Source organism: Hyaena hyaena, unplaced genomic scaffold (assembly GCF_003009895.1).
Source record: "Hyaena hyaena isolate Hyena2069 unplaced genomic scaffold, ASM300989v1 scaffold_80, whole genome shotgun sequence".
In the NCBI taxonomy this organism is placed as follows: Eukaryota; Metazoa; Chordata; class Mammalia; order Carnivora; family Hyaenidae; genus Hyaena; species Hyaena hyaena.
In genome coordinates, this window is record NW_024080712.1 from 1,574,123 (window position 1) to 1,646,211 (window position 72,089).

A 72,089-nucleotide genomic window follows, 5' to 3' on the forward strand; every position below is an offset into this window, starting at 1 on the left:
ACTTGGAGGATTTCAGCACCCTAAACTGCTAACAGCACTTTGGAGCTCCACGTATTGGAATTTTCCAGAGTACAAGGATGGATTTCTCAAGTTTACTCCTTTTTCTATAAGCACTTCAGCAAAGATTTGCAAGGGGCTACATGAATCAGCATCTGGTTTGAAAGAAGATCAATATAGCTTAGTGTTCCCAATAAAATAAAAACAGAGAGCCAATTTAATTATTATGCTTCTGTTGAGCTTTCTATCCCCAAAGCTAATTATCTTTCAGTAAGGATCTCCACCTTGATTATAGCCCACGTTATACAAAATTGAGAATTCAATAATGTTGCATCCAGCTTCAGGGAGTCCGGCTCAGCAAACATATTTTTATTAACTAAAACTTCTGGCAAAGGCAGAAGCCCTGACAAAAGCAAAAAGGTCGGGGGGAGGGCAGACAGACAGACCACACTTTGGGGTAGAGACTTCAAGAATGTGTTTCAACATGAATAGATTTCCCCACACATTAAAATTAGGAGCATTCATGATAGCACAAATCAGCTTTACCTCAGTCTGTTTCAGGTATTATGGCTTCATCTCTGACAAATGGATTTAAACTACTGGAGATGCTCGGTGAATCCAGCATCTCGCTGTGATCCCAGTTGGCTTTTCTTTGACTCCTCATCTTTGGCACCGTGTCTCCAGATTCTTCCTATGGGTCCTTAAGCAAGTAAGGGAAGGAGGGGTAATTACCGGAGGTGATAGTCCCCTCCAGCATTTCCTCAAAAGTCTGGAGTTAGAGGTGTTGGGGGAAATCTGTCAGGTTTTAGGAAAAGCCTGGAAAGCAGACTTTGAGATGGGGATTAGCATGTAAGAAATTATTGGGAGCTGCTCTTGGGAATATCACCTCTGAGGGAAGGGAAGGAAGAAGCAGGCTTGGGCCAAAGGAGGAGATGGGTCTCAGACAATTACAAGGGGATCTCTGAGGGAATTCAATTTGTACCAGTTTTCCCGAGACTGCTCCAGTTTTAGCATTTAAAGTCTCACATCCTGAGAAACCCCTTAGTCCCAGGCAAATCAGGACGATTGGTCACCCTAGGCCCTCTGGAGCTAGGATGGCCCAGCCGAGAGATATCCTGAATTGTAACCAGGTGGCTGGGCCTTTATGCCCCTGCATCAATATAGGAGCTATCTTCCTAACCCTCAAGGAAGAATAACCAAGAAGGAGGTGACTCTCTTCAGCCAAGGACAATGTTTGGAAAGGGACTCAGCAGTGAGCTGTCAGTCGCCTACTTTTTTTTAACAAGAGCACTTCCTTCCTAAAGAGGGTAGTGCTGGAAGGTGCCTAATTTTGCAAGAAGTTACACTCTGGGCTCTCAGAAAGTCCATGAATATTGATGCATCTAAATGTGGGTCCAGTTAGTCCCTTAAGCTACAAAACCAGAGGCCCAACATTAAATGCCACCCCCAACAGCTGCTGCTACTCAGTTCTTGGTACTTAGGGAAACTGTGGCCAACCATCTGTCTATTTGAGGAGCTGTTCCATCCCTTTGATTTGGATATCTTGTGGGCAAGTTGTTAATGTCTCTAAATTTCAGCTGCCTCATCTACAGATGCTTACTTTTTAAGGTTCTTGTTAAGATTAAATGAAATTCAGATGGACAGACATAAAACGTATGTTGAAAGATACTATATGTTAATGGTCAAGAATTCACATTTTCTTGGTTTCATATTTTTGGCCTCACTATTCACTATCTATATGCCATATGTGTCTGGGTAAGTTATCGGTTTCTATATGCTTCAGTTCCCTCAACTGTACAATGAGCCATAGTGAGGATCAAATGAAACTATCTAAATGACTGTAGCTAGAGCTTAAAACCCACATAAGCACTCAGTGTATGTTAACACATTAGTATTCAAAGTCCTAGCACAGTGTTTGGCATACGGTAAGGGTTCATCAAATTGTTATTAAGATGGATATGAATCCCTGCAATTAGTAATGAAACAATAATAGAAGACCTCTTCCTTCCTTTTTTTTTTTTTAAATCCAACTTAGTTAACGTATAGTGTAGTAATGGATTCATGAGTAGAATTTGGTGATTCGTCACTTATATATGACACTCCGTGCTCATCCCAACAAGTGCCCTCCTTAGTGCTCATCGCCCGTTTAGCCCATCTTCCCACCCAAATCCCCCCAGCAACCCTTAGTTGGTTCTCTGTATTTAAGAGTCTCTTATGGTTGGCCTCCCTCTCTGTTTTTATCTTATTCTTTCTTCCCTTCCCCTATGTTCATTAGTTGTGTTTCTTAAAGTCTACATATGAGTGAAATCATATGATACTGTCTTTCCCTGACTGACTTATTTCACTTAGCATAATACACTCTAGATACATCCATGTTGTTGCAAATGGCAAGATTTCATTCTTTTTGATTGCCAAATAATATTCCATTGTATGTATATGTACCACATCTTCTTTATCCATTCATCTGTCAATGGACATTTGGGCTCTTTCCATAATTTGGCTCTCATCGATACTGCTGCTATAGACATTGGGGTGCATGTTCCCCCGTGAATCAGCACTTTTGTATCCTTTGGATAAATACCTAGTAGTGCAATTGCTGGGACATAAGGTAGTTCTATTTTTATTTTTTTTTGAGGAACCTTCATACTGTTCTCCATCATAGCTGCACCAGTTTGCATTCCCACCGACAGTGCAGAAGGGTTCCTCTTTCTCCACATCCTTGGCAGCATCTGTTGTTTCCTGTGTTGTTTATTTTAGCCACTCTGACAGGTGTGAGGTGGTATCTCGTTGTGGTTTTGACTTGTATCTCCCAGATGATGAGTGATGTTGAGCATCTTTACATGTGTCTGTTAGCCATCTGGATGTCTTCTTTGGAAAAGTGTCTATTCAAGACTTCTGTCCATTTCTTCACTGAATTATTTGTTTTGTGGGTGTTGAGTTTGATAAGCTCTTTATAGATTTTTTTATACTAACCCTTTATCCAATATCATTTGTAAATATTTCCTCCCATCTATAAGCTGCCTTTTAGTTTTGTTGATTATTTCCTTTGCTCTGCAGAAGCTTTTTATCTTGATGAGGTCCCAGTAGTTCGTTCTTGCTTTTGTTTCCCTTGTCTCTGGAGACATGCCTAGTAAGAAGTTGCTATGGCTGAGGTCAAAGAGGTCGCTGCCTCTTTTCTCCTCTAGGATTTTGATGGTTTCCTGTCTTACGTTTATGTCTTTCACCCATTTTGAATTTAGTTCTGTGTACGGTGTAAGAAAGTGGCTCAGTTTCATTCTTCTGCATGTCACTGTCCAGTTTTCCCAACATCGTTTGCTGAAGAGACTTTTTTCCATCGGATACTCTTTCCTGCTTTGCCGAAGATCAGTTGGCCACATATTTGTAGGTCCATTTCTGAGTTCTCTGTTCTGTTCCATTGATCCATGTGTCTGTTTTTGTGCCAGTACCATACTGTCTTGACGATTACAGCTTTGTAATAGTTTGAAGTCTGGAATTGCGATGCCTCCAGCTTTTTCTTTTCAACATTACTTTGGCTATTTGGGGTCTTTTCTGACTCCATAGAGATTTTAGAATTGTTTGTTCTAGTTCTGTGAAGAATGCTGGTTTTATTTTGATAGGCATTACATTAAATGTCTAGATTTCTTTGGGTAGTATAGACATCTTAACAATATTTGTTCTTCCAATCCATGAGCGTGGAATGTTTTTCCACTTCTTTGTGTCTTCTTCAATTTATTTCATGAGCTTTCTATAGTTTTCAGCGTACAGATTTTTTACCTCTTTGGTTAGATTTATTCCTACATTATCTTATGGTTCTTGGTGTAAGTGGTTGTTTTTAATGTTTATTTTTGAGAGAGAGAGAGAGAGAGCTAGAGTGTGAGCAGGGGAGGGGCAGAGAGAGAGAGGGAGACACAGAATCTGAAACAGGCTCCAGGCTCTGAGCTGTCAGCACAGAGCCTGACGCAGGGCTCGAACTCATGAACCACGAGATCATGACCTGAGCCGAGGTCAGACGCTTAACTGACTGACCCACCCAGGTGCCCCAAAATCTGGGTTTTAGATATGCTCATTGCTTCTGAGGGATCAGTGCTTCTAATCNAGGCTCTGAGCTGTCAGCACAGAGCCTGACGCAGGGCTCGAACTCATGAACCACGAGATCATGACCTGAGCCAAAGTCAGACACTCAACCAACTGAGCCACCCAGGCGCCCCAGTTTTTGGTACAATTGTAAATGGGATCAATCCCTTGATTTCTCTTTCTACTGCTTCATTATTGGTGTATAGAAATGCAACTGATTTCTGTATGTTGGCTTTATTCATGTATCCGTTCTAGCTTTTTTTTTTTTTTTTTTTTTTTTTGGTGGAGTCTTTTGGGTTTTCCACATAGAGGATCATGTTGTCGGCATTGAGTGAAAGTTTAACTTCTTCCTTGCCAATTTGTATGCCTTTTATTTCTTTTTGTTGTCTCATTGCTGAGGCTAGGATTTCCAGTATTATATTGAACAACAGTGGTAAGAGTAGACATCCCTGTCGTGTTCCTGTCCTTAGGGGGACAAAGACCTCCTCCTTCTTTTTTTTTTCTTCTTTTTTTTAATTAATTTATTTTTTAATGTTTTATTTATTTCTTTTTTTTTCCCTCCTTCTGATGATGTTTCTCTTTTCCTTTTTGAATGGGTAATTTTGGGTAATGAAACTTGGAGGTTCATGTGCCTTCTTGACAGGTGCCTTTGGGACAGAAGAACTGAGAGAACCTGAAGTAGTGCTTAGCTAAGAACAACGGGGGCTGTGGCTGCTTGGAGCTTGGAGCTGCCTATGTCCTCCTAGTGGTTCTTAAGTAATGGCTTGCGACCAACACTGTCATCAAGTGGGAACTTATTAGAAATGTAGATTCTTGGGTTTCACCCCAGACCTACTAAATCCAAAACTCTGGGACTGAGACACAGTGATCTGTTTCAACAAGTCCTTCAGGTGATTCTGCTGCATGCTCAAGTCTGAGAACTGACTGATAGCCTAAGTTTTGGAAAAAGAGATCAAAGCGGTCTTAAAATTTCCATGTTAAATGGGGAATAGTGCTTCTGGAGACAAGTGACTTCCATCAGATCCCTTCAAGGATGTCAATAAATGGACATCAACCCTTCGAGTTGACGTTCCTTGAGGCAAGCAGTGAGAGAAGACCAGTGCCACCTCTCTGTAAGCCACATCACAATGTGTAGATGCAATTCAGTTATTCTGTGTGCTTGGCCCATAGCGGGTGTTCAAGAAATCTTTACTGAGCTAAGGAGAAAGGAAGGCTATCCAGAGGACAAAAGTCCTCAATACGGTCCATTGCTTATGTCACCACAGTGTCTTTTCACACAGATTCTAGAACAAGGAACCTCTCCATGTGTGTGCCTTCCTACTGCACACCTATGTGCCTGACTTGGCATAGTTTTCGGGTTAAACAGACACGTGATTTCTTTCAGGGTAGGGATACAGCCATCCATCACCTAAACTACCCATGTAGCCAGCACCCCATTCCCATACTCAAATTTCTAAAATATTAGAGATTTATGGAATCAGGAGAAAATCCACTGAAAAATCTCCCTCCATGCAAAGGTTTTGGTGTTCAATATAGTTCATTGCTGTCAATCACATATACCTTGAAACTGTATACATGTGGCCATATACATGAAATAATCATACACGTGAAAACTGAGATTGTTGAGAAAAAGTCAAAACACTTATTTCTTTATTTTTGTTTTAATATATGAAAGCATATGGGAGTCCTGTTGGGTACAAATGGCTCTCTATTTTCTAAATCTCTAAAACAAAATGTGTAAGTTAGAATCTTCTGCTCTAAATTCCATCTGGCTTTAATTAATTCACAAAGTGAGTAAATGTATTTTCCATTTAATGAAAAAGCCTTTTGGCAGTGGGGCCACTTACTTTGCACTACTTAATGGAGCATTACGAGAAAGACAGAGAAATATTAATCATATTTGAAAACATGGCTAGTTTTGTTGTTAGGCTCTTAACTATTTATAGCACTACTTATAGAAATGATAGAAAATATTCAAAGGGAACTGTCCTACAATTGGTGCTATCATATAAAAATTTAAAAACCAAAATGCAATATTCTCTAAAACTAAACAAAAAGAAGACATCATATCTCCAGCTACTAAATAATGCCATTTTTCCACATAAAGAATCTTATAATTTCAAACAGGAGACTTTACCAGTTGTCACACCTTTCCTATGTAAAACAAACTGAAAGAGTAGAAATATTAGAATTACCGGCCACAAGATTTATTTTAAAATGTTGTTTGTTCTTTAAAAAGAAAGAGAAACTAAATTCCCCCAACAACCAAGGTATCATGAGTAGCTCAAAGGCAGCTCCCTTAAAAAGTACTGCCTTTTACTTTCAAAAAGATTTTTGTCTTTTGTATTACTATTGATTTCTACCCATATAGTGAGGGTACTCCACATAACACGAAGGTCATTTCAGCCCTCAATTTATAAAGATTGGCTTTCAAGCTGAACACATGAGATAATGATGAATGCTGCCTCATTTAGAGCAGATGGGAACACTCTGGCAGAGTCAAAAACTGTATCTGGCACAGAAGTAAAGTATATGAGAACAGTTCTTGAGGGATGAGATGGTGTTGAATGCATTCCATGATCGTATACACCAACCCACTGAGAAATCCAAGATATAATAGTTTGCTAGGGCTGCCACAGCAAACCACCGACTGGGTGGCTTAAACAACCAAAACGTATTCTCTCACAGTTCTGGAGCCTAGAAGCGCAAGATCAAGATGTCAGACCATTTGGTTTTTTTCTGAGGCCTCTCTTCTTGGCTTGCAGATAGCTACCCTCTCACTATGTCCTCACATGGCTGTCCTTCTGTCTGTGTTGTTTGTATCCTAACATCTCTTCTCATAAGGACACCAGCCATATTGTGTTGTGGCCACCCTAATGACCCTATTTGAACTTAATTGTCTCTTTAAAGGCCTTATTTCCAAATACAGTCACACTGTGAAGTACTATGGATTAGGACTTCTATATAGGAATTTTAAGGGGACAGAATTCAACCCACAACAGGAGATGACAGAATTCTTCTAACTTTGGAAGTGTAACTACTCTTTATTCACTCATTAAATCGCAATTATTCATAGAAAGAACAAATCACTGTGCATCTCAACTGTAATCATTGTAATTCAAGGTAGGATGATGGAAGCTTATATTAGGGGGTTTAGCCTGGTCAAAGGGGTGACTGGAAATGTCTCTAAGGAAATAACAATTCAACCGACATTTGAAAAATTAGTAGATATGAAACAAATGAAGTGGAGAGGAGACAGCGTTTAAGAGAGAAAACAGTGTATATGAAGGCTCCCGTGTCAAGGAGCAAAAGAAGGTCACTGGCCAGATCAGGAAGATGGGAGGAAGTGTGGGACCACATAAGGATGGAGATATAGGTGCAGGCCATACAGGTAGGGGCCTGTAGCACAGATTAAGGATTTAGTGTCTGTTTAATAAGTAATGATTTTATTTATTTTTTTCTTAGTTTATTGTCAAGTTGGTCTCCATATAACACCCAGTGCATACCCACAAGTGCCCTCCTCCATGTCCATCACCCCCCTTCCCCTCTCCCCCACCCCCATCAACCCTCAGTTTGTTCTCAGCATTCAAGAGTCTCTCATGGTTTGCCTCCCTCCCTCTCCCCAACTATTTTTCCCCTTCTCCTCCCCCATGGTCCTCCGTTAAGTTCCTCCTAATCCTCCTATACGTGCAAACATATGGTAGCTGTCCTTCTCTGCCTGACTTATTTCGCTCAGCATAACACCCTCAAGTTCCATCCACGTTGCTACACATGGCCAGATGTCATTCTTTCTCATTGCCATGTAGTATTCCATCGTATAAATATACCACATCTTCTTGATCCATTTGTCAGTTGATGGACATTGAGGCTCTTTCCATGGTTTGGCTATTGTGGAGAGTGCTGCTATGAACATTGGGGTCCATGTGCCCCTATGCATCAGCACTCCTGTATCCCTTGGGTAGATTCCTAGCAGTGCTGCTGCTGGGTCATAGGGGAGTTCTTTTGTGAATTTTTTGAGGAACCTCCACACTGTTTTCCAGAGGGGCTGCACGAGTTTCCATTCCTACCACCAGTGTAGGAGGGTGCCCGTTTCTCCACATCCTCGCCAGCATCTAGAGTCTCCTGATTTGTTCATTTTAGCTACTCTGACTGGCATGAGGTGGTATGTCAGTGTGGTTTTGATTTGTATTTCCCTGATGATAAGTAATGATTTTAAAGTGTTTAAAATGAAAGTGTCTTAACTCTGGGGAGGAGGGTGAGGGTGAGGGTGAAATATTCTTATGATTTTGAGTAGACTGTTGAGAATAGATTATGGATAGTGGCAGAGAGGAAGTAGGCAAGCAGGTTAAGAGGTATTTACAGAGGTTTAGGAGATGGTGGAGAGACAAAAGAAGTGACAGGTTCAAAAATATTTAAGAGATAAAATAAAAAGAATTAGATTAATGGTAGATTATACACGTGTGTTGGGGAATGGTGATGAAATTAAGTGAGAATAAATTCTAGGGTTTGGCCTTTTAAAACTGGATGAATAGTCATAACATTCCCCGAGATAGAGATCAGTAGGACAGTATAGAGTGTTGGAGGAAATGTCATGTTTTCCTTTGGTTCCCGTTGAGTATGAGATACCTTTATGATATCAAAGAGGTATAAAGTAGACAGTTAGGTATGCGAGTCTCAAGGGCGGACTAAAGGTTTGGGCTGAAGATACAAATGTGATTTATTTCTTTATGGGTGGCAACTGAAGATGAATATGTGGATGAAATCAACGAGAGAGAGACAGAGAGAGAGCGAGAGCGAGAGAGAGAGAGAATAGTGAGAAAAAGTAGATGTAGAACCGATACTTGAGGAACCTTAACATTTAATGGTCAGTTAGAGACAGATGAACTTGAGAGGAAGACCAGGCAGAGACACTCAGAGAAGTAAAAGGAGAAGCAGTGGTGCATAGCGTCAAGCTGTCGAGAGTGTTTCAAGAGGTGTATGCAGTCAATGCGTGTAATGCTGCTAAGAGACCAGAATGGAAAATGCCCTTGGCATTCATTGCCATGCAGGTCCTCAGTGACATGATGGGGCAGAACCCACATGGGAATGGTTGCAGAATGATGAGAGGTGGTGAATCAGAAATGGGTAGGTGTTAGGTTGGGCTCCGCAGAAGCAGATTCTGAGACAGGATTTAACTTCAAGTGGTTGATTTGGGAGATAATCCCAGGAAGCCACAGTGAGGGAGAAGGGAAGCAAGAAGGAAAGGGGAGGAATATGTAAAAGGTGAGGTACTGAGCATATTATAGCTGTGTCAACTATCATTCAGTCCTGCCGGGGTCTCTGGGAGACAACGGAGAACGCACCTCAGAGTTAGGCTCATCTCACCAGGGACTAGAAAGTTGATATTTATCTTCCACCTCCCATCCACCATTTACTGAGGGATGTTCCCAAGGACACAAATTCCCCCAACACTTCTGGTGTACCCTGCACTGGACTGGAGAGCAGCTGCTGGCTGGTGGGGGGCATGCCCCAGCTGCTTAAAGTAGGATGCAACTGGCCTGTACTAGAAGCTGAGTGCTGTGAGAAGTTGAGTGGGGCACTGACTGCATCTGCTTTCGGATAACAGATAACTTAAGAAATTTGGAGGTGAGTGATAGGAGGGGAATTAGGAGTTTGCTGAAGTGGGATAATAGTTTAAGAGAGATTATTTTGTTGTTTAAAAGGGAGAAATTTAAAAGTTCATGGGAAAGATCTCATGGCTGTGTAATATTCGTGTGTATGGAATCTGTGAGTGTGTGTGTGTGTGTGTGTGAACACATCACATCTTCTTTATCTGTCTATCAGTGGACACTAAGGTTGCTTCCATACTGTGGCTATTGTAAATAATGCTGCAATAAACACAGGGGTGCAAATATCTTTTTGAATTAGTGTTTTCATTTTCTTTGGGTAAATGCTAAATAGTGGAATTACTGGATCAAACAGTATTTCTATTTCTAATTTTTTGAGGCACCTCTATACTGCTTTCCACAGTGGCTGCACCCTTTACATTCCCACCAACAGTGTACATGACTTCCTTTTTCTCCACATCCTCGCCAACACTTGTTTCTCGTCTTTTTGATTTTAGCCATTCTGACAGTTGTGAAGTAATATCTCGTTGTGGTTTGGATTTGCATTTCCTTCATGGTTAATGTTGTTAAACATCTTTTGATGTGTCTGTCAGCCATCTGTATGCCCTTCTTGGAAAAGTGTCTATTCAGGTCCTCTGCTCGTTTTTTAACTGACTTGTTTGGTTTTGGTGTTGAGTTGTATTAAGTTCTTTATATGTTTCGGATAGTAACCACTGAACAAATATATCACTGTGTCATTTGCAGCAACATGGATGGACCTAGAGGGTATTATGCTAAGTGAAATAAGTCAGACTGAGAAAGACAAATACCATCTGATTTATTTTAATTCATATGTGGAGTCAAGAATAAAGACAAATGAAGAAACAAGCAAAAGACAGCATCAGACCAATAAATACAGGGAACAAATTGATGGTTTCCAGAGCACAGGGGAGGGGAGGTTGGGCAAAATGGGTGAAGAGGAAAGGAAGATCCAGACCTCCAGTTATGGAATGAATAAGTCACAGGAATAAAAAACACAGCATCAGGAATACAGTCAATGATATTCTAAGTGATGTAACAGGACAGATGGTAGCCACACTTGTGGTTTACATAGCAAAATGTATAAACCTGTCCAATCACTACGTGGTACACCTGAAACTAATGTAACATTGTGTGTCAACTGTCCTCAAGAAAAAAAGTTCATGGGAAGGAAATGAATGAGAGATTAAGCATATAAAAGAAAGGATAATCAGCCAAGCTGACTACTCATCTTTTGGTTCATTGTTGACAGATACATCAACTTCCGTGCTCCATAATGTCTCCATTTCCACACCATGTGTAATCACGATTACTACCTATACTTTTTAGCGGGCCGAAATTTCCGTAAACAAGATACAAAATCATTACATGCATTAAACAACCTCCTGTACGATATTTAATATACAATAATCTACCGAGATTCTAAAGGGTGAGGCATGCTGGGCTGCTTTAGGGGGTTTTAAGTGGCAGTGATGTAGGAGAGTTTCATTTTCAAATGGGAGTAATAAGTCAATGTATTCTTTACGATGCTACATATATTCTTCTGGGTGACTGAGTTATATTAAAGGATGACGTAAGCTGAATGTTTAGACCAGTCTCTTCAATTTACACTGAATTCTTTATTTTAGTCCCACTATTGAGTTTTTTCCCTGCCAAAGTACCTTATGTCAGAGCCAGCAAAAGCTTTTAGTCTCTGCTTATTTGCATTCCATTTCTTAAATTTAGCACATATCTAACCAAATCAAATATGTACTTGGCAATTTGCAACATCTCTGAATACTTGCTGATCTTAGACATTAAGATACATTGTTCTATAGAATAATCATCAAAGTATATCCACTAAGGTTTATCTGAGAGTTTGGTTTTTGCATTTTCACCCCTATCCATCAATTATTCAATAATTGTATTAAGTATGTCTTGAGAGGTAGTCAATATGTGTATTTTATATATAATAATGAATAATGAAAATACAATAAATGATCCAGGGATGTTTGTACAAATGTATATCAGCATTCATTCATTCACTTCATTTGTTACATTCTCTTTATGTAAGGGAACTCTCCGTGAGTACCCTCCAGGGAAGGCCAAAAGAATATGGCCTGGACACTAACACCATCTGCTAGAGCCACTGACCTTGCCTCAATTCCAATTTCAGGTATGGTTACTTGTAATCATTTGGGTACCATTAGCCTAGGCCTCTATCCTTAGACCAGCATTCTATTTTATCTAACATTAGGACAGTAGTAGTTTTACCACGTGGCAACAACGGAATGTCCAGATTAAGGTCATGGGCAGGATAAAGTAGAGAACAGTTTTAACTGCAGTGAAAACCTGATGTCAGCTGAGTAATGTGGTTCCAACTCATTCATCTATAAAAGGCACCACTGATGGTCTAAATGACAGAACCAGCACGTGGAAGAGACCATCCCGCAGCTAATGGATGATGAGTGATTTCTCAAAGCTCATCATGATTGTATGGGGATTGATACTGGTCCCAATCCATGAAGCTTGCTTCAAAACCAGACACGGGATCCTTCTAGTTAGCATGGCATCAGCTGGAAATCCAATAGTACTGTGAGGTTAACCACTAGGTCAGGAAACTTGAGGTTTGAAAGTGCGCTCAACATTCCAACTCCCAAGCCTTCCAGGTCTTAGGATTCCTCCATGTAGCAAATATGAGCATACCCTTGCCTTGATGCCTAGGGTCCTAATAGAAACTCTGCCCATATTTCGGTCATGTGACTCTTCTAGAAGAAGGTCATTGTGATGAACTGGGAGAGCAAGGCCAGATCACTTCCAATTGAATTGCTTTCCTGTCACTTACATCTCTGCTCACAGGCCTTCTTCTCAGGGAGGCTGTTTTTAGTGAGATGCCTGAGGCTATAAGCAATAGACAGACTAACTGAAATGGCCTAAAAGATAAGGAGATGTATCATCTTATATAAGAAGAATTCTGAAGGTAGTTCAGCTCCAGAATAGGTTGATTTAGTGGCTCAACAACTTCTGGGATCCAGGTATTTTCAATGATTTTGCTCTGCCATCCTCGGGTTTCCCATCACTGCTCAAACAACATCTAAAGCACAGACTTTCTTTTCCTTATATCCGTGTGTAAAATGGAGGAACACAGTTCCAATAGTTACCAACCAACCTTCCCTTGAATCTCAAAGGCCAAGATCGCCACACTAGTTCCATTCCTAAACCAATGACTGACCAGAGGAATCGAATCACCACAACTGGCTGAAGCTAGGTACTAATATGTACCTCCTGGGGTAGAGATGGGCCTGGCTTTCACTGAAGGACACAGCCACTTGATTTGGAAGCAAACCAGGCTTCTTTTAGGAAAGAAGAAGGTGGTACGGCTCTTGTGCGGGTTTAACAGTGCTGCATGTATTTTCCATGGCCAACCTAAATTTTATCCCACCTCCTCCATTTCTTCCTCATGATCCTGCACTTTTTTGGTTTTCTTTATGTCTTTTATCTTTTTGTTAATGCTCATTTTTGAGACAGAGAGAGATAGACTATGAGTTGGGGAGGGGCAGAGAGAGAGGGAGACAAAGAATCTGAAGCAGACTCCAGGCTCTGAGTTGTCAGTACAGAGTCTGATGCGGGGCTTGAACCCATGAACCATGAGATCATGACCTGAACCAAAGTCGGACGCTCAATCGACTCAGCCACCCAGGCACCCCACGTCTTATATCTTTTAAAAAGTCTATTATTTGTCCACTTGTTTATTCAACCCACCCACCATTGTGATAATGTAAGATCTATGTAGGAAGAAGGTTTGAAGATGCTCAAAAAACATTCACTGAATGACGAATGAATATATGGTGTTGTCACAAAAGCTTCCCTAAATGGTCTTTGTAGAAATGAATTCCAAACAGAGAGGGCTAGTAGCAGGAAGGAGACGGTGGAAATAGGCAGAGTGTGAGATGGACCAAGATAGAATCATGGTTGCTTTTCAGTTTACTGTCTTACCTTCAGTCAATTCCACATCTAAATAGAGCTTCACAGCTTAACAGAGGCTGCAGCTTTAACCAAACCATCCTGGGTATTTCATAAAGATTTTGCCATCAGCTTTGTGCAAGGTAATCTGATGGAAACCGAACTTTTTTTTTTACAGCTACCCAGAACAAAGCTTATCTTTTTTTTGCTAGTGAACCCTAAAATTACTTTGGTCTTTCTGCCCATATCTCTGAACAAAAATGGATGCTTATAATACATCCTAGTTTTATTACCTGCATTTGCTACTACTGTAAAAAGAGTCTGCTTTGTCTCTCTTACTGGGAATTTCTATGGACAACATACCCAAGGATGTCAACCACACATCGTGGATACATGAACAGTACGGAGAATAGAGAGGATTCCTCAATCATGCAGTCCACTTTGCAATAAAGAGAGAGACATGATAGCTCATGCCCACCAAATGTAATGACTACACTGCTTAGAAAATAAAAAGGAGAGAAAAATGCAAACAAAAGCCAACTTTTATTCCACGTTCTAAAACGTTTTAAAAGGTATTCCCTATTTTCCACTGAAATTGCAGGACGCCATGATACAACATTGCTTGTTGTATTTTATTCTTTTATTCTTTCCTCGGGTCTCAAAATAAGAGAAAATATTCCAATAAGTTAGTGCAATTGTTTTGCAAGGTGCAATGTGGGCTCCATCTTACCTTTCAAGTCTCAGCCTCAAAAGACATTCCCTTAGAACAGCCTTTCCTGACCATCCTATCTAACGTGAATTTCTCCCGTGCTCCCCCACCCTCATCAATACCATCCTGTTTTATTTCCTTCTAGGCACTTTTCACCAGCTGAGATCATCATTTATGTATTTCTAATTTATTTGTTATCTATCCTTTCCTGCAATAGTCCTGAAACCTAGATCAGCACCTGGCACGGGGCAGATGCTCAATTATTATTTATGAAGCGAAGTGTTCAACTGATAGCTTTTTTCATATTTACGCTAATACCCTGATCACCCTCACCTTGTCTTTCTGCTGCCTTTCCTAAAAGCATTACCATAAATGTCCTGTGGGATACTACTACAATAGTTACCATGTGACCCAGCAATTCCACTCCTAGGTATAGATCCAGGATAAATGAAAACATACATCCACACAAAAAGTTGTACACAAATGTTCATAGCAGCATTGTTCATAACAGCCAAAAAGTGAAAACAACCCAAAGTCCATTTATTGGTGAATGAATGAATGAGATGTGGTCTACCCATATAATGAAAGATTATTCGGCAATAAAAGAAAATGAAATACTGATACATATTACAACAAGGATGAACATTAAGAACATTATGGTGGGGCACCTGGGTGGCTCAGTCAGTTAAGTGTCCAACTTTGGCTCAGGTCATGATCTCATGGTTCGTGGATTCGAGCCCTGTGTCGGGCTCTGTGCTGACAGCTCAGAGCCTGGAGGCTGCTTCGGACCAATTTATGCAGCATTATCATTCAGGAGCCAAAGATCAACATGTAAGAAATCTCCTGTTTACTTGGAACAGAAGTTGATGCTGAAGGTTCAGCTATACAGAGTTTAATAGAGGAAAAATAAGAGAATTAGTCAAGTAAGCAGTGTGAACAAAACCTAGTGTTCTCCAGGGTGCTACAAAATTATATCGTCAGTACTAAAGATCAATGCCCCTTCTGTAAGTAAAACTTTAATTCATGAGAAAATGTTGTAGCAATTAATTGACAGTAGCTTTTTTAAAAAAAAATTCTTAGTGGTACGTAATAGGGAGTTTTGACATCTTTGAGTCATCAAAATACAGTATTTCTAGAAAATGTTCTGTGGGGTGCCTGGGTTGCTCAATCGGTTAAGCGACCGACTTTTGGTTTTGGCTCAGGTCACGATCTTACAGTTCATGAGATCAAGCCTGGCGTCGTGCTCTGTGCCAATAGAGCAGAGCCTGCTTGGGATTCTCTCTCTCTCCCCACCTCTCTCTGCCCCTCCCCTGCATGCACGCTCTCTCCCTCTCCCTCTCAACATAAATAAACTTTTAAAAAATGTTTGTAAAAAATGTTCCATAAAAACTCCTATATTATAAAAGATATTTTAATAAAGCCTTGATAGACAGACAATAGTCTTGGAAAAAATACTTCTAATACAGAGAACAGACAGTGGATTAGTATAAAGCACAAAGCAGTCTTAAAAATTGTCCAAAAGGGGAAAACAACCTAGAAAAATGGATGAAGGTTCTGAGGAGATATTTTATAGGAGGGTAAATCTACTTGGCCAACGAACAAAAGGACTAGTCAGGAAGATAATTTTTAAAGTAATAAGACATTATGTTACACTTATCAGACTGGCAAAAATTTTAAAGGGTCGTAATATTTCTTGCTGGCGGGAATGTAGGAAAAAGAGTATTTTCAAATTTGCTGGTAGAAATGTGAATTATGACATTTCTTTTGGAAAGTAATCAGGTAGCACGTGTCAAAATTAATGTAAATGTATGCTTTCACCCAGCAAAACCTTTATTAAAGGATTAGCCCACGGTAATTAGAGTACTAAAAATAAAGACATATACATCACAGATTATAGCAGATAGTTAGCAGTGTCCATGCTCACTTCACTTCATCAAAGCCCTCTAATCTGTCTTTCAACAGGCAGTACATACATTTCTTTGCCTGAGATTGTTGCTGAAGCCTGCTTGGTCATGCTTTCCAAGGACCGGGGAGTCAAAGCTCACTAGGAGTAGCCCACAATCACTGGTGTGAATTGGTATACATTCACCCTTGGGCAGAAGAATCTTGAGGCATATTTTCTATACTGGCTCTGACAGTCCTCCAATGAGACTCAGTTCCAACTGTCCACAGGATATCCAACTGGATAATGTACCCTTCATGGGCTGTCTTCCCTTCCTTATCTCACTTTTCCACCCCCCCCCCCCAACGGTGTTCCTTCCACGTTCAAAAGAAACTACTATACTTAAACCCTCATCTCGGGGTTTGCTTCGGGGATTCCCAAACCCAGGACGGAGAGGGGAAAAAAAGAAAACAACAACAACCTAGAACCAGAGAACAAAATGAAATCTGACAGTGAGTGAATGGTTAAACAGATTAGATTACATACACATAATGAAATATTAAGCAACCATCAGGCAGGGTTAATTCATGCTATGTCAATTGATATTGAGTTATTTTAATAAGGTATTAGAGAGAGAAACAAAATGCAGAAAATTGGGTTTGTTATGATCTCAATTTTATCAACAATAAGTAAAGCTTAGATACACGCATATATCTCGAGGTTTCTTACTATCAGCACCATTGACATTCTGGGCCAGAAAATTCTGTGTGGTGGGGGCAGAGTCATTTTCATTTAAGAATCACATATCTGTGTGTCTAAGTATCCATGTGTATATTTGCTATGGTTACATGAGCGTGAAGAAAAATACAGAAGGATTATGTATTAGGTTGTTAACATGAGTTATCTGTGGGGACAAGAACATAAAGAGTAGAAAAGGTTGAGAAGAGAAAGAAAGGAGTAAGGGCAGTAAAAAAAAAAACATAAAAATAAGAGACTGGCAAATACATTTATTTGTGTAAAAATTTTGATAAAAAAGTAAAAATACAAAAAAGTTGTTTTTGCTTGGAAAGTAAGGCTTTACTGGAAGCTTTTCTCATGGGCTGGCATGGCATATCATTATTCTTTTTTTTAAATTTTTTCATTGTTTATTTATTTTTGAGATACAGAGAGACAGAGTGTGAGCAGGGGAGGGGCAGAGAGAGAGGGAGACACAGAATCCGAAGCAGGCCCCAGGCTCTGAGTTGTCAGCACAGGGCCCGACGAGATCCTGACCTGAGCTGAAATCAGATGTTTAACCGACTGAGCCACTCAGGCGCCACCGCATGTCATGTCATTATTCTTAAATGCCTGGCACATCTCCTTCTACTGAGACATGCCAGTCTCCCAGCCTACATGACTCTGATGGGTCTGACAAGCCTAGAAGATCACCTGGACCACATGAGGGGCTGTTTGACCCAAGCTTTGCTAATCAAGGTTCCCCTCCTTTCCTCCCCACAGCGACTGGCCTACAGGCCAAATAGATATTTACATAAGACTCTGAATCACAAGCTACGAGGTTAGAAGATTCGGGCTGCCTTTGGCTATTATTCCTGTCTATTTGTAACAACAGAGAATGAAGTTAGCATGCAAAGAATAGCACAGAGACACAATCAATACATGGAGAGAAAGAAAGAGAGATAAAGGGAAAAGGAGGCGGGAGATCTGATGACATCATTTGAGAACCTGAAATTTCTTCACCATACGGTTTCTCAACTATGATGCCAACAATCTCCCCTTTAGTTTTCTTTGCCTCCCCTCATTTGAATGATGTCTCTCTCATTGGGATCCAGAAAGATCCTGACTAATACAAAGTAATAGTGGACTCATCAACAGTGGACATGACATGGCACTTTATAGAGATTATGTAGCTTATTTATTTTGACAGAGAGAGGGGGGAGGGGCAGAAAGAGAGGGAGAGAGAGAATCCTAAGCAGGCTCCTCACTGACAGTGAGGAGACCAAGGCAGGACTCAATCCCATGAACCACGAGATCATGACCTGAGCCAAAACCAAGAGTTGGATGCTTAACCAACGGAGCCACCCAAGTACCCCATACTTTATAGAGATTATATAGAACACTGTTTGGCATGGGAACAAACTGGAGTGTTTTTTTCTTTTTTTTTTTAATTTGAGGAGAGAGAGAGAGAATGAGAATCTTAAGCAGGCTCCACATTCAGCACACAGCTCTGCGTGGGGCTCCATCCCACAACCTGGGATCATGACCGAAGCCAAAATCAAGAGTCAGACCCTCAATCGACTGAGCCACCCAGGTACCCGTGAATAGTTTTATATTATATGTGACTCTTTGATAACTTTGTAAAATTATCAAGGCAAATTTCTGATAGCATCCTTATGAGCTAACAAAAACACTTCTGCAAAGTGGAGACAGATCTAGGTTTAGGAAGCAACTTGCTTTTCATAACAAATGAAGAATCCCAAGGAAGCACGTTATTTTGCTCACATGTTTTGTACTATGGTGCCCGGTAGTTTCACACAGACAAAACCTGACAGTGGCTTGTCACACGTCATGTCTCTTACTTCTTGGTTCCTGCCATAAAGTTTCTGGACACCACAGCATAAGCCGCTCAGAGGAACCTTCCTGGCCCTCGTATAAATGCAACCAGAAAGTGTGCGGGAATGAACACACATAGATCCACAGCTGGCCAGTGAGGTTGGAAAATGAAGAATAAAGGCTCCTTCTCTGTCCTATGAGCAGACAGTTTTGAGATGCAACTCGAATCTCCTGGGAGAGTCTTGGGTTATCAAGGGCGGGGAGCCTATGCTAGAAGCCAACTCAATAACACATCTTTGCACTGGCTCTCCCTCCTTTCCTGATGTACCAGTTTCCCTGTCAACCCCCTGTCTTCACTACACCCTTGCAGCAGGTCTCACACAAACTCTCTGCACACAAGCCTTTTTCCCAGGCTCTTTTGGGCAATCTCGGGCTAAGCTCTACAGATACCGGTAAGTTCTTGAATATTCTTTCGTGATACCTCCATATCATTTTTCACACCTCCCACAAAATAGTTTGACAGCATTTCTTCACCACTGAGAAGAAAAATAATCCATAGTAGCATTTTTACTTTAAGTGTGAAGAGGAGAGGGACTAATTAGGAAGGGCAGAAGAGGTGCCCATTGCAAAATTAGAGGAAGGGATGGCACCAAGGTTAACTGAGGGATGCAACTCTCTGCTGCATGACTGGACCTCCAGTGAAATGGTGCATTCAAAAGGAAAATGCAGGTTCTGAGAGGAGGCCTGGGAAGAGGCCCACAGGAAGCTTGAAAGCTTGCTCATGAGGAAATATGGTGTGGACATGTTAAGCTATTGACTTTTACTAAATCCAAGGAGACTTCAGACAGTTAGATTTACCTTGCTGGATGCACTTGAGAATGAAGTGCATGTTCTCTGGCATGCATTCTCATCGCCTATCTGAAAATCATACTTGATTTTTGGGCCAGCTTTAGGAAACGTTCTTTCTCACCTGCCCAGCATGATTTCAGTCCAGCACTAAAGTGCCATGGACAGGGCTGTGACTCAGCATGGAAGCAGTGTTACAGGAAGGGAGAGGGAAATTCTAAATTCCACCTTGCCTTCTCGGGGGGTTTCTGTTGTGTCTGTTCATTTCTCTGCACAAAAGGAGCTGGTTGTGGAGCAAGGAGGGCAGAAGACTGGTAGGTTAACAATGACCTTGTCCTTCCTTTCCTTAAAAAAAAAGGGTTTTTTTTGAATCCTTATTTATTTTGAGAGAGAAAGAGCATGAGCAGGGAAGGGGCAGAGAGAGAGAGAGAGAGAGAGAGAGAGAATCCCAAGAAGGCTCCAGGCCATCAGTGCAGAGCCCATCGAGGGGCTTTATCTCATGACCATGAGATCATGACCTGAACCGAAATCAAGAGTCAGATGCTTAACTGACTGAGCCCCCCAGGCACCTCTCCTTCCTTCCTGTGTTTGGGCGTTCCACCTATAGATATGCATGTTGGGGATCAGGAGAGAGGGAGAGGGGTTGGCCAACGCTGAATTTCCCAGATCCCAAAGATGCTTCCAGATGATCTCAGGACTCCTTCATCCTGCTAGGAGGACCCCAGTGAGGTTGTATCATTATAACCCAGTCTCAACATGGTACAAGTCCACAAGTATCTTTTGTGCCAATATATTTCCTTTTTTCCTGGAGATTATGGAGTAGTTTGGGGTGCGTACACAATACACCAGTACGGATAAATTTCAACAGTAGTTTTCATTTCAAAGAAATCAAAATAGTGATTCTTTTGGTTTTCATTTTTAATCCCAAATCACTAGTCCATGCATGGTGCAGTAGATTTCATAAAAGCCAGAATCTGTCTGTTTTCCTACCTTATCATTTTGGATCAGGTAAAAATGTAAAATATTGAATGGATATAATGTAGAAGTTGGTGAGAATTAGAAGAAATCATACAAGTTTATAAGAAATTTGGGAGTGCCTGGATGGCTCAGGGGGTTAAAAGTACAACTTCAGCTCAAGTCATGATCTCATGGTTCATGAGTTCTAGCCCCAGTTGGGGCTCTCCCGCCCTGCTTGGGGTTCTTCTCTCTCTCCCTCTCTCTCTGCGCCCCCAACTTGTGCTTGCCTCCCCTCTCAAAATAACAAATAAATAACTAAATAAGTAAAAGAAATTTAAATCTCAAAGATTCATTTTAAAGTGGCACTTCTAAAAAATTGATATAGCAGTGATAATAGCAAATAGATTTCTCTCTTTTTGATTAAGCATATGCTGGTTCAGAAAAAACTAATGGAAAAAAGTAAATCTCTTATTAAAACAGCACAGTGAATATGTCTTCCCATATAAAATTATCAGAAGAAAGCATTCCATTGGAATGAAATAAGATAATACTTCTACAATCTTTCCTAGAAATATGCACATGCATTTGACAAAGTTAAAACTAATACTTTTCTATGTTTTTCAGATTATCAGTGGTAGCAAATCCAATGTTCCTGTTCGGAGCTGACTGAAACCATAATTAAGATGAGCAGAATTTACAAATATATTGTATGTTTGCCCAGTTAATTTGGCTCTGCAAAAATTTAATTGATAAGTTGAATACAGATCCCAAAGTGGAATATTTGCATATAAATGTAAAACCCCAAAGAGACGGTTTGTGAAAGAAATGCTACACAATGTTACATGTGCAAAAGAAATCAGAATAATGAAAACCATTATCATGGAGTGACCCTTTTAATTCAGAACAGAGAACAGTTCTTTCCCAAGTAATTTCAAAGCTGCTGAGGCCTTTGGGAATTCTGAGAGCTTCACCATAAAACCTTCTGGAAGAATCTAAATATTTCTGACAGAGGTATTGGGGAGCAGAGTGCAGACAGAGAGAAAGAAACAGTGACTGATACATTTTTAAGAGATTTCTGTAGCTATAGAGAGAATGCATCCTATACTGGCGGTTCACTAGGACTTTGGAAGCCCTACTCATCTGGAGTCCCTGCCCATATGCTATCTTTCCAATGATCCCAGGCCATGACAATCAGTCACTCTGTTCCTTGCCCACACCCTCCAGGGTGTCAACTTTCAAGACCACCTAATGAGTCTTGTAGGTTTACACAAACCACACCAGGTAGGTTTTATGGGGCCTGGCCAGGTACAGGAGTGGTCAACTGGGCTGTCAGAAGAGGTCTGCCTACGGGCATGGATGGCATTCAGGAGCATAACGACCTCTGCCTCAGTTCAGGAAAATGCTCACACCCACCAAACAAGTCAAGTAGTGTGTGCTCTTCCTGGAGAATGGAGTCCCTCATGAGTCACCCCGGCTCTCCATTTTCAGAAGGCTCCTCAGGCAAGTGTCTGAGAGTCTGTCCCTACACAGCTGTGCTTTATCCAATGACAGGACACTTAGCGTGGTAAGTATCGTCAGGGAGGACAAGACCAGGCTTTTTTTTTTTTTTTAAGAAGAGCTGAGAACCAGACAGACTTCCGGAAGAGGGATTACAAATGGAGATCAAAGCAACACAGCACTGCTCTGTGACCTGGGGAACACAGAGCCCGGGGAGAAAGAAGAATTCAGCGTGGGACTCAGTTGCCAGCAATTAGACATCAATGGCAAGGAGAAGTGGCCTGCCTTCTAATGAGTGAGTCCTGTGTTCTGCACCCATCCAGTAACAGCAGGACAATACTGGAACCTACAGGGACCACATGCTAGATCTGCCTCATGAGTTAGGCACCTGAGTATTTCCTTTCTAAGCCGGAATTGTTCTGGGATGTGGGACAGAGATGATTAACCCACACAGCAGTTCATAAAGCTGCCAGGGAGGTGGAAAAGACAGAGACAGGTCATCAATACACTTTAATGCTCCTTCCTTTTAAAGCTTTTCACACGTCTCATATACGATGATTACTTCATAAAGGCAAGGAGGAGCACCCCATCTAACTTGTGCACGCATCTTCCCATGGCCCCTACTATGGTATGTGCCCTGTGTAGGTGCTCAAAAGATATTTACAGTGGCAGATTTAATTTTGAGTGGGATTACATAGACTCCTTGTCTATATCAGCTCACCAGTTGGGAAGATAGGCATGAAGATTGAGGGGCAGATAAAAGAGAGGAATAGGTACAGTGAGCTGCTTAGGAGGAGGGCTTCCTTCCCCCCAGTGGAGTACTTGTGAGACTGTCCACCCTACCACCCATTTGGGTCATCGCTCAGGGCCTAAGAGTAAAATGCTTATGTCAACAACATCCACAGTACAGCAATGGCAACTAACACATATTCCTTGTGTCAACACTTGTTGACACGCCTAAGGTCTGGGGCTGTCGCGCTGAAAGACAAGGTCCTGTTCTCAGAGAGCTTTGTTTAGCGAAAGGAAATAAGGGCATTAAAAAATAATCACAAAAATAATTTATGACATTTGTCAAAAAGGCTACAAAGGAAAATGCAAGGGCATATGGAATCTATAACAGGTCCTTTTCTGAAGCTGCGAGAGGTTTCTCAGCCCAAATAAAAGAGTGCTCGAGACTTCAGTCTCCCAGAGGCAACCTTCCAAAGGAATGCACCAGCCTCACCTTCTACCTTGTACCGTCCATGAAAAGACTATTCTGAGCCTTATTCTACATGATTCCTCAGAGGGACCATGTTAGGGTTGAGCCTCAGGTGCTTAACGGCGGTCTTTAGTGATTCATTAACATGCCCTTTAGTACATTTTCTTCTATGTCTTAACCGCTCGTATCCTCTACAATGCCTCCTGGGATAGGTTGCCAGATAACATATAGAACACTCAGAGTTTTTTCACTAAACGTATTAAAAAAGTATTCATTGTTGATATGAAATTTAACAGGGCACTTTATATTTTGATTTGCTAAATCTGGCAACCTTAACCTGGGAACGCTTCCCAAATAAACTCCCTTTCTCAAGTTCTTGTTTTGAGCTCTATTTTGAGAGGAACACAAACTAAGACAAGCACCAACATCCAAAGAAAAGTCAGCAAAAGAAACGGGGTGCCCAAGCACAGAAGACTGATGTTCTAGAAGCCAAACGGAGATTGTTTTAGGAAGCTATGCTTAACATTTTCCAGAATCTGTCAATGATGACAGGCAGTGTCAAAATGCTGAGCACTTTTCATGGATTACCTCATTTTCTCCTACACAGACCTATGGGGTAGGTGATATTCTTACCCCCTCTTCAGATGAGAGAGCCAAAGTGTACAGAGGTTAATTAACATGGCCCAAGTCACATAGTTATGCAGGAGGGAAAAGCCACATGGCTCCTCCTGATGATCTAAGCCAGTACCCCTCCATCGTGCTGCTGGGGGGTCCCCAGAGTCTATATTACGATCTCATGCCTCTAGTCTTCAACACTTTATTCACAGTACTAGGCACTTTATGCAGGGGAATATGGAAGCAACATGATTTGTAATTAAGAATATAATTAAGGGGGCACCTGGGTGGCTCAGTCAGTCGAGCATCTTACTATTGATTTTGGCTCAGGTCATGATTCCACAGTTGTGGGATAGATCCCTGTGTTGGGCTCTGTGCTGAGCACGGAGCCTGCTTAAGATTCTCTCTCTATCTCTCTCTCTCTCTGCCCCTCTCTCCCATTCACACGTGCTTTCTATCTCTCACTCACTCTTAAATAAAAGTATAATGAAGAATAGCCAGAAAGGGGAAGATGGCAGAGTAGAAGGATCCTAATCTTGCCTTGTCCCGTGGATACACCTAGATCATATCCACATCAGTGTAAATAAACCAGAAAATGACCCCAAAATTGGCAGAACACACTCTCAACAGCTAATTATAGAGAGGAGGCCACATCAAAAATGGTAGGAAGGGCAGAGACACAGTCAGGAACCAAACTAACTTACTGAGATTAACCAAAAAGTGGAAGGAGGGAGGGACTCCACAGGCACAGAGAAGGGAGAAAAGCAGATGCCACCCCAGACACCCCAGACACAGAGGACCTACACTGGGAAGACAAATCCCCATAACATTTGGCTTTAAAACCCAGAGGGGCTTGATTTCACAAGTTTTTACAATCAGTGGGGCTTAGCATTGGGGAACTTTAAAAATCAGCAGAATCAGCTCAGGAAGAGGTGGAGGGGAAGAGGAACCTGAGCCCCTACCCTTAAAGAGATCATCACAAACAGTCCCGCTGAGCATAGAGGTAGCAGTTTGATAAATGACTGGGGTATACGGGAAGGAGATTTATTGACTAATCTCAGAACCTACACCAAAGGGGTAGGAAGCTCTAGGAGATTTCTGCAAGAAGAAAAGGGCTGGCTGGTGCAGAAACCCACGCCAACACTGTCCACCTAGCTTGTTAAGAGCATACCTCCCCACCTCCTGTGGACCTGCCCTACCCAACCTGTCCCACTCGACAGGATTTCCTCCAAGGTGGCTGCTGGTCTCTTCCCACAAGCAGACCAGTGCACACCTTGCTAATACCATGCGCCCCATCCTGGGCTCTCCTCCAGATCTGCCCCATCCAATGCACCCCATCTAACCTGCCCCACTTGGTAAGAGTCCATCTAAAGCAATGCCAAGAGCCTGGCACTGTGCAAGCAGCCCCAAGAGTGGCCAGCACCCCTCCAAAGTGGCTCTTCCCCTTAGGAAGAGGGGAAGATAACCACACATACTAGTTCCACTGCAGCCCCAGCAACGGGTCATGGGCAGACATCTGATCTGCCTGCTGGCCCTGCTCATCAACGAAAACTTCACAAGGGGTAGCACAAAGAGAGACCCGAGTACTTGTAGGTCATGGAAACCTCAATTAACCGACTGGAGGCAGACATCTGTCTGACTGCAGGATTCACTCACCAATGAAAGCCTTTCAGGGTACAATTCAGGGATAGCAGCCTGTAGTTCTGTGCAACCAAAGTTCTTATAAACATCTGGTCTGACCCAACTCAAGCCCTAGGTGGCTCCAAACTGGCCCTTTAAGAGCACAAGGACCATACCTTGCCCACAACAGGCAAAGAGAGCCATTGTAGATGATTGGGCTAAAGTCAAAAGTGGCTCAACCACAACGGTAGGATGCACAGGACACACCTAGGAGACACCCCTGAAGCACCAGGCTCTGGTGAATAGGTAACATTGCACTGCAGGGTGCTATAGGACCTCTTCTTCATAAGGCTATTCCTTTCAATATTGGGAGACGTAGCTGACTTTCCTAACACATCAAAACTGACACAGAGAATGGGAAAAAATGAGGAGACAGAGGAATATGTCCCAAATAAAAGAACAAGACAAAATCACAGTAAGAGAGCTAAAGAAAATGGAGATATTACGCCTGATAGAGAATTTAAAGTAACGGTCACAAAGATACTCACTGGACTTGAAAAAAGAGTGAAGGATCTCAGGGAGATCTCCAAGAAAGAGATAGAAAATATTTTTAAGAGCCAATTAAAGATAAAGAATTCAATAACTAAAATTAAAAATACGCTAGAGGGAATAAATAGATGTTACAGGGAGCAGCAGAATAGATCAATGACCTGTAGGACAGAGTAATGGGAATCAATCAGGCTGAACAGGAAAATGAGAAAAGAAGAATATAAAATGATAACAGATTAAAGGAACTCAGTGACATCACCAAGCAAATTACAATTGTATTATATAGATCCCTGATGGAGAAGAGAGAGAAAAGGGGGCAGAAAATTTATTTGAAGAAATAATAGCTGAAAACTTCCCTGATCTGGGGAAGGAAACCAAAATCAAGATCCAGGAGGCACAGAGAGACCCCGGCAAAATCAACCCAAGGAGGTCCACACCAAGACACACACTAATTAAAATGGAGAAAAGTAGTGACAAAGAGAATTTTAAAAGCAGCAAGAGAAAGGAAGATGAATGCATATGAGCAAAACCCCAGTGGGCCATCAGCTGATTTTTCAGCAGACACTTTGCAGACGAGAAAGGAGTGGCATGATATATTCAAAGCACTGAAAAAAAAAAAACCCTGGAGCCCAGAATACTCTATCGAGCAAGGCTATCATTGAGAACAGAAGGAGAGATAAAGGGTTTCCCAGAAAAACAAAACTTAAAAGAATTCATCACCATTAAACCAGCCTTACAAGAAATCTTTAAGAGGATTCTCTGAGTGGAAAGGAAAGACGATAAGCAAGAGGAAGAAAAATAGGAAAGAAAAACAATTCTCAGGTACTCGCAAACATAATAAAAGTAGTAGATTAATCACTTAGAAAACCAGTACAAAGGTTAAAGCACAAAAGCAGTAAAATAAAGTGTATCTATAAAAGTCAGTCAAAGGATTCAGAAAATAAAAGGATGTAAGGTATGACACACCATATATCTAAAATGTGGAAGGAGGGAGTAAAAATTTAGTGCTTTTAGAATGGTTTCAAAATTAAGCAACCATTGACTTAATATAGACTGCTATATGCATAGGATATTATGTATAGACCTAATATAAACCTAATGGTAACCACAAATCAAAAACCTATAAGAGAAATGCAAAAATTAAAGAGAAAAGAATCCAAGTATATCATTAAAGAAGCTGCCAGACGACAAGAAAAGAAAGCAAGAGAAGGAATAGAGAAGAACTAAAAAAAATTTTTTTTAAAAACCCATAAAACGAGTAACAAAATGGCAATAAGTACATATTTTTCAACAATTACTTAGAATGTAAATGGACTAAATACTCCAATCAAAAGACATAGAGTGACTGAATAAATAAGAAAGACCCGAGATGCCTGGGTGGCTCAGTCAGTTGAGTGTCTGGCTCTTGAATTCAGCTCAGATCATGATTCCAGGATCATGGGGTCAAGCCCCAAAATGAACTCCATGCTGAGCATGGAGTCTGCTTAAGATTAAGATTCTCTCCTCTCTCTCTCTCTCTCTCTCTGTATCCCTCTGCCCTTCTCCCCTGCTTGTGTACTCTCTCTCTCAAAATAAAACAAATCTTAAAAAAAAAGCAAGACCCATCTATATAGTGTCTACAAGAGACTCGTTTCAGGCCTAGTGGCCCATGCAGAGTTACAGTGAAGGGATGGAAAAACATTTATCATACAAATGTAAATGAAATAAAGCTGGGATAGAAACACTTATATCAAACAAAATGGACTTTAAAACAAAGACGCTAAGAGACAAAGGACACTGTATAATCATAAAGGGAACAATCCAACAAGAAGATATGACAGTTGTAAATATTTATCTACCCAACTATGTAAAGCAGATATAAACAAACATAAAAGAAGAAATCAATAGTAATACAATAATAGTAGGGGAATTCAACACCCCATTTTTTTCACAAATAGTTTATTGTCAAGTTGGTTTCCATATAACACCCAGTGCTCATCCCCACAAGTGCCCTCCTCCATGCCCATCTCCCCCCCCCCCCCCACACCCCCGAGTCCTTAGTTCTCAGCATTCAAGAGTCTCTCATGGTTTGCCTCTCTCCCTCTCCCCCACAATTTCCCCCCTTCTACTCCCCCAAGATCCTCCATAAAGTTCCTCCTAATCCTCCTATACGTGCAAACATATGATATATGTCCTTCTCTGCCTGACTTATTTCGCTCAGCATAACACCCTCAAGGTCCATCCATGTTGCTACACGTGGCCAGATGTCATTCCTTCTCATTGCCATGTAGTATTCCATTGTCTGGATGAACCACATCTTCTTGATCCATTTGTCCGTTGATGGACACTTAGGCTCTTTCCATGGTTTGGCTATTGTGGAGAGTGCTGCTATGAACATTGGGCTCCATGTGCCCCTATGCATCAGCACTCCTGTGTCCCTTGGGTAAATTCCTAGCAGTGCTATTGCCGGGTCATAGGGTAGTTCTACTGTGAATTTTTTGAGGAACCTCCACACTGTTCAGAGGGGCTGCACCAGTTTCCATTCCCACCAACAGTGTAGGAGGGTGCCCGTTTCTCCACATCCTCGCCAGCATCTAGAGTCCTCTGATTTGATCATTTTAGCCTCTCTGACTAGTGTGAGGGGGTATCTCAGTTTAACACCCCATTTACATCAATGGATAGATCATCCAAACAAAATCAACAAGGAAACAGTGGCTGTGAATGATACATTGGACCAGATCTATCCAACAGATGTATTCAGAACATGCTATGCCCAAACTACAGAATACACATTCTTCTCAAGTGCACATGGGACATCCTGTAGAACAGATCGCATGTTAGGCCACAAAACCAATCTCAACAAATTAAAAAATGTTAAACTCATATCATGTATCTTTTCTGACCACAACACTATGAAACTAGAAATCAGCCACAAGAAAAAATCCAGAAAGAGCACAAGTCAATGGAGGTTAAATAACATGCTTCTAAAAAATGAGTGAGTCCACAAAGAAATCAAAGAGGAAATTTAAAAAATATATATGGAGGGGCACCTGGGTGGCTCAGTTGGTTAAGCGTCCAACTTCGGCTTAGGTCATGATCTCACAGTTTGTGGGTTCGAGCCCCGCGTCAGGCTGTGTGCTGACAGCCAGCTCAGAACCTGGAGCCTGCTTCAGATTCTGTCTCCCTCTCTCTCTGACCCTCCCCTGCTCACGTTCTCTCTCTCTCTCTCTCTCTCTCTTTCTCTCTCTCTCTCTCAGAAATAAATAAAACATTAAAAAAAGTAAAAAAAGTATATGGTGACAAATGAAAATGAAAACACAACGGTCTAAAGTCTTTGGCATGCAGGAAAAGATGTTCTAAGAGGGAAGTTCACACCAGTACAAGTCTACCTCAAGAAGCAAGAAAAATCTCAAATCAACAATCTAACTTTACATCTAATGGAGCTAGACAAAGAAGAAAAAGGCCCAAAGCCAGTAGAAAAAAATAATAAACTTAGAGCAGAAATAAATGAATTAGAGACTGAAAAACAGTAGAACAGATTAATGAAACCAGGAGTTGGTTCTTTGAAAAGATCAACAAAATGCTAAACCTTTAGCCACACTCATAAAAAAAAAAAGAAAGAAAGAAAAGAAAAAATAGGGAGAGGACACAAATGAACAAAATCAGAAACGAGAGAGAAGAAATAACAACCAACACCACAGAAACATAAACAACTGTAAGAGAGCATTATGAAAAATTATATGCCAACAAAGTGAACAATCTAGAAGAAATGGATAAATTCCTAGAAAAATAAAACCTCCCAAAACTGAGTCAGGAAGAAACTAATTTGCACAGACCCATTACTAGAAATAAAATTGAATCAGTATCAAAAAACACCCAATAAACAAAAGTTCAGGACCAGACAGCTTTATAGGCAAATTTTACCAAACATTTAAAGAAGAGTTAATACCTATTTTTCACAAACTATTCCAAAAAAAAAAAAAATGAAGAGGGAGAAAAGCTTCCAAATTCATTCTATGGGGCCAAAATTACCCTAATACCAAACCCAGATAAAGACATTACAATAAAAAAGAAAAACCCTACAGATCAATATCTCTGATGAATATAGACACAAAAATCCTCAATAAAATATTAGCAAAACAAATCCAATAATGCATTAAAAAGCCATTTCCTTTTTTCAACAAGAGAAAGGGAAAACAAACACACAATCATGTGAATAGATGCAGAAAAAGCATTTGACTAAGTACAACATCCATTCATGATCAAAACTCTCAGTAAACTAAATTTAGTAGGAATATACCCCAACATAATAAAGGCTATATATGAAAAACTCACAACTAACATCATACTGAGATATTTCTTTTATGATCAGGAAGAAGAAAAGGATGTCTATTCTCACCACTTTTATTCAATATTGTACTGGAAGTCCTAGTCACAGCAATCAGACAAGAAAAAGAGAAAAAAGGCATCCAAACTGGTAAGAAAGAAGTAAAACATTCACTGTCTATGCAGATAATATGATACTACATATAGAAGACACCTCACCAAAAACTCCTAAAACTGATAAATGAATTCTGTAAGGTGGCAGGATACAAAATTTATATACAGAAATCCATTGCATTTCTATATGCTAATAATGACACAGTAGAAAGAGAAACAATGGAAACAATCCCACTTATAATTGTGCCAAAAATAATAAATATCTAGGAATAAACTTAAGCAAGGACATGAAAGACCTATACTGTGAAAAGTATGCAACATTGATGAAAGAAATTGAAGATGACATAAACACATGGAAAGATATTCTATGCTCATTGATTGGGAGAACAAATATTGTTAAAATGTTCATATGGTGCAAAGCAATCTACAAATTTAATGCATTCCCTATCAAAATACCAAGAGCATTCTTCACAGAACTAAAAAATTTAATCTTAAAATTTGTATGGAACCACAAAAGACCCCAAAGAGCCAAAGCAAATTTTAAAAAGAAAAGCAAAGTTGGTGGCATCACAATTCCAGATTTCAAGACATACTACAAAGCTGTGGTAATCAAAACAGTATGGTACTGGCACAAAACTAGACACACGGATCAATGGAACAGAATAGAAAACCCAGAAACAAACTCACTATTATATGGTCAATTAATCTATGACAAAGGAGGCATGAAAATGCAATGGGAAAAAGACAGTCTCTTCAACAAACAGTGTTGGGAAAACCGGATGTCTACATACAAAAGCACAGAACTGGACCACTTCCTTATACCACATACAAAATAAACTCAAAATGTCTTAAAGACCTAAATGTGAGAAGTAAAACCGTAAGGATCCTAGAAGGGAGCATAGGCAGTAACTTCTCTGACATCAGTTACAGCAACATTTTTCTAAATACGTCTCCTGAGTCAAGGGAAACAAAAGCAAAAGTAAACTATTGGAACTACATCAAAATAAAAAGCTTTTATACCTCAAAGGAAATTGCCAACAGTAAAAAAGACAACCCACTGGATGGGAGAAAGTATTTGAAAATAAGGGGTTAACGGCCAAAATATATAAAGAACTTATACAACTCAACACCAAAAAAAAAAAAAAGAAAAAGAAAAAGAAAGAAAAAAAAAAAGAAAGAAAAAGAAAAGAAAAAAGAAAAAAAAAAAAGAGAACCAAAACCAAAACACCCCCCAATAATCTAATTAAACATGGCAGAAGACATGAACAGACATTTCTCCAAAGAAGACATAGAGATGGCCAACAGATACATGAAAAGATGTTCCACATCGTTCATCATCAGGGAAATGCAAATCAAAACTACAGTGAGATATCACCTCACGCCCGTCAGAATGGCTAAAATAAAAAACACACGTAACAACAAAGTACTGGCAAGGATGTAGCAAAAAGGAACCCTCTTGCACTGTTAGTGGGAATGCAAACTGGTGCAGCCACTGTGGAAAGCAGTATGGAGGTTCCTCAATAAGTTAAAACATAGAACTACCCTAGAATCCAGCAATTGCACTGCTAGATATCCAACTGATGGTTGCCAGAGGGGAGGTGATTGGGGAAATGGGCAAAATAGGTGGAGGCGATTGATGTGTAGTACGCTCACCACGATGAGCACTGAGTAATACATAGAATTGTTAAATTACCATATTGTACACCTGAGACTAATATAAAACTATATGTTAATTATAGCAAAATTAAAAAAAGAACAGTCAACCTCAGAAGAGTTAACAACATAGCGTTGGAAAAGAAGCCTAATTATTTATTTACTTAATTATTTATAAATTTTCTTTGGCAAATTTCAAACACGTGCAAAACTAGAGAAAATAATATAAGCCCCCATGTCACTCACTCAGCTTCAAAAATTATCACCATTCTGTCATTCTTTCACCTCTCCATTTGCTCGAATATTTTAAAGCAAATCTGTGAACATATTATTTTATCTGTAAATGCTTCATTATAAATTTGTAAGAGATAAGGGCATTTGAAAATAGCAGAGCCATTATACCTGTTTCAAACTTACTGGTATTTCTTAATAGATAATTTCTCAATATCATCTGCGGTAGTCTGAACAAGACCCCTCCCAAATATCAGGTACGTGGCATTCTAGCTTGTTGAAGTTAGCTCACATGGAAAAAAGGTTTGTGCTGATGTGATTAAGGATTTTGAGGCAAGGTGATTATCCTGGATCACCTGGATGGGCTCTAAATGCCATCACAGGTGTCCTCATAAAAAGGAAGCAGAGGAGGCCCTTGGGTGGCACAGGTGAGTGAGTGTCTGACTCAAGGTCAGTTCAGGTTGTGATCCCAGGGTTGTGAAACTGAGCCCCACGCAGGATTCTGTGCTGAGCGTAGAGTCTGCTTCGGATTCTTTCTCTCCCTCTCTCTCTCCCCCTCTGACCCCTTCTCCCACTGCCACGTGCTTTCTCTCTCTCTAAAGCAAAGCAACAAGGAAAAAAGAAGAAAAGGAGGCAGACGCGACACACGAGGCAGAAGGCTAGGTGACAATAGAAGCAGACATTAGAATGTGTGACGCTGCTGGCTTTGCAGATGAAGGAAGGGGGCCATGAGCGGTGGAATACAGCTCTAGAATCAGGAAAATACAGGAAAGCGGAATTTCCCCTAGAGGCCCTGCTGACATTTTGGATTAAGCCCAGTGAAACTGATTTGGGACTAGTTAGTTTTTGAGCAAAAGAAACTGCATACTGATTATTTTAAGTTACATTTTTATCAAGTCTGCAAAGCAAGGCATAGTTATAGAAGCCGAGCTTCTATTTCTTCCCCTTCCATCTTTTTCCGTTCTCTCCCTACGGGTAACATTCTTTTCAAAAGGTTTTGTTTTGCTTTTATTTTTCTTATTATAAACAAACATGTGTAGTTATTATCTCTCTTTAGTTAGTAGACTATTGTATATACTTTTTATACCTTGCTTTTTTTTCACTTGGTAACATACCTTGACATCATGGAATGATTGGGCATTTGGGTGTTTCTAGACTCTTGCTATTAAAAACAGAGCTTCAGTGAAGAGTCTTGCACAAATATCTCTTCACACTTTTGCTAGTGCACTCATGAGGTAGATTCTCAGAGTTGGGGCTGCTGAGGAAAACCAGCATGTTATGTTCAATAACATAAACCTAATAATCTCACCACGGCTAGCTTATTCTTTAGATGCACAATTTCCTTTTGAGATCTTACTGAAAGGACGCTGTTCATGAACAAATAATCAATATCCAAATAGATAGTGTTTGAATACGAGTTTCAAATCGTAGCAAAATGTGGGATTACGTTGTTCTATATTAAAAGAGTCATGGTCATTCGTGACAGTGCTGGGCATTCCAAAAATGGCCTATCACTTAAGCTATGGGTATTGAACATTCCAAGGACATTGTGTATTCGACCTGCTCTTTCTGGAAAAGAGATTGTCCTGGTATAAAGGGATTAATTTTGGGTTCTAATAGCATTTCCATCATCTCCATAAATACCACTTAAACAAACTAAGAGCTTTCTTCATTTCTGAGCTATTTCTGTGAATGCTCAACTTGTTAGCCTGTCTCTTCACACTATTTTTTTGTTAAGTAGAGAACATCTCATTCCCTTAAAACTCTCAGATATACAACTGTGCAGGCGACAAAGTACCAAAATCATGTATTATTCAGATGACATTCAAAGGGACACTACATAAATATAATTCTTGGAGCAACATGCATATTTATTCATTTTGCTGAGAACATTTGTTTTTATTCTTCACCTTTATGGCCAATAGCTGTAAGTGCTTTCACATCACATTGTTTATTCTCATCATCTCCCTGTAGACGTTTGGCAGGTGAAAATTATAATATTGAAGTTTCCCACATGGAGGCAGATAAGTGCCCACTATGGCTACCTCACAGGACAGGTTAGGTTGCAACTTCTTTGTAATGACTGAGACTCTGCCAGCAGCTTAAGAAACAAGAACAAAGTCCCTCACCTTCACACTTTGCTTACCTCTCCCCACAAAGCTGCTATTTCAATGCCTAAGAAACTTCTGTGTTGTTTCAGGCAAAGCAGTTAGTGGTCAACCATCTTCTTTCCATCTAAATGTTGATAGGATATAAGAAGCCATTTTACTAGTATAATTATTTAGTTCACTTAAACCTATTTTATGCTAACACCTTAGCCTGAATTATTTCATTCAAAGCATGCTAACTAGAAGGCAAAGAATTCTGTAGAAAGATTCTTGGAGTCTGTCCAACAAAGGCTGGAATTCGACTCTGTCAATGCGCATGAGTCCCTGCCAAATAACCCAAATTCTCTGCGGATCTTTTCCTCATGCATAAATCAGGGCTAACAGTACCTACCTCATAAAATTGAATGATACAATCCAAGACTGAGTCATATATTATATGCATACATTTTAACTCTAGGTATCACACTTGGTAAGCAGTGAGAGCATTTCCCATTGCTATTTATATTTGTCATTTGGAGACCTGAGAGTTAATGTAGTTTAAAGAATTTGGTTATTCCCTGCTGTGTAGTGAAGAATTAACCTTACCCAAAAAGAGGTTTGGTCTTTGCCTTTGGAAATGCCATCCCTGACTGGGACACCTTCATCTGGAGCCTTGGCTAACAGACAGTCTAATAATGTGATTTAGAACAGGAGCTATGGACCATGAGGTATCAGTTCTACTTTTGGAGGGGCTCAAGTATAAGGTCAGCCATGGAGGCAGTATTGTGATTAAACCTCAATAAGAACTCTGGACACCAAAGCTCAAGTGAGCTTCCTTGTTTGTTGAGGCGCCATATATATTGTCACACATCAATGCTGGGGAAGTAACGCTGTCCACGACTCCATGGGGAATGGGCAATGGAAGTTTGGCACTTGGCAGTTTTCCTGATCTCTGCACTATACAATTCAAAACCACAATAAATTATCACCTCACACCTCTTAGGATGGCTGTTTTAAAAAAAGAAAAAAAACAAAAGACAACAAATGTTGGCAAGCATGTAGAGAAACTGGAACACTTACATACTGTTACTAGGAATGTGAAAATGGTGCAACCACTATGGAAAACGGTACGGAGGCTCCTCAAAGCTTAAAAATTTTTTTAATGTTTATTTATTTTTGAGACAGAGCGAGAGACAGAGTGCAAGCAAGGGAAGGGCAGATTGAGGGAGACACAGAATCTGAAGCGGGCTCCAGGCTCCAAGCTGTCAGCACAGAGCCCGACTGAGCCACCCAGGTGCCCTGTCAGAAATTTAAAAATAGAACTACCATATGACCCAGAAATCCTACCTCTGAGTATTTACCCAAAAGAACTGAACTCAAGGTCTCAATGAGATATTAACACTCTCGTGTTCCCTGTAGCACTATTCGTAATAGCCAAGAGACAGAAACCAACTAGGATATTCATTGATTAATGCATAGATAAATAAATGCAGTATATACACACAATGGAATATTGTTCAACCTTTAAAAAGAAAAACTGCTGCAATATGTGACAACCTGGATGCGCCTTGAGGACGTTATGCTGAGTGATGTAAGCCAGTCACAGAAGGAGGAAGATTACATGATTCCACTTATATGAAGTATATAAAATAATCAAACTCCTAGAGAATGGAATGGTACTTGCCTGGGGCTGTGGGAAAATGAGAAGTTGTGACTCAACAGATATAAAGTTTCAGTTATGCAAGACAAATAAGCTCTAGAGATCTGCTATACAACATTATGCCTATAGTTAACAATATTGAACTGTACTCCTGCAAATTTGTTATGAGGGCAGATCTAAAGTGTTCTTACCATAATAAAATACAATTTTTTAAAAACTTCAGGAAAATGTTGAGTTTCAGTGAGCAACTATGCACTGTCTTACCCTTTCCAGTAGTCTGATTTTATCCTGCCATTGTCTTAGAGCTATTTCACAATCCTGTTAAAGGTAGTTAAGGGAAGCCAATGTAAAATCATGTTTGTAGACACACAAATTCTATCCTGACAGAGATCTGACTTCTTGGTCCCTTGTGGAAAAAACTAGCTTTGTGTCCACTTGCACATTCAATTAAACATTTCTTTGTGGCATATAAATTTGTGTTTTGACTTTTACTTTGAACTGTTTTAAGTAGGCTTCACACCAGTGCAGAGCCCAACATGGGGCTTGAAATTCACGACCCTGAGATCAAGATCTGAGCTGAGATCAAGAGTCGATGCTTAACCAACTGAGCCACCCACACATGTTCATTTTTATATATGTATAAGAGTCATGATTTTAGCTTTTCTGAAAATTATCTTTTAACACAGAGTATTTGGTGGAGGGCACCCCTAAAGGTGAGTGGCTATCATTCTTATTGATGATAACATAGAGCAGCCTTAAGGTGTGTTGATGTGGGGGGGGGGGGATGAGAACTATTACTTTAAGAAAATATTGTGGCTTGCTGAAGTAGAAATTTATTGATTACAGCTGGTGGGCATCCATTTTAAAATTTTGGTAACAATTCCCAACATTTTCTGTGGCGAGTACACTTCCACTATTCCAAGTCCATTGCGGGTTACATGAAGGTGCCTCCACCCCAGCTCTAGGGGTGAACGTGGGAGAGAGGTCTAAGCCAGACAGAGAATAGTGTATAGTGGTTTTTATTTGGGGCTGAGCAAAACTACTCAAGTTTGACTTTCCATTCTACCACTTACTAGCTCAGGGACACAGTCTTTTTATGTCTCATTTTCTCCCTGAGTAAAATAGACAAAGTAATCATGCCTACCACATGGAAAAAGTGTTTGGAACCACGCCCGATACCCACTAAGTACTCCATAAATGTTAATTTTCATGATTCCTCCATGAACCTGCCCATACTGTTTATTTCAGAGATGAGCCCATGACCAAGGTAAGCCAGTGAGAATGAGGGTTAAGGCTCTGTTAAAGCTTCTGGAGAACACTCATTCCTGCTGATCTTAAATCAGGAGAATCTAGGTCCAAAGCCAATGCCTTGGTCCCCTATGGGAGCCTGAACATGAGCCAATACAAGGAAGAAGAGACTGAAGAGATACAACAAGAACAACTCCTGGTGGAAAGGCTGGAGATCCTGGATTTGTCAGTTAACTGACCCTAAAGCCAAACTGACCCTTGTACTTTTCATGTGCATGAGTCAATGTAGTCCCTTTTTGATGTTACGCAAGTGTGAGTTGGGTTTTCTGTCACTTGTGATCAGAAATCCTACATGATTCAGGAGTCAAAGATGAAATGTTGTTGGGGTCAGATAGTAAAATATTTTCTAGTATCCCTCAAACTGCATTACCAAGGTGATTACTTGCATGTAGAACCTAGTCCATTTGTCACCGGTGGCGGGGTGGGGGGGGGGAGCTGGGGCGTGCAGGAAGGAAAGAGAATGCATTAATGACCCAACAGGAAACCCAACTCTCAATTTAGGATAATTTGAGAAAATCTGTTTATTATTTACAAAGCTGTGGGGTGTGTGTCAATAAGACCAAAGGAATAAGCGGATCACAGGTCTGGGTGCAGGGCAGACACTGACACTCTTAGGTCTACAGGCATAAAGTGAGATTAAGAATACAGAATGCTGAGTCATATAGAAACAGCCACTTATGAAAGAACATTAACATTCAGTGGAAGTCTAGGAGGAAGCCAGGGAGAAAACACACTGATTTCACTCTCCTCCAGCCTCTAGCCTCTTACAGCATTCCTCATTGGCTAAATTGGAAGAAAGATGGCAGAAAGCAGAAGAGAAAAAGGTGGAAAGTGGATCTGGAGAAGCAATGGGAAGATTCCAGCCTAAGGACCCTGGTGAAGCTGTGCTGATTCAGATTCTCCCAGCAACTCAAAAACCAACCAAAAACAAACAAACAAAAAACATAACAAAACAAAAACAACTTTAAGTTCTACCATATTTGATTCTATGATAAGATTTCCTGATGAGTTCTTCGAAATTGCCAATCTGGGGGGACTCCGGGTATTATGTTTTGGACTAACCACATCCTAGAATATAATGATGACCTTGAAGCTTCCCCAAGAAAGACAGTGATAATAAAAATAACTTCAGTAAATGAAAAGTTTCATCACTGAAAATGCTTTATATGGTATATATACAAATTGAATCCCATGTAACCATGTGAAAAATTGGGATGGATTTATGTACTGATGAGACTATCTCTAAAGTATGTTATTGTGTGTAAAAGCTAGGTACATAACAATGTACACAGTATTACTCTTTTTGGGCAAAAACAAGGAATAAAAAAGAATTCTATATATTTTCACTACAACATCTTTACTCTATTGAAGTTTTACTACCAAGTATTACTACTTTCACAAACTAAACCAAATAAAGATGAAAAAATTTTTTAAGTTTATTTATTTATTCTGAGAGAGAGAGAGAGAGGAGAGAGAGCACGATCAGGGGAGGGGCAAAGAGAGGGAGAGAGAGAGTCCCAAGCACGGCTCTGTGCTGATGTGGGGCTTGATCTCACAAGTCATGAGACCATGACCTGAGCCGAAATCAAAAGTCGGACACTTAAGCAACTGAGCCACTCAGGTGCCCCAAAGATGAAAAAAAATTTTTAAAAAACTAAGCGTTGACAAGAACTAACTACATCATTAAAAGATAATTTCTAGATCAGTGCTTTTCAAATATAAATGTTGATATAAGTCATGTGGGTATCTTGCCAAAAAGCAGGCTCTGATTCAGTAGGTCTGAGATGGGACCCGAGATGTTACACTTCTGCCAAGCTTCCATCGGTGACATTGATGCCTCTGGGCCATGAATCACACTTTAAGGAACAAGGTTCTAGATCAAGCATCAGCAAACTTATTCTATAAAGGGCCAGAGGGTAAATAGCTAGGCTTTGCAGACTATAGAGTCTTTGTCACAATTGTGCTCTTGTAGCATAAAATCAGCCACAAATAATATGTAAACAAAGAGATAGAAGCCTGATTTGGCCCACAGTCCATAGTTTGCTGAACCCTGTTCTAGACTACTAATAACCGCAATAAAAAGTGTTTATTATGTGGCAGGTTCTCTGAAAAATGCCTGTTATGGGTTAAATTATGTATTCCCTAAAATATATGTTGAATTCCTACTCCTGGTACCTGTGAATGTGGCCTTATTTTGAAAAGGGGCACTTACTGGGATGAGCACTGTGTGTTGTATGTAAGCGATGAACCACGGGAATCTACCCCCAAAACAAAAGAGCATACTGTATACACTGTATGTTAGCCAACTTGACAATAAATTATATATATTTCTTAAATTTTTTTAAATGTTCATTTTTGAGACAGAGACAGAGCGTGAGCGAGGGAGGGGCAGAGAGGGAGAGGGAGACACAGAATCTGATGCAGCTCCAGGCTCCCAGCTGTCAGCACACAGCCTGATGCTGGGCTCGAACTCACAGACCACGAGATCATGACCTGAACCGAAGTCGGACACTTAACCGACTGAGCCACCCAGGCACTCTGACAATAAATTATATTTAAAAAAATAAAATGCAATAAGATTGAGAAAATAAACAAATAATTGAAAAAAATAATAAAACATAACAAAATAAAATGAGATACAATTTCATTACATAAAAAAAAAAAAAAAGACAAAGCGTCTAAAAGGCCTAACACAATATGACTGATTTCCTTACAAGAGGAGGGAACTTTGGACACAGGCAGAGACGGGCAGAGGATGGCCGGGTAGAGACAGACACAGAGATGGGAGTAATGTGGCCACAAGCCAAAGAATGCCTGAGGCGACCAGAAACTAGAAGAGGCAAAGAAGCCTCCTTTTCTGGCAGCTTCAGAGGGAGCATGGTTCTGCCAACACTTTAATTTCAGAATTCTGGCCTCCAGAACGGTGAAAGAATACTCTTCTGTTGCATTAAGCCACTCAGTTTGTGGGACCCCGTTACCGTGGCCCTAGGAAACTGATACGGTGCTTACCACAAATTATTTAAGGCTTACAACTGCCTAATAAGTCACGTACAGTTATTATCCGTATTTTAAAAATGAAGAAACTGAGACTTAGGGAGATTTACTCCCCGAGGACAGGACAGCCTCTTCAACCTTCTTCAATTCAAGAAGGACCACCATGTATCTTTTAGGCAAGACATTATTATGGAATGGTACAAAGCTGAATAAGACACAGTGCCTGCCCTTGAGGGCTTCCCTATGACACTGTGGGGCAGGTAACAGAGATGGCGTGAACTGATTCAGAAAGGGGAGTGACCATAATCATGCAGTGTAGTGGAGAATTACAGTTCAGATGGAACAGAACTCAAGTCCTGTAACTACTAGTCCAATTATCTCTCCCCCGCTTCTCAAACATGAGTGAGGTGCTGACCCCTGTTTTCTTCCTTAAAAGTTCTTAAGGGATGCCCTAGTTTTATGAGACATACATTTATTTATGGAGATGTGTTGATGTGCTTATGATTTAATATACATAAATGAAAACGAGGATCAATTAACTTCCCTATCCCACTGTGCAAGAATGACTGCTACATAAATCAAAACTAGCATAAAAAAAAACCCAACTAGGATCAACTGCTTACCTTTCAGGATTTTGCTCAGTTTAAACAAACTTCTAGGTACCCTTTTTACCCTTTTGGATATAATACCCTACTTTAGCATTCTTCAGCACAGCACTGTCTAACACTTTTAAAACGTAACACCGCTACACATTCAAAACTTACCTATATGAGAACACAGGTAAGTTTTAAATGTGTAGCCACTCATGTTAAGAAGGAGTAAAAGGAAATGGTTAAGATTAATTTTAACGATGATATCCAAAATAATATCATTTCAACATGCATTCCATATAATCAATTGCTGATGAGATTTTTTTTTTACATTTTTTTTCTTCCTATGTCTTCAAAATCTGTCACATCTCATTTGGAATTAGCCCCATAGCAAGTGCTTGATACCCACGTGTAACTGGGGCTATCAAATTGGACAGCGTGGCTTCAGCAAGTCCCCTTGGCACTAATGCCACGATCCACCATCCTGGATCTGAACGGTTCTCACCACCTTGATCTGAGTCCAGACCACCAGTCCCTTCCCTGGATTATTTTGAAAACCTCATAGTTGGTCTTTCTCATTGAACTTTTAGCTCCATATACTCTAATCTTGCCATAATAAATCCTAATCCTTAAAATCCAGAAGGATCTTGAAGAATGGAAATTATTTTGAGATCCTTCCCCGTTTTTCAACCAGCCTATGGCTGAGAACTATCACATATAATCTAAAACATAAAGCCCTCCCCAGGGATTACAAAGCCCTCCTTACCGGCCCCTGACCACACCCTTGGCTTAATGTCCTACCCGACTCTCTTTCCTTTGCTTTGCTCCATGCTCTCCTTCCTCTGCTCTGTTTCTCAAAAAAGCTCTGGTTATACTTCAGGGTTCCTATACTAGCTTGTATTAAAGGAAAATTTTCAAGCCAAGGTAAAATCATGACGTTCATATAGATGTAAAATGAACACGTGTTGAAGATTTTACTGAACTCGTTGTCAGTGAAGAAACCAGTAAGATGTTACAGCCAATTCAAATGAGGATCCAAAAGATCAGGGATATTGAATTGAATGTGCACATGGGGCAAACCTAGCCTCTTCCTCAGTACGGGAGGAGAGTCACTTGAACCTCCAAGAGAAATAATTTATTACATGTCTACAGACTGGTGCTATTTTGCATCCCTATTAGTTATCTGTAACGTGCTGAATTGTATAACAACTCAAAGGCAAGAAAAGGCACAGGATCCCCAGAGGACCCGAATCAAATGACCTGGAAGGGTGTGCTTTAAACTAGCATTTCTCGGGGCACCTGGGTGGCACAGTCGGTTGGGCATCCAACTTTGGCTCAGGTCACGATCTCACGGTTCGTGGGATTGAGCCCCGCGTCGGGCTCTGTGCTGACAGCTCAGAGCCTGGAGCCTGCTTCAGATTCTGTGGGTCTCTCTCTCTCTCTGGCCCTCCCCTGCTCATGCTGTCTCTCTCTCTCTCTCTCAAAAATAAATAAAACATTAAAAAATTAAAAAAATAAACTAGGATTTCTCATCTTCAGCACAATTAACATTATGGGCTAGATAATTCTTGGTTGGGGTAGGCAGGACTATCCTGCTCACTGTGTGTGAGATGTTGAATAGCATTCTCGGCCTCTACTCGTAAGATGCTAACGGCACCCTCCCCCAAAGCTGTGACAACCAAAAATGCCTCCGGGTATTACCAGATATCATGGGGGATGCAAATCACCCCGAGCTAAAAATCATTACTTTGAACAGTGTACAGTTTTCCAGTGGAACACACATTTTCCTCTACTCTTGTTTTTCAAACTGGAACGTTTCTTTCCCACGTCCTTTCTTGGCATTCTCTCTGTCACCTTATTCAAGTCTTTGCTTAAATGCCCCCTCTTCCTGGAGGTGTCTCTTGCCACCCTGTCTGAAATAGATCCCATCTTCCATTTGCCCTCTGCTTAATCTTCTACCTCACACAGTTCTTTCTCTTCAAGTGTTCTTGTTTATCGCTTGGCTTCCTCAATCTAGAACATAAGCTCTGTGAGGACAGAAACTTCGTCCGGTTTGTTCATTGATGTTTTTGAAGTTCTTAGTACAGTGCCTGGCACAGAGTAGATTCTCCAGAAATGTTTGTTGGATTAATGAATCGATCAATGCATGAGAGGACCAAGGCAAATTTACATACCCCCCAAAATCTCCTACAAACAGTAAATTAAAAATATAAAACATAAATAGATACATGGGATTTTATTTTGCTGACATATACTATCCATCTGAAACATGGATAAAGAGTGAATTCCCAGGGTGCCAATTCTTTTGAGTTGGGCCCTCCTCTCCTTCCACGTGACTTTGTGAAGACTGTTAAAGCAAACTTCCTTAAACAAATTCATAGGTGTACGTCAAAGTTTATTACTCATTAACAGAGGAACCAGCAGATGGAGAATGCCAGTTTGGCAAAAAGTTTGGGGTGCACAGACATAGGTTCTAGATGAGGGGCTGATTTCACACACAACGAGGTTGCTAAGTGATGACACTGGATTCTTTCATAGAGTGTTCATGTTATCACAACCCCAAACTGGTCACTTCTTTACCAAGTGGCATAGGTTAATATTTAGGGCATAGGGTCTTCAGGACCATCTTTCCATAATTGCTAGACATGAGTGATTAGTCAGAAATAACAGGTAATATGTACAAGACATAAGCAATAAGCCAACTATCTGCGGCGAGATGTACCAAGTTAACGAGGTTGTGTCCCATGACAAATCGGCAAATTTACACAATGGCACCAAAAGGTACCAAGTAAAAGTCAACCGGTGTGGAAAAAGGTCCTGCTGTTTTCTACACACCTGTTAGCAGATTTCTTCAGCAACCAAAGACATTGAACACTCAGTTTGTTGAATTCTCAATTTGAGGATAAACCTTTTTTGTTAGGATTCACTCAATTCTCTACTGCATCACTGCACCCTGGGATGTAATCAGCCTTTATTCAAGTGTAATCGATTTACATTAAGTCTCTGTTTTGGCTCATTAGTCTAGGACAATTGAAATTGGCATTAAAACATTGTCAAGATTAGGTTACTAATGGTGCCTCCTTTCACGAATTCAAAGCAGATTAGTTCACGTCTCTGTGCAAAGCTTACTTATTTTCAAAATGGAGATAACAATAAATTTGCCTCATTGGATTTCCACAGCTGCCAAAATAAAATAATTCAAAACAGTTAAGGGCTCAACACGTACCTTAAAGGTGGCCATCCTGATAATCCATATTGTGCCCAAATTAATGTCAAGAGCATCACCAACACGAAGGCCAACGTTTCATGAGTTATTGCCAAGAACTTAACTCCCCTGAGAGGGCAATATCAGAACCCCAGACACCTACAGACCCCGACTTGAGAAACAGTGCTCTTTACCAAAACGCAACGCTGTGGATGTAGCGCTGACATGTAAACGCTAAAAGAAAAAGGCCGTAATGACAGTAAGTTCAGTGCAAAGATAGCACGTTCTCAGGACTCCTTGACAAGGGTAATCGCTGCCCCCGAATGGCACTACGCAGACATTTCTACGTACATTTCTCACTCACTGCAGTGGATAAAGCCATGCGATGCAAAATACCGGGTCCATAGCATCGCTGCCCAGCAGCAACCTCAGAGCAGGCCACAAATCTCTGTAGGCGTGTTCCTCAAAGACCTTTCTTGGAGAACCCAGAGGACTCTTTTGCCTGGCAATGGGAGCCCGAGGCCCGAGGCTGCCAGGAAAGACAGCTGCCCTCTGGCTGAGGTGGACTTGGGTCCGAGCCCCACCCGCCTCTGCCTCGCCTTCCTTTAGCGCCCCTCATCCCTGCTCCCACGGTGCCTCACCACCTGCCTCTGAGTGGCCCTCCACCATCGGCTGGCCCTGAACAAAACTGCACAGAGAGATGACCTCTGTCCTTTGTCCTGCCTCTGCTGCCTCCGGGCCTCTAGCATCCATCGCAGGTGATGCCAGCTCAGTCCCAGGAATGTTGGCGGCTGACAGTTTAAAGGCTTAGTCTAACTCTGCGCATGTGCATCCGCACTGGTCATGTCTGAAGGCAGACCAGGGTGTGACAGGCCCGAGGCTCAGGAGCCAGGAGACCCCTCTTTAGAAACGATCCTTCCTGACCCCTCCGTCCTTGTCATCCGAGAAAAAGAATGCTGACCCACAAAGGGGCGCCTGGGTGGCTTAGTCGGTTAAGCGTCCGACTTTCGCTTAGGTCATGATCTCGCGGTTCGTGGGTTCGAGCCCCGTGTCGGGCTCTGTGCTGACTGCCAGCTCAGAGCCTGGAGCCTGTTTCAGTCTGTGACTCCCTCTCTCTCTGACCCTCCCCTGTTCACGCTGTCTCTCTCTCTCTCCTAGAAATAAATAAAACATTTAAAAAAAAAAAAAAAAAAAAGAATGCTGACCCACATCTATCGCAGGCTCACTAAGAAAAAGTGATGGGCTTAAAGGGAATCAAATAAATAAAACAATAGGAAAACACACTGAGCACTTGACACTAGCCAAGGCGTGTGATGAGTGCAAACATTAGCACCTGAGAACCAAGGAGACTAGGAAAAAAAAAAAAATTAAAGAACAGGGAACCAGAAATCTCTAAACCAGCAGTTCCCAAATTTGAACCTCGGCATCCTGTGGGAGGACTCGTTAAAACACAGATCGTCAGGGTTCGCCCTGGGGTTTCTGAGCCAGCAGGTCTGGGGTGAGACCTGTGAACGGGCACCTGTCGTACATTCCGGGGGTACAAACACTGTGAGGGGAGAAACGTGTGCCGAAGTGATTTTCCCACCTCCAAACGATGCCAGCGATACGTACGGCCATGACGGAGAATCACAAGTTTATTATTCCATCCCCCTGCTTGGCTTGCCTTTCTGTGCATTCGCTACAACAGCTCCCTGACGGTGGTCCAGCCTAGGTGGAAAGGAGACCAGGCAGATGGACCCAGGTTCAACACCCGCCTAGGTACAGTGAGGCTTCAAATGGCACTAAGTACATTTTTTAAGTCTTGGCTATAGAGGTTTTCAACCCCAGTTATGTACTGAAACCACCAGGAAGACTTTTAAGCAACCTGACGTAAAGCCTGGATATAAAACCACCCGCAGTTGAGAAAGTCTGGTTCAGACCAAGCGTCTTCCTGACGCATCGACAATCCTCACCCACCAGATGGTGACAGAATTCATTGCGGCGAGCACAGTGTGATGTATAGAATCGTTGAATCATTATGCCGTACGCTACGTTGAAACTAACATCACATTGTATGTCAACTATATTTCAATTAAGAATATAAAACTTAAAATTTTTAAAAGATAAAAAAAAAAAAAACCAACCAGTAACTCCCCAGGGATTCTCATATCCAAGGACAGCTGAAACCCACTGCTTTAAGCGGGAAAACAAAAAACAGGTCACTAACTAACTGGCAATTACAATATTATTGTCTCCTTAAAAGTACGCATTTGCACGGGCGGGAGGAGACTGAAATAATATGCTCCAAAATGTTAGAAGAGTTCTTTTTGAGAGAAGGATTACGTGTCATTTTCCATTTATGCTTTTCACAACTTTCTACAAATTTCCACAATGATGATTCTTGAAATTGGTGAGGAAGACATCTCACCAAAACTGCTTTGTATTCAATACTAGAACAGCAAAGTGGAAAAACACAGTACCTTATTTTGCCCAAAGTAATAAATCTCTAGGTGTCCACGACTCATCGTTTCACCCATGAGGCTGGCTTCAGGTGCAATCTTTGACTTCTTTATTAGACTGTACGTATAATAGGATGTCGATTGCGTCCTTCTGTAGAGATTCTTTAGAGAACATCACTTGTAGGCGTCCTCCGTCACTTACTGTTAGGGGACTTTATGACATGACATAAATGGTCATTTCCCTGCAAAGATAGACATTTACCTCTAACATCCAAGCGTGAGTCACTTCCCAGAAGTGCCCAGCTAAGGCAGGAATTTCACAAATGACATTTTCTTTATGTCGATACAACCTCTGGCTTCCTCTTCTGAAAGATAATCTAAGCTCCAAGCTGAAAATGGGCAGTGCTCTGAGACGGACTTCAATAATGGTTTTCACAGTTTAATGCTAAAGGAGTTTGACAGGATAGATTGAAATCATAGCATCTCTTCCCTCAAGGTTATAAAAACTACTCATTAGGGCTCAAAGAAAAAAATAAATGACTACAGACCATACAATGCTTTGGGTACTTGGTTCTAGATAAGTGGGCAATTTATTTAATTAACACCGTAATGGTTTTTTTCCTTTTTATTGAAATAGAAAGTATCTTCTTTTATTAAAAAGAATCGGTCATGGACAGTTGGATACGTTCCATTTTATACTTAAACTGCATCTAATAGGATTTAAAATTTGCTTTGTTCTTATCGCAGAGCTCGGAAGCATTCGTAAATATCAGGATGCTTTTAGGGAGGTGATTTTGTTATTGTTTTAGTTCTTAACGCATAACACAGGGAACATCTACCTCACACTAAGCTATTTCAAAGGTGTTTGTTAGAATTTAATTCAACTACCTAACATGTGCCAGGCCGTGCTGGTTGCAGATGACCCAGGGATCACCGAGCTGCATCCCTGCTTTCAAGGAATTCGCAGATTGCAGGGGGAGATGCGGACATGTACACATCACTGAATGCAAATCATTAAATTAGAAACCCAACCAGGCCATAGTGTACAAACAAAATGCTATGCAAACACAAAACACAATGGATCATAAGATAACACGAGCCACAGAGCAACGAGCAACGCTGAGTTGTGTGGATAAGGCCAGGCGGCTCAGGGGCTATATCCAAAGGAAAGTGGATTTCAGCAATCAAAAAAGGGGGGAATAAAGGGCGAGAAGACATCCCACTTAGATAGAATAGGGGGAGCAATGGTTTATGAGTAGAAGAGTTTCCATGTTCAGAGTCGAGAGGCAGTCACCGGAGCTGGTATCCTAAGGCATGGCCGCCTTGCGGATGGTCTTCAGTAGCGAGATGGGGAGGCTCAAAGTTCCCCTGTGTGAAGTGGGGAGCTGCTAAGGGCTTCTGAGCAAGAAAACGGTGTGATCGGAATTCCACTGGAAGAGTCACACTCCGGCAATGCTGTGAAGGCTGCTCTGGGGTGAGGAGAGGTGGGGCCAGGGAGGCCAGGTAGGGAGCTGCGGCGGGGGGGGGGGGGGGGGGGGGGGGGGGGGGGGGGGGGGGGGGGGGGGGGAGGGGGGGGCGAGGTGATCGGACCCGGGGTCTGGGCCGAGCAGTGATGTCACGGTGCCTGGCTTTGGAAAGAGCTGCACACAGCTGGCCTTTGGGGCAATGGCAGCACCCCTGGTGACATCTCACTCTCTTTGACTTTTCTCATTTCCTGCTTCACTTACTTTTCCCTTCACCATTGCTGCTCTGGACTTGGGCCCCAGACAGACTGTATACAGTCTATGGCATATATCTCATAGACTCTGTTTTCTGGAGAACGTGAGTTAAAATGAGTAGCTTGGAATTGCTATTTCTGCATTACATCTCCATCACCGACCCCAACTCTCCCCAACTCTTTGCAAAAAAAAAAAAAAAAAAAAAGATCCAAGTTGAAAATCTGACCCCCCAGAGATACACAAAAATGTCTCTTTTAGGATAAAGGGCAAATAACATGGTTTTTTACATTGTTGCAATTTCAATGACAATGGAACTGTGAGCCCAAAGGGATAAAAGGCATTGGCCCTCTCCGAGACCTTGGTCCCAAAGTCTATGAATTCCCACAGGCCCCAGCTCCCAGGGCCCAGCGCTTCAACTCACTTCCAAAGGGGTAGGAGGAGTCAGACCGTCTCTTAGTCCAGTCTCATTGGGCACTGAAGTGATTCAATTCGTCCTGATCTCCCCACGAGGGAGGCTGAGTCAATGTTGGGAGATGAGGCCAGTATGATGACATCGGGCGTCTCCATCAGGTGATTAGCCAAGGATCAGCAAGGTAGAAGTGACCAAGGAAAGTGGGGAGGTGCATACATTGGGTGAGATCGATCACCTTTCGCCGAGGAGTACATTTTAGTCCAGAATCTTACCCTACCAAACTTCAGACTGCCTTCCAATAATGCAAAAATACAGTATCAAAATTCTGCTTGGTCAGAGAAAAAGAAGTAGTAAGAGATTCTAAATCTTGAACGACCTTGTGAGAATTGAATACATCGCGTACCACTCCCGACTTCCCATCAATTTTTTTTCTTTGACTCACACCTAATTGCGCTTACATTTTAACATTAGCATATCCTAATTAATTGTCAAATACCAACGACTGTAATTCATGGAAGGCCAAACAATGCAGCGAAATTACTTATGCATTTGGAAAGGTCAGCCCAATTATAGTAGACAAAGGCTTGTACTGTCTAATGTTTCTACTTAATGTCAGGAATCTGCCATTCCATGCATTCAGTAAAAATGTGTTGACTGTCGACCATGTACCAGGCGTGCAAGAAATACTAAGAAAATTAATCCGAGCCTTTGACCTTGAGGAATTCATAGAAAGACATGTAAATAAATAGTCCTAATGCATAGAGATAAGGAGAAGGCATATGCTAATTTGATGGCATATTTTCTCAAATGGGATCGCAAAGCAGTGTTATACAGTACGTGGACTCTATTCTGCGAGAAGGTACTAGGAATGCCTAGTGATTTGAGAAATGTGCTTTTCAGCCAGCGCTTGTGGTGCCTGGGCTGCATGGTTAAAAGCTAGGATGGAGCTGCTAAAGTACACTCGAGCCCATCATATATCCTAGATTCTGGCCTACATAGCCACGGAACCACAGAGTTCGGGGAACACGCCTTTCGCAAGTTTGGAATCAATTCCTCACAGGCCCCCATGTGGTGAGTGCTGTTCTCATTCCTGCTTTACAGATGAGGAAACTGAGGATTAAGGTGGTTACAAACATCGGCAACAGCAACATCACATCGTAAGTGGCGCAGCGGACATCTGAACACCTATCGTGCTCCTCCAAGGTCTGTCTGCACTCTCTGCAGACTGGCTGCCTATTAGTAGAGTGTTACTGACCTCTGATGAGATAAGGAGCTTGTGCCAGAATATAAACCAACTGCATCAGTAAGGTCATTTTTTAATTCATCTATTTTTTTTTTTTTTTTTTGGTATCAAAATTTTCTCGCTAGAGTAAGCAGTGCATTGATTAACATTTTGGTGCAGTCTCTTAACCTCGTCATGAATCAGCACTTCATGTAATATTGCACTAAAACGACACTGATTCCTAGAAAGACACTATCTGAGATCACTGGAGAGCCTTGTATCTTTCACATCTATGAAGGAAGACTATTAAAGGGGACTTAGCTTGTCTTGAGATAGAAGCAACTCAGAGGCACCACCTACTACTCTAGGGAGTCGGTTCCCAAATTTTGAAACCTCCTGATCATTTTGAATGTTCTTCTTTCTGCTTCTCAAAGAAAAAAAAAAAAGCCAGAAAAACAAAAAACACCACAATTTAGAATGAATTGTCAGCCTTAAAACTGACTGGGGGAATTTTTTGTAATCATGTTCTTGACCAAGCTCTTTGACACCTTGTGAATACTCTGCCGCCATGACATGCCTATGTGCCCCAGTGCCCAAGACAACAGAGGTGATCGGGGCCAGCTCTCCCTCTCTGCTGGCACCCCTCAGCACGCGCTCCTGTACTCAGGGGCTTAACCAGTGGTTTCCTTTACCCATGTGATTCCCTACCATCATTTATGAAGACGTATTTCTAAATATGTACCTACTCTATGATCCAGCAATTCCAAGAGAAATGACTATCTCCAGGAAGAGGTATGTATGAGAAGGTTCATAGCAACCTTATTCGCAATAGCCCCAAACTGGAAAGCCAGTGTCCATTAACAGGAGAGTGGATATATAAAGATATATAAATTCACATCATGGACATACACAGCAGCTATAAAGAATAAAGTGCTTTTATATACACAGCATGGATGAATCTCACAAACATAACGACGAGTACAAGTAGCTGTACACAGAATAGTACAGTATGAATCTATTTATAGGAAATTTAAGAATAGGCAAACTAATCCACAGTGATAGAAGTCAGAATAAAAGTTACCTCTGGAATGTGTGGGGAGTGGGTAAAGATTGGTAAGGGGTGCAAAGGAGCCTTCTGGAGGGCTGGAAATGTTCAATTCAATATCTTGTTCTGGAAAGGCGCCTAGGTGGCTCAGTCAGTTAAGCATCTGACTTCGGCTCAGGTTGTGATCTCACGGTTCATGAGTTAGAGCCTCGCATCAGGCTCTGTGCTGACAGCTCAGAGCCTGGAGCCTGCTTCGGATTCTGTGTCTCCCTCTCTCTCTGTCCCTCCCCCATCATGCTCTGTCTCTCTCACTCTTAAAAATAAATAAAACAATAAATGTCTTGTTCTGGAAACTTCGATTTTAAGAAACCTTAAAAATATATTCCAAAAAGAAGCAATATTTAAAGGATTTGGGAGTTCAGTTCAACTCAAAATGTACACATCTAGTGACTACCTTTGATTCCACTTCTAGAAATTTCTCTCAAAGAAATAACCACAATTATAGAGATTTAGCATCAACATACTTTCAGAGTCCTGCTTATAATCGGAAAACATTGGAAACTACTTAAATTTTTCACAATAGAGTCTTGGTTAGAGAAATAACAAATAAAAAAGAACTGATAATATAGCCATATAATGAACTACCAGGAGGAAATAAAAGATGAGGTTGTAGAAAATATTCAATGTCATGAAAAGTGTTAATATTGTGTTAAGTGAAAAGTAGTAGGTTACAAAGCAGCATGTAAAATACAAATATATTTGTGTTTTTAAAATCTGTACATATTGCTACACTGTACACATATAAACTAAATATATGTGTTACAAAACATATATGATATTGTATATAAAACACTGAAGGTAGATTCACCCATATGTTAAACTCAGGGCTTTTATTAAGGATAACAGTTTACTTTTACCTTTGGGCTTTTAAATTTTTCGCACACACTTTCAACAATGAACATCTATTACTCATGTCATCAGAAAAATATGAAAAGTAAAGCCTGTACGCTTTGTGCCTATTAAATAAAATCTGTAGGTTTCTGGCAGTATGAAATGCAAATGAGGTAATTAGACGAAATTGCATCATTATTTGTAAAAAAAAAAAAAAAATGTAAATCTGTCAGCCAAATATCAAATGGGTACATTACCATACAGGACCCTCACCGGTTTTGAATAATAATAAATATGTGGCCTGGTGTCAGTGATTCTCCAATTGCCATCATTTCCTGAACGTTTTGATGCAGATAAAAAATGATCACAACTCAATTTGCAACCAATTTTTTTTTCCCTTGGTCACTCTTACCTCAAAGAAGTTGTCAATTAAACCAAGGGGAACTTTCACTGCTCTGAAGTTTCACCAAAGAAGATGTTCCTGGTATCAGGACTTGGAATTCTATGCTGTCACTTCCTTCGTTGTTTACTGAATGCTCACAGGCCTGAAGAGAGAGGTTTTTGTTCTTTTAAGAAAGTGATGTGTATAGAGACAGCACTGTAGCAACCTCACTGACAGTGTATTTTAACAAACCCAAGCTAATTTTCACCGATGCTTCAGCTTCTATGTGCTTTGTTACAAAACCCCAACGAGGGACGGCTGTAGGCAGTTGAATTTTTTCCAGTGGGAGAAAGGTAACTATGGTAACTATTTTAATCTACTAACATTATAATTTCATGTTGGCAAAAGCTGCCTATAGCTTTACTTGTAATAGTCCGCTATTAAGGGGCTCCTTGAGAACACTCTTCTGGAAGCACGAGTCTCTGTTCTTCCTTTACCTGCTAAGTAGTCATTAAAAGAAAATTATATAGGCAAAATAACCCAGTTAGCATTTTCAGGAGTTTTTGAACCATTGCTTAAGTTTTTGGTGGGTGATTTGTATTAATGCAGCTTACCTTTTTTCTTTTTTTTCCATAACAGACTTTTCCTAGACTGTAATACACACAAAAATCACATAATATTGTGCTGTTTATACTATACTGTGTACTCTATTTTAAAAAATACATCGGGGGGTGGGTCCCCTGGCTAGCTGCTGGGTGGATTTTCCCCCTCACAGCCCCTCAAAGGTTGGGTGCTGGGGTGATGAGTATGGGGATCAGAGTTGATAATATAATCTATTTAGGCTGGAGGGAAGGGGAAGGGATGAGCCTAGACTACTAGCTGTTCTGCCCTCCCCGCACAGGGTATCTGTGGAGTACCTGCATGTGAGGGAGGGTGTGCACATGCATACGGTGTGTGTTTGTGTTTTGTGTCTTGGTAAGAGTAGGATAAAGGTCAACCGGGGGCGCCTGGGTGGCTTAGTCGGTTAAGCGTCCGACTTTCGCTTAGGTCATGATCTCGCGGTTCATGGGTTCGAGCCCCGCGTCGGGCTCTGTGCTGACTGCCAGCTCAGAGCCTGGAGCCTGTTTCAGTCTGTGACTCCCTCTCTCTCTTACCCTCCTCTGCTCACGCTGTCTCTCTCTCTCTCTCCGAGAAATAAATAAAAACATTAAAAAAAACAAAAAAAAAAGGTCAACCAGAAAAGGCTTGAAGATCAACTGGCAAATTGTGATCAACTTACTAGAAAGTCTGGTCTACCACAAAACAGCCAAACCAGGAGTCAGCAAACATCTTCTAGAACCGGCCATGTATTAGTTTCCTCGGGCTACCTTAACAAATTACCCCTAACTTGGTCGCTTGAGACAACAGAAACTTACTCTCTTACAGCTCTGGAAATCACAGGTTCAGAATCAAGCTGTTGGCAGGGCCACATTCCCTCACAAGGCTCTAGAGAGAACCTTTCCTTTGCCAGCTCCTGGTTAGCCCCTGGAGTTCCTTGGCTTGTGGCCACACCCTTCCCGTCGCTATCCCCAGTCTTCACATGGCCTTCTCCTCTGTGTTTGTGCCGCCTTCCCTTCTGTCTCTTATATAAAAACTTGTGTGGAATACGCTCAGGGATTCCCTGTGCTTGCGTGGATGGGTTAACAAGGCATAAAGAAATAGAAAGCCACAGAATGAAAGCATCCAAGATGAGGTAAACAAGATGAGGTATTCGGGCAGAAAAGTCCCCCAATTTAGTACAATAGCAGAAAGCTGCTTCACAGGAAGTAAGGCCCAAAATAGGTAAACAGGTAAAACAGGGCTGCGGACCACAGCGGGGTGAGAGATTGCCCAGAGAGGAGCTCATTAGCAAAACAAAGGTGCCTTGTTGACCCTGAGGTGGTGTGCTCTATCTGTCTTTTCCCCTAGACAAGCTAAGATAAACAGACATGTCTGTCATAGACAACCATCTGCCCGGTGCCAGGTTTTTTCTTTGTATTGACCCAAACCCCGAACACCGCATACCTTCAAACCCCCCTTTCCCTCATACCCATGAGTTAATGTTCATGGATTCATTGTCTCTTTGTGCATGTCCATCATGCTTGTAAGCCTTCTGATTCTAATAAAAAGGGAACAAGGACCTTAACTCAGGGCTCTTGTCTCCTCCCGACACTAGCCTCTCCTGCATTTCAACCCTGCGTCTGCTCTCTTGCTGGACAAGAGAGAACTTCAGACCCAGAGTCTACGACAAAGACTCTTGGCACCGGATTTAGGGTCCACCTAGATAATCCAGATGATCTCATTTTGAGATGCTTAATTACATCAGCAAAGACTCTATGACTTCATGTTAATAAGTGCTGCGTGTTAGGATATAGACATAACCTTTTGGGGGCAAGCATCCAAACCACTACAGGCCAGATAATAAATATTTTAGACTTTTTAAGGATATATGGCCTCTGTTACAACTATTCAACACTTCCGCTGCAAAGCAAAAGCAGCCATGTACACAGGTATGCACACAAATGTATGTCATTGTGTTCCAATAACCTCATTTCCAAAAACAGAAAGTGGGCCAGATTTGGCCTGTGGGTCATAGTTCACAGACTCCTGTCTAAAATCCTTTCCTGGAACTCAAAGAACTCAGTCTGGTAACCACTAGAAGTCTCTGACATTAGCTCTTCTTTTCCTGGGCATAGAGTCTCTGTCAAACGTGCCCAATGTCCTCTGAACAGGCTTTTCTGGTTTTCCACTTTTTAGCTTAACCCTGAGCATTTGTTACTTTCATAAGCAGAGGAGAGAGAGTGATCATTAGAAAAAAATTATAAAATATAAAGTGTCACCATTATTACTCTCTTTTCTTTTTCCTTTTTCTTTGTTTTAGTTGCATACATGACACATAGCTGGACTTTCCCCCAACAAGGTATGAGAGTGTCTGCTTTTCTATACTTTTGTCACCCCCATATATCATCATTTAAAAAAGTTTTGCTAATCAATGGCATAATAGTAGTATCTTTATTTTTTGCCCATTTGTTTTTGTTTCTATTTTTTATTATTTTTTAAATTTTTTATATTTATTTATTTTTGAGATAGAGAGAAACAGAGCATGAGTGGGGGAAACGCAGAGAGAGGGAGACATGGAATCCAAAGCAGGCCCCAGCTGTCAGCACAGAGCCCGACACGGGGCTCAAACCCACGAACCGTAAGATCATGACCTGAGCCAAAGTCGGATGCTTAACCAACTGAGCCACCCAGGCGCCCCTGCCCGTTTGTTTTTAAACTAAAGTATTTTTTATCATGAAATTAATATGTACCAGTAAAACAAAGTCTGAGTGTTCTTGAATGATGTAAAAGTTATTAAAAGTCTCCCTCAACCGATCTTTTCCTCCCCAGTTTATTCAACTAAGAGACTGCTTTTAAGATTTTCTTGTATATTTCATCTGGATTTTTGTATGCCTATACAAGCATATGTTTATATCTATATTTTGTATACAGAAGGTATCATACATTATTCTTTACCCTGCTTTATTTTACTAATAATATATCTTAGACACTTTTTACATCTGAACATATAGCTTTACCCTAGCATTTAGACAACTAACCTCTAATGGGAGGAGAATAAAAGGAACAGCATAGGGAATACAGTCAATGATGTTGTAATAGCAATGGATGAGGCAGACGGCAGCTACATTTGTGGTGAGCACAGCAGAATGTATAAACTTGTCAATCACGAAGTTTGCACACCTAAAGCTAATGTAACATTGTGTGTCATCTATACTCAGATTTAAAAAATTAAAAGAAAAGTGATTAGCAATGCCCCTAGTATTGACTTTAATTGTATCTAGTTTTATGTTTGACCATACTTAAGTAACATTATAATAGAAGTAATTTTTTTTTTTTTTTTTAGGAAACATCACTTTTATTAAAACACTTCAGAGTAAGAAGGCATTTATTTAGTAGTGGTCACTTGGGTTTATATCATGTTAGCATAACATCTTGAAGAAAACAAATCCAAAGGCTCTAGAAGAAGATGTGTTTTTTATGTGTGCTATAGAGGGCACAAGCAAGAGGGAGAGAGAACAAGTGTGAGCTTACCCCTGAGAAAGTGTGAAGGAGAGCAAGAGAGACAGGTTGAGAGGAAGAAGAGGAGGAGGAGGGGAAAAGAGAGAGCAAGGGAAGGAGAGAGACTGATCTCGGTCTGTAAGAATAATTCTGCCTTGTGGATTCCCTGCTGGTGAAGAATTACGCCAGAGGTCTTCCATTAGCAGTGGAAGGGAGACCAAGGCAGTGGAGAGGAGAGTGCCTTTGCGTGGCACCTGCCTATAATAGAAGTAATTTTTTATGCATATGGGCTTTATATAATTATAAGACCAAAATAGGCTTACAGGTTAAATTCAAGCTGCTAGAAAAATTTAATGGAACAACATTAAGTTAATAATGATGTACCTTGGCTGAAACCTACATTTTATGGCAGAGAGATGTATTCATATGTTTCATGGTATACTGGTGCTCAACACGATTTTATTTTATTTTATTTTATTTTATTTTATTTTATTTTAAAGATGGTGGCTCATGGCTTTAGTCCTTGTCATTATCCTTAATGCTAATTTTCCTTTTTCACAACAAGCGTGTTTATAATTATTAATTCTGTATCCTTTTAGGGAAATGCATTAAACAGTACAAGCCAAAATACAATTATCTTAAAAGGCTCTTTAACAAATATTTGTTTATTGTATATTCAATGTTACAGTTACTGGAAATAAACCTGTTGGTCAGTATAAAAAAATGCAATATTCACATCCCATCTGCTCATAAGACAGCAAAAGGGCTTAGCATTAGGATAAGGTTTCTTTTCAGTATGTTCTGCCTGAGCTAGAAAGAGCCATGCAATGTCTCGGGTCTTCCCCAATATTCTTTATTAGTCCTACTACAAGAGATTTGAATGGACACACATTGTGACATTATTGGGCAAAAGCAGATCATTTTTGTCTTAAGTCCTCTTTTGTATATTTCTCTTTAACCTATGACAATTAAAGTAATAGAATACTGATCTCTACTGTGTTAATTTGATTATATCAAACCACTTTCTTTTATTTTTTTAATGCTTATTTATTTTTTATATATAGAGAGAAAGACAGAGTGTGAGCAGGGGAGGGCCAGAGAGAGAGACACACAGAATCCGAAGCAGGCTCCAGGCTCTGAGCTTTCACCACAGAACCTGATGTGGGGCTCAAACCCACAGACCGCGAGATCATGACGAGAGCCGAAGCTGGACATTCAACCGACTGAGCCACCCAGGTGCCTCTCAAACCACTTTCAATTTACTAAAAAAGTTATACAATAAGTCATATTCTATGGAAGTGTTATAAATGTAAATTATAACTGCCAGACATAAGTTTTGGCCCTGTCACTATTGACAGAATTTAAAAAGGGCACAATGGTGGTCAGAAGACAGATGCTCTGATTTTGAGCAAAGAACATTCCAAACTGGCAGTAGTTAGTTCTGCTTATCAGACAGCATATTAAGAGTTAAATACAGTCACATTAGGCACAGATGTGATTAGACACACAAATGCAAATATGGATAGGGCTCATGTATAATGTAATCAAACAAATGACGGGTCAACAAACGATTTCTATAAAGGGTCAGACGATAAATATTTTCCACTTGGTGGGCCATTGAGTCTGTTGCAAATACCGAACTCTACCACTGTACACAAACAGCTATACATGATGTACGTATGAATACGTGTGCAGCTGTGTTTTAATAAAACTTCATTTATAAAAGGAATAATATCTTGGATTTGACCCATGGCCTATAGTTTGCCAACCACTGACATAGATGATCCAGAATGTACTTATATTCTTACAGATCATCATAGAATTTAAAATACAAAATTAAAAGATTCTTGAGGAGCCTAGAGAATATATTTCTCCTAAAGCAGATTCTTCATTCTGCTTACTTCATCCTGAATAGTAGTCCTTTTTCAACAGTGCTGTTAATAAACTCCTCAAATTCTTTTCATGATTGTATTTTCTAATTGGTTGCAGCTGGTTTGAAGGGGAAAGCTACTGATTGTATATGTTGATCTACATCTGGCTTACTTATTAAACTCATATATTCTGTCAGAGTTTGAGTTGATTGAATAGGCTTTTCTAGGTGGATAATGATAAAAAAATCTAAATCATGACAATTTCTAATATTCATACAACTTATTTATCTTTCTTGTCTAAATGCACTGGCTAAGAATCCCAGAATAAGGTTGACTGAGCAAGTGGAAGCAGCCAAACTTCTCTTGCTCCTTTCTCAGCATTTATTTTTTTTCCATTTAAGTGACTTTATTAAAGTCTTGAAAAATTCTTCTAGATCTCTGATATGAAGCAAACAACAAGGGGCCAAATTTGTCACATCTCTCTGGAGCTAAGCCCTAATGCCCGTGGCTGCGGCTTATGAAAAACACTGGCACCTGACCAACTTAATTAATTTGCTGAAGGGCATATAAAACTCTTAGCTTATACATAAGATACGAGAATCTCATTTCTGTATCAGTCATTAGCAAGGGGTATGGGTTTGGGCTCAGACAAATCACCAGGGACCATTGGATGATATGGAATCAATGAGCATGGCCATCAGAGTGGTCTGCAGGAACTACTTAAATTTCAAGAGCAATTCATATGGCGGATAGGGTTACTTCTGCAAACTTAAGTGCCAGTCATTAAACCACTGTCACTCAGCTCCTAGCCTTCCCTCCTCTGTTCTGTGATGCTGGAGCTGGGCCTTTACAAAACACATTTTTATGTGGCCAGCCAATCCGAGTTAGGTTTTCACTGGGAGCACCTGTAATAGACTATAATGCCAGAGAAGGGAGAGGGCCTTGATGTTTTGTCTTTCTTGTTTGCTTTCTCCGGGCTTCCTGTTGGATTCTTATTTGTCTCATCACACCAGTGTCACTTAATGACCCTGGCGGTGGCAGGGCCTTCCTGTAGCAGTAGCTGAATTCAGTTCTCACTTTTTTTCGCACATGCAAAGCCAGATTTACTGTATCCCACCACCACCCTGAGATACCGGGCCCCGCCAAGCAGTGTGCCTTTTTCAGAGTTTTAACTCCATGGGCCCCTCCTCCTCCAATCTTTTAAATTTTTACAATCCCAACCGCTTCACTGCTTCCTGCAGTTGCTATCTCTATACATTTTTTCATTACCTAGTTAACACTTGATACCTAGCTAACAATTTCTTATATTAAATTCTATTAAAATTACTTCTTTGATTTCTGTCTCTTGACTGGGCCCTGACTGACACTTACCTACAGAAAAAGACTTCCTTACTGGCCGTGGGGATTCATGTTAGCTCTCCTAACACTGGGTTTTCCCTGATATTGCCCCTTGCAGGATAGTCTTACTTTTGGGGGAGAAGATTCTAGCTGAGGATAAGTTACACATGATTAAGATAAATAAATATCCTTATTTTCAAATTAGTTTCACTTATACCGAGGCCTTCCCATTACTTTTAAGACATTTCTGCCCTCTAAGGATCAGAAATTCAAATGATATTTTGTGAAATGCCCCTTTTAACAGCAATTAGAAAGCAGAACCATGTTAAGAGCAAATAACTATCAAAGTTTTCAGAGTATAAAAACTCAAAGACTGCTTTCACCAGAGTAATTAAGTTCTGTCCACCAGAGAATGTAATCTGAGGAGAAAGAAAAATGAAACTCCAGGACAAAACACATTATATTAGCAGTGAAGAAGGCAAAATGTGGGAAGTCATATAATTTTTTTTTACCCCGTGGAAGTAAAAGATCTTATAGTTATGTATATCGTTGTCAACATATCTAATAAATTAATATGTTGAGCAAAATCACTTCTGTGTGAAAAGAAAATTATTTTGTTCCCATAGGGTCAGGAAGTGTAGCGAAGCCTGAAAATAGCTCGATTAAGCTGGATGAGAGGGAAACGTTAGCATCTTGGTGGACGTTCCCAACTTGCCTCAGGCGTCAAGACAAAGAATGAGATTTGAAAGTAATAAGCTTAACAGTTAGGGATACTTGGAATTGAGATGAGTCAATACTTATAAATAAGTTTAGGTTCCTGTAGGGAAACCCAGCAGACATTTAAGCTGACAGGGGAGGGGGGATTTCTTTACCCCTGTACACTGACAGAATAATGTCTTAGCCTGTAGACCTGTGCCTCCTGATTCTCAATCTCATAAAGCATCTAAATCGGATGAGAGGTCCTAGACAATTGAGCAATTTCTATCTTATCTCTATGCACTGAAGTAAATAACAGTTTAGTTTTTGCTTGTTAGCTACCGGTTCAATTCAAGTCAGCAAGCTTTCCAGATAGTTTAGAGATGTGTGTGTGTTTGAACAAAGCTTCTGTGTTCTATATCTTTCCTTCCTTCTATCCATCCATCCACCCATCCATCCATCCACCCACCCATCCTACCATCCATCCATCCACCCACCCATCCATCCATCCACCCATCCATCCATCCACCCATCCATCCACCCATCTACCCATCCATCCATCCATCCACCCATCCACCCATCCATCCACCCACCCATCCACCCATCCACCCATCCACCCATCCATCCTACCATCCATCCTACCATCCGTCCATCCAACCACCCATCCATCCATCCATCCATCCATCCATCCATCCATCCATCCATCCATCATCTATCCCAGTTCACCCCTATCAATGAGGTGGCACTAAAGAGCCAAAGAAATTGTGTCTCCCCTCATTCCTTTGTCTTCGCCCTTATATTTTGCTTGTGGTGCCAGGAATAAGGGGCAACATAAATGTTTTACAAAAAGTGTTTTTCAAGCATTCTATTTCCCACTTTACGAGCCACTGTTTAAAATTTAGGTGAAGAAAAAAAAAAGGACTTCTTTTACAAACTCCATGAAGTTCCCCTCATCAGAACCTTCGACTCATGCTTTTAATTGTGCCCAGAACAAACTTCTTTGCCTGGCTAATGATGAGTTATGTCTCATGATTCCATTCATACAGTTTCCTCTTCTGCCCCGATAGGTCTCTCTTCTGGCACATGTCACGTTATCTTAGAATAATTCATTTCAGTGTTGTCTCCACCTCGAGATGAGGGCAAGGACTTCGTCTGACTTGATTTACATCTCTTGTACTTATCTCGATGCCTGGCCCATAATGGGTACATAATAAAATATGTATTGTTCTGACCAAGTTCATGGGCAAGCTGGGTATTAAGACATATAAACGTGAGAATGTCATCAGAGTTTTCTGCTCGTTCTTCTGCTTTACCTACCTGTGGCCTCTTTCCTCAACCAGATTTCAAAGTACTCGATGGCAGGGAGCCCATATCTAGTCATTGCTTTATTCAACTTTTTTCTTCCCTATTTCTTACCAGTGCTGGTACAGTGTCTTTCTAGAAACTGACCAAATGCACGGCTTGCAATTTTTCATTTAGACAATGTGGTCGTAAACTTTTTTTTCAATCATACGAGATGAATACTTTTATTTCCCTAAAGCAAAGATGTTGTATTATATAATGAAATATACTGTGCAAGGCTCTTTCTCACCCAATGGTCCAAGTCTCTATTCATACTCATTTTTGAATTTCAACAGGTTCCCAGAAACAACAGGCAACCTTCCCTTCTGGGATGTAGCAAACTCTTCAAGGCAGTTTGAAACCGCCAGTATGTACACGGACCAGCCTCTTTAGTGTAGAGAAAGTTAGAAACAGAAATTCAATGAGCCAAGTTCAATCAACATTTCCAACTTTTATGTACTCAGAGGAGTTCTTAAGAACCCATATATTGGTTGCAGGTGGACTTCCTTCCACATTTCCTTCTCTCAACGTTAGCATCGCTAGTTAGTATTTTAATAGGAGAGGAAAGGGTTGGAATCCCAGCAGCCAGAATATAGAACAGTAAGGAGTATCTCAGGGGGAAGAGTGCAAACATGATAATTCTGTGGCCTCCTTGAAGCCTGTTAACAGGCTATCCGGTAAGCAGTTGGCATAGTCTCACAGGAAACATTTATTGTCAGATGCTCATCCTCAAGTTCAAAGCTAATCATTTCCATCCCTACGTATATCCCAGAGGGCAGGAAGCAGGTTTAAAATATCCCTGAATATCAATGTATGTAATATAAAATTTAAGCATGGTAAAACTGTTTAGAAATGGATTTGGCTCTCCTATGTCTCTGCTACAAGTGTAAAGAAAAGAATAGAAATGTAATCCCAAGGAAAAATATTTTGGTGATTTCTAAGAACCTACTGGTATTATCTTGTCTAGAACCGTAAAACATTTTCAAATGTACAGTTAAAGTATAGAAAATCATATAATATACCTTTGTTCACATGCCATGATTAAATATAGATTTCCATGTTTTCATCCCCTTTCTTACAAAGTGTTACCAACACAGCCAGAGTCACTCCATCCCTCTCCCTCTGCTTGAACTTGATGTGTATTCTCCTGTATATTTAAGTTTTTAACAATATTAACATATGTCCATAAGTAAATTACATTGTTTCCTTTTGTTTTGAATTTTTGCATAATAATATAATGATGCATATTGTGTGCCTTGATCCTTTCACTCAACATCTTGCTTTTTAAGTTTATCCGTACAAATACATGCAGGCCTACTCCGTGCACGTTCTCTAGTGTGTGAAATACATTTTTTTGAATATTACAGTTATCCGTTGTTCTTTTTTTTTTTTTAAGTTTATTTTGAGAGAGAGACAGAGAGTGAGCCCAAGGGAGGGGCAGAGAGAGGGGGCGGGGCAGAGAGAATCCCAAGCAGGCCCCACACTTTCAGCACAGAACCAAACATGGGGCTCAAATCCACAAACCATGAGATCGTGACCTGAGCCAAAATCAAGAGCTGGACAGTCAACTGACTGAGCCACCCAGGTGCTCCCTGCCTTGTCTATTGAAGGATAGAGTTAGACTATCTCCAAAGTTCCACTAAATTGTCTTGTACTCGTCTTCTTGTGCACAGGGGTGAAAGTTTCTAGAAATGGAATTGTCCAGTTAATGTGTATGTTTATTAAACACTGCAAAAATTCTTCCCAAACTAAGTAAAATAATTTATAGTCTACTGACAATGCCTTTGAGTTCCTGTCTCTATGTTCAACTCTTACCAGCATTTGTTTTCGGACTTAAAAAATATTTTGGTGGAATGATATTTCATTATTATTTGAATTTTCATTCCCCTGATTATAAATGAGCCTGAGGAGGAGCTTTCCATATGACTTATTAACTATTGAGAATTTCCCTTCTCTGAATTATCTGTTTATCCTTTGCCCATGTCTCTTTTGGGTTGTTTTACTTGGTAAATTTGCCTGTAAAGCCATCTGGGAATAGTGCTCATTTTATAAATCAATTTTGGATTATTGATTCAATTTCTTTAGTGGATATGTTTTCTATTTCTTAAGTCAATTTTATAACCTAAATGTTTTAGTAAGAAATGAATAATTTTGCAAGTCTTCATTTTGTCCTTAATTTTGAATGCTATTTTACCTAGGTGTAAAATTGTAGATGAAAGTTATTTTCTCTCGTTATTTTAAAAATACAATTCCAACGTTACTTGGTCTATATTACTGCTCTTGCAAAGCCTACTGTCTCTCTTACTGTTAGTATTGTGATAATCTGGCCCTTTTTTTAAACTATTTTTTTTTAATGTTTTCTTCGTTTCCTTGCCTGCAATTTCACTACCTGTGCCTGGATGTGAGCTTCTTTTTGCTTATCCTATTCAGGACATATTGAACTTTTTAAATTTAGTAATCATTTCTTTAATTCATTATGAAAAGTTCTGTTATCCTGCAAATATTGCCTCTCTGCCAATCTCTCAATAGCTCTTACCCCCTTTCATACTTTCCATCCCTTTACCTCTTCGTGCTTCATTCTGATCAATATACTCAGATTTACTTTCTTTGTCAGTGAAAATCCCTTTGGCTAAATATAACTTACTGCTTAATTTGTCCAACGGGTTCTTAATTTCAACAACCAGTTTTTCTTTCTAGAAATTCTATTTGGCTATTTTTCAAATGCCTGTTCGTCTTTCAAAGTATCTTGTTCTGTATCTGATTTTGATCACTTCTTTTGTCTTGAATTATGTTAAGCAGATACTTATAGTCCTCCATTACTTGTTCTATTATTTGAAGTCCTTTGAGTTTCAATAATCCTATTTGTTAGGTCTGTGGGCTCTTGGCTCACAAGGTGGATTTCATCCTCCATTGTTACCATTAATTTTTAAAACTATTAATAACACATCAATCAAATTCCCGGCAGGAAACATAGGACATAGCAAACGGAGTAATTGTGGAGTTTCATGAAAGGACTATTTCCAAATGTGTGAGTTGGGCTAAGAGCAGCCAAGCAATAGTGAAACACGAAGGTGTCGCTGTCCCACTGTGTGTGGCGCAAGGAGGAAGTGATTACCAGACCTGGAGTCGGAGGTCAGGGCTGCCTGCCAAGAGCCATGGGCTTTGGCAGGGGCAGGCCGATGCTGCCAACCGGTGACCCAGAAGAGGTGCAGCTGGAGAAACAAATAACATGACCTTGCTCATCTACTGTCCTTCAGTCTCTTGCCATCGCCTCCCACTGGCTGAACCCACTGGAAAGCCAGGAAGCCTAGGCGATGCAATACACAGAGGCCGATCCGCTGGGGAACAAAGCAGGGTGGAGAAGGATGGAGAGTAGATCCAGAGGGGCGACCGGAGGACATTCGGCCCAGCTGTAAGCTCATGTTCAGTGCTATCTTATCCGTTAGAAGCCCCTGTTGCTTGGGGGGTGGGCACACCCCTCCGGAGAAGCTTTCTATCGGCTTCGTGCGTATGCCTTAAGGGACCACAGGTTTCGACTCGAGTCCTGTGTTCGTTTTCAGCTCCAGAATTCCTGATCCAGAAGAATAGTTTAAATTCTAACCCTACATATGTGAGGCACATCATTACACAATCTAAAGGGAGACAGTTTTTATTTTTACCCAAAGCACATTCATGAGCAGAACTGTTTCTTTGCTGCCTTCTAATGATAATGGATGGAACGTCTCAACCTTTTCCGCCTTTTCCCTGTATATGCAGCCCTTTCAGAATCTTGGCGTTATGCAGGGATGGTGATCGCTACTATGTGCGTTGCATAAATTGAAGACCTTGTCTTCAGTCCCTGCGTGGGTGGTAAAAGCCAAACCCCTAGCTTACCCGGACTGACAACCTCCTTACCCACCCACCAGTTAGATGCTTGCCACTCCGGCCATAATTTTCGTCCTAGCGACACAGGGGGAAATGTAACAGTTTATGTCATTTTCATCTATATAAGAAATCATATATCACTAACATTCTACATAAATATTGACACTGGACTGTTCATTCAGTTATATGTCAGACGGTTACCGTCAGTCCATAATATGTCCTGAAGGAAGAAGGGGATATAAAAAGGCTGAGGGACTGACGCTCCTATTCAGCATTTATACTTTGTGACATTTCGGTTTATGTACTACAGGATGTCATCAAGTTTCCTTTTATAAAAACAAGACCTTTAAACAGTAGAATCTTTATAAAGCTCGGTACACAAGATGATTCACATTCCATTGTGTTTGTTACAGAATTTTCTGGTTGTCTCATGGCAAAGTACTTGAAATAGTTATGAAAGATGAGTTATTTATTTTCTCTCATAAGAAGGCTATTGTCCTCTTTCTCTAGCAAAGAATAGAAGCTTTGCCTGATGATAAGTGGCTGCCATTAGTTGGGTACTTAGCAGACTTAAACAAAACTAATGCACTGATGTGTCTCTTCAAGGTACATATTAACATTTTAGCAAAGTGTGCAAAAATAGCTGATTTTTTTCAGAGACAGTTTATGGAGACAGCATTCTCAAAAAGAATGCTTGCAAAACTTTCCAGCTTTATGCAATTTTGTCACCAAAACTGATATATCACTTCTAAAAATGTTATCATAAATAAATACAGAAAAGCCTTGAAATGGACTATTCTGAACCGAAACATATCTTTAAAATGCAAAGGCAGACTGGCCTTGAAGCCCATTAAAATGTACTTAAATGCAAAATTTTCGTAAACTGGCAGGAACTGATTTGTATCATGGAAAATGGAAATTAATAGCGAAATTACCACAAAAACTTCGGTTGTGTTTAAATGGTGAATGGAGTCTTTTTTTGGGGGGGGGGTAATTTAATTTTGAGACAGAGAGATACAGAGCACGAGTGAGGGAGGAGCAGAGAGAGAGAGGGAGACACAGAATCCGAAGCAGGCTCCAGGCTCTCAGCTGTCAGCACAGAAGCCGATGCGGGGCTCGAACCCACGAACCCTGAGATCATGACCTGAGCCGAAGTTGGACGCTCAACCGACTGAGACCCCTAGGTGCCCCATAAATGGTGAATGGAGTCTTAAAAGACAAGCACCGTGAATCAGGAGCAGTAGGCAGTGACGGTCTTATAAAATGCAGCGATGGGTTTCAGAGAGCAGAAGCTGAGGCCATCACTCTGCAGCTGGAGATCTGAGAGACATGTTTTCAAGGTCACTATAGCACTACAACCGACAGAGCTGCTGGGTGCTGCCAGGTTCTGTGTGAGGTTCAGGGCCGTCAGGATGAGTGAAGTCATTCCTGCCTTTGCCTCAATTGTAAATAAGTTTGCTAGCACAGGCCTGCATCAGCATCTTCAGTGTCTATATAGCAGCCCACCTACCCATTGGCTGAGTGTGGAGGGGTATCTGAGCAGCACACAGCCCGTAAACAGTGAGGCCTGAGGACAGAAATCATGAGCCCACGGTGGGGATAAATGGAAGGCTACACGGAAGGAAAATCCAACTTCACACGTGCTTCCTTCAATTTTTTCAAATGCTTTTTCTCTTTCTTGTACCTCATCAAGTACTTGGTCTCTGACCAAATCGTATTTGGAAAAATGAAAGGCCCACATGTCTAAACAGGTTAAGTTTGTTTTAACAAATGCTCTTTTATAGTATATTGGGCTATCTTCCAAATCCTTGACCAAACATGGTGCCAGAAATGATGAGGTCACGTCTCCGAGGTGTTTCTCCTACAGGCTATGAGCTAATTGGCTCCTACACAGATTTCCTAGGTCTAGCTTCATGTTGTTGATTAATGATTCTAACTTTTGATTTAGGTATCAAATTTGTTGATATGAGCCTTAAAAAAACATATAGTAGAAAGTCTAAAATTCCGTGGCATCAGCCATATGCTAAGAGTAGAGATTCCCAACCTTTCTGAAATAAGATAGTCCCTAATACTCTAAGGATACTGGGTTTCCTAATATACAATCTCTCCCTCACCCTCTTCACCACTTAAAGAAAGCACTTGTAACATTTCTTTACTTTGAAAAGTAAATTTAAAGTTGTACTTTTAACACAGATGAGTTCTTAAAATAATCAAAGATACATGAAAGCATATAAAAAACAAAGGCCTACATTAAAGGACAGGTACACGTCTATTGCTTTCTCGTGTTAAGTATAGTAAAGGACTAGGCTAATCCTATACTATCCTATTAACCTACTAGTATAACTCTATAGTATGATACTATATTATATTAGTAAATATAATGCCAGCTACTGAAACAAATATCTAAACTGTTAAAGGCATAGAAACTAGACACTCATTTTTTATTCATGTACAGCCCAGTCAATGGCCAAAAGGAAACCTAGGATAATGGTATTTCGATTAAGAAAGTGGTTTCTTTATAGGGAGACATCTGGGCTCAAAACCCCAACTCTACCACTTAATTATGATGAAATCTTTGGCACTTTTACTTAACCGTTCTGTATCACAGATAGGCAGAGACTAAGGAGACACGACTAAATTGCACGTGAGATCCAGGACCAGAAAAGGGTTATTCGTGAGGAAACTGGGGAAAGTCACAAAAGAGCGGTAGGTTAGTTAATAGCGCTGTGTCATCGTCAATTTCCTCGTTTTAATCGTGGTACGATGGCTACGCAAAATGTAATCATTAGGGGAAGTTGTGTAACAGCTTTATCTGGGACCTCTCGGTACTATTCCAGGAGCACTTCTGAACGTCAAAGATTCTTTAAGAGTAAAAAGTTTTTAGAAAGTAAACATTTACAAGACCTTCCTGTGTAGGGCCATCCTGTGCGGCGCCGTAATTGGATAGCAATGTTGTGAGCATGGTGCCTAACCTATAACTGTCACTTCGGTTTAGTTTTTGGTTCGTTCACAAGTGGCCTCAGTGAATCCGGCCTTTCTGAGTTTTGCAACACTTGCCCTCGAGTGGGGAAAGGTCTTCAGAAGAAGGGGGCAGCAGAAAATTTGCAAAGAAAGAAATGATGGGGGATTCTTGTCCCCTCAAAGTCCCCTCGTGGATAGAGGATCCAGACGATACCTAGTGGCTTTCACAGCAGGGATTAGATCTGAGTTTGATGTCATCATTATAAAAACAAGGAAAAGCCCATACCTGCCATGAAGACATTTTGAAAATGTACTTCCATGTTCAAAGTTGAAGCTACTTGACCCGGTTGGTGACTCGTATAGTTCTTTCTCCCTTCTCCTTTTGTGCCATCGGCCCCCCGGGTCTGGGATACCTGGGGCTCCGAAATGCTGCATGAGCTGCTCTGGTGTCGCTGTCATGTGGCTTTCAGCAAAGCAACGGAAAGTGAGAGGCACACGGCAGTAATCGGCTTATCTCACGTTTTGACAGAGAGACAAATCTATTCTCTGCTGTTGTTCACGTGAGGCTTCTCCAAAATGTGTGGCTTTGATGTGTGAGATTCATCTGGCAACTAGTAAAGACTCCAGGGAGGTTGGAATTTATCAGCACAAAGCGAACTGACATGAAAGGAGGAGTAGAGAGAAGAGGGGTGCGGTTAGAATACAAAAGCCAGGCTGGGACTCAACTGCTTCTCTAGACCTCGGGGGTTGGTCTTCCGCTTCTGACACTGGGAAGTGAAGGAAGCATTTCCTGCCGAGGCCATTTCCACTTGGAGTGAGTGATGCTTTCCAACTCTAGGAATTGCTTTGAGATCAGTTATTGGGGTCATCATCTGTGCCTCAGTTTCTTACTTCAGCAAATGGGGGTGGCAGGTGGACACAGACGTGTCAGGGGGGAATAAATGAGTTCACACCTATAAAAAACTTAGTGCCAGGCACCTGGTAAGGTCAGTCACTAGTAGCTGTTGTTGTCTGTGATGATACTATTACCGCTACCAGAGGCCTCTACAGGGAGGGGGCTTTTGAAGGAAACAGAATATAAGGCTTTGTAGTCAGAACACAATGGGCAGGGTGCCAATTCCACCACTCACTAGTTGAGTGATTTGAAGGAAACTCTCAGTGGCCTTAATAGTAAGGGGAGTAGGGGTGCCTGAGTGGCTCAGTTGGTTAAGCATCCCACTTCAACTTCGGCTCAGGTCATGATCTCATGGTTGGTGGGTTCGAGCCCCGTGTCGGGCTCTGTGCTGAATGCTTGCTTGGAGCCTGGAGCCTGATTCAGATTCTATGTCTTCTTCTCTCTCTGACACTCTCCACTCATGCTCTGCCTCACTCTATCTCTCAAAAAATAAATACATGTAAAAAAATTTTTTAATAGTAAAGGGATTAGAGGTATCGATGAGGTTTACAAGAGAAAAATGACAGACTGTTCCATAGAAAGTAACCATGATCTCTACTAGCATTACATTAGTGACCATCAGAGCTTAGTGATATTCTGAGCACTGTCACCTCACAGGCTGCATTTGTGGCCGTTGGTCCTTTACTGTAATGGATGAGTGGATGGCCTTAGACATGTCCTGAAAAGCCAGAGGTGGAAGAATCTTGAAAATCACTGGCTTCCTCGTTTTCCACATTTTAAGCATACTGCTGTTGGGAAGTAAGCTACACCCAAATGTCAGCTGGGTTGAGTTTCTAGCCCAGCCTTCTCCCGGCTGAATCCAAGTAAGCAAAGACTGGCAAGGTGGTTGAAGCCATGTGGGTTACAACGAATAGAATTTTCCCAGCTGTGTTTGTTTTGTTTACTCAATCTAACCATTCTTATTTAGAGACTGTCTTCTGACAGCTTTGAGGCACACACACAAGCGGAGAGTGGAATTAGTACGCGGAAACTGTGAGGCCCAGGATGATAGCCTTTCTTGTGTGATTTTGTTCCAGAACTCAGCCAACGACAGCCCCGCAGTCTAAATTCAGACCATCTTCTGTTTTTGTGAATAAAGATCTGTGGGAACATGCACAGGCTCACTCGTTCATGTACGGCACAGGGCTGCTTTCGTGTTATAACAGAGTTGGTGGGTAGTTACAGTCAACACTGTATGGCCCCATAAGGCCTAAAATATTTACTATTTGGCCCCTTGGAGAAAAGGTTTGTTGACCCCTTGGCCTTTGTAGGCTCACTCCACAAACTAATGCAGTAGACAAGAGCATTAAACACCATTTACTTAATTGGGTATCTTTTTTTTTTTTTTTAATTTTTTTTAATGTTTTATTTATTTCTAGGAGAGAGAGAGACAGTGTGAGCAGGGGAGGGTCAGAGAGAGAGGGAGTCACAGACTGAAACAGGCTCCAGGCTCTGAGCTGGCAGTCAGCACAGAGCCCGACGCGGGGCCCGAACCCACAAACCGCGAGATCATGACCTAAGCGAAAGTCGGATGCCTAACCGACTATGCCACCCAGGCGCCCCATTGGGTATCTTTTTAAAATGTGGACACCAGGCTTCAAAAATTTAGCATAAAATCCATAATTCCCAATACTTCTTAAGGAATGCATGCCACTTGGTAAATGTGTTCTCTAACATCACTGCAATAAAAATACGAAACTCGAATATGCTTGTCCATTTGGAACATCACAGAAATGCAACAAAAATAGTCATGAGGTATTTCACACTCTTTACAAAAAAAGATACTATGAAAAAGCACATAGAGGGGCGCCTGGGTGGCTCAGTCGGTTAAGTGTCCGACTTCGGCTCAGATCATGATCTCGCAGTCTGTGGGTTCTAGCCCCGCGACCGGCTCTGTGCCGACAGCTCAGAGCCTGGAGCCTGATTCAGATTCCGTGTCTTCCTCCCTCTGCCTCTCCCCTGCTTGAGCTCTGTCTCTGTCTCTCAAAAAATGAAAACAATGTTAAAAACATTTTTTTAAAAAAAAAAAAGCGTCTAATGCCCATCAAGTCATTCTCTCATAATTCTCTTTAAAACTGGACATTAAAAGACAAGTAGAAGCTTACAAGCATAATGGGACGGTGCAGACACCTGGGAACTACAATGGCAGAGAAACAGGTAAATGTTACTTTGATTATTAGCATCCCTCTCCTCAAATTCACCGAGAACTTTTAACAAATTATTACAATCATCAGTTTATCTGCTGAAAAGAAAGTTAAATGAAACAACATAACCTCAAAAAGCTTTCTAAAACTCTACCCAAACCATCAGTCTTTTCTCAGATAAGCTCTCAAGTACTTCAATTTGAATGTGAGAGAACAGAAACATATTTCTAGCCCTGGGAAGATCATTGTCATTTTCTGTCCTTAATCAGGTCAAATCCTTCTGATGTGTGTGACCCATAGAGAAGCTTCTGGTTGCTACTTAGATTTAAAAGTCTTTATTTATTTATTTGGTGTAGAGACAGAGACACAGAGAGAGAGAGAGAGAGAGAGAGAGAGACAGACAGAGACAGAGACAGAGACAGAGAGAGTTAGTGGTGGGGAGCAGAAAGAGAAGGGGACAGAGGATCCAAAGCAGGCTCTGTGCTAACAGCAGAGAGCCCAATGTGGGGCTCGAAGCCACAAACTGAGAAACCATGCCCTAAGTCGAA